At 33.6% G+C, this 72,089-nt stretch overlaps 4 protein-coding genes across 11 annotated transcripts in view; 3 read left to right on the forward strand and 1 right to left on the reverse strand.

Annotated features, from left to right (window-relative positions):
• Positions 1–2,337, forward strand: part of LOC7462583 (CSC1-like protein At4g35870) — a 2,780-nt gene extending 443 nt beyond the window's left edge. Inside the window, exon 1 of the mRNA XM_002310663.4 lies at positions 1–2,337. This exon is cut by the window's left edge and continues 443 nt beyond it. Coding sequence (XP_002310699.1) covers positions 1–2,083 — 2,083 coding nt within the window. The 3' untranslated portion in view covers positions 2,084–2,337.
• A 22,553-nt stretch (positions 2,338–24,890) lies between these two features.
• On the forward strand, positions 24,891–28,107 carry LOC7483083 (aspartyl protease family protein 1). 2 transcript variants are annotated; one of them, XM_024605160.2, is made up of 10 exons: positions 24,891–25,297; positions 25,496–25,631; positions 25,955–26,193; positions 26,307–26,531; positions 26,633–26,768; positions 26,860–26,933; positions 27,042–27,141; positions 27,231–27,288; positions 27,583–27,654; positions 27,742–28,107. In XM_024605160.2, the coding sequence occupies exons 1-10, from the start codon at positions 25,008–25,010 to the stop codon at positions 27,957–27,959; spliced, it is 1,548 nt and encodes a 515-aa protein (XP_024460928.1). In that variant the 5' UTR covers positions 24,891–25,007; the 3' UTR covers positions 27,960–28,107. The 2 variants fall into 2 exon arrangements, with proteins under 2 accessions (XP_024460928.1, XP_002310698.3); XM_002310662.4 differs by having other exon boundaries at positions 25,958–26,193.
• Positions 28,108–39,887: 11,780 nt separating this feature from the next.
• Positions 39,888–47,223, reverse strand: LOC7462582 (BRAP2 RING ZnF UBP domain-containing protein 2). Of its 6 annotated transcripts, none has more exons than XM_024605701.2 (13): positions 46,852–47,220; positions 45,943–46,152; positions 45,744–45,859; positions 45,552–45,660; positions 45,317–45,440; positions 44,083–44,180; positions 41,993–42,099; positions 41,647–41,893; positions 41,507–41,560; positions 41,184–41,327; positions 40,945–41,009; positions 40,480–40,534; positions 39,888–40,374 (listed from the first exon to the last, which is right to left on the reverse strand). In XM_024605701.2, exons 2-13 carry the CDS (start codon positions 46,144–46,146, stop codon positions 40,213–40,215), a joined length of 1,485 nt encoding a protein of 494 aa, XP_024461469.1. In that variant the 5' UTR covers positions 46,147–46,152; positions 46,852–47,220; the 3' UTR covers positions 39,888–40,212. The 6 variants fall into 6 exon arrangements, with proteins under 6 accessions (XP_024461469.1, XP_024461471.1, XP_002310111.2 ...); XM_024605703.2 differs by having other exon boundaries at positions 45,943–46,179; XM_002310075.4 differs by having other exon boundaries at positions 45,943–46,133; positions 46,852–47,219.
• Positions 47,224–57,008: 9,785 nt separating this feature from the next.
• On the forward strand, positions 57,009–61,773 carry LOC7483082 (isocitrate dehydrogenase [NAD] regulatory subunit 1, mitochondrial). Of its 2 annotated transcripts, none has more exons than XM_024605931.2 (4): positions 57,009–57,677; positions 59,150–59,377; positions 59,799–59,877; positions 61,215–61,773. In XM_024605931.2, exons 1-4 carry the CDS (start codon positions 57,171–57,173, stop codon positions 61,487–61,489), a joined length of 1,089 nt encoding a protein of 362 aa, XP_024461699.1. In that variant the 5' UTR covers positions 57,009–57,170; the 3' UTR covers positions 61,490–61,773. The 2 variants fall into 2 exon arrangements, with proteins under 2 accessions (XP_024461699.1, XP_002310697.1); XM_002310661.4 differs by having other exon boundaries at positions 57,020–57,677; positions 59,138–59,377.
• The last annotated feature ends 10,316 nt before the right edge of the window (positions 61,774–72,089 follow it).

Below are 72,089 nucleotides of genomic sequence, written 5' to 3' on the forward strand. Positions count from 1 at the left end.
TCCTTTAAATGTATATGGAGGGAGTCAAGTTATAAATGATGAGTTCTCTAAGACTACTATTAATCATATCGAGAAAGGTTCAAGCTTTCTGTGGATTCATTTTGTTTTTGTTGTTTTTGTTGTGCTTTTAGTTCATTTTGGTATGTCATTGATTGAAAAGAGGCTTAAAGTTACTAGATTTAGAGATGGGAACGGAAATTTAAGTGACCCAAATGCGAATTCTACTGCTGCTTTTACTATAATGGTTCAAGGATTGCCTAAAAGTATTGGAGATGATAGGAGGGTTTTACAAGAGTATTTTCAATATCGGTATCCCGGTAAGATTTATAAGGTTACTGTGCCTGTGGATTTGTGTGCATTTGATGATTTAGCGACGGAATTGATTAAAGTTAGGGATGAAATTACTTGGTTGGTTGTGAAAATTGATTCGAGGCTTTTGCCAGAAGAGAATGAGGGGCGTGGTGGTGGAGATGGGTTTTGGGAGAAGTTGCGACGTGTGGTGATTTGGCTGTGGAGAAATGTGAAAAGTCGGTGGGAAAAGATGATGGATAAGTTGGGGTATATGGATGAGGAGAAGTTGAGGATATTGCTGGAATTGAGGGTGGAGTTGGAGACGAAGTTGGCAGAATATAAAGAAGGTCGCGCACCAGGTGCTGGAGTTGCATTTGTGATATTTAAGGATGTTTACACGGCTAAACAAGCAGTTCAGGATTTTTGCAATGAGAAGAAGAGGCGATTTGGAAAATTCTTTTCTGTCATGGAGTTGAGGTTGCAGAGGAACCAATGGAAAGTTGAACGAGCTCCATTGGCGCCAGATATTTACTGGAACCATTTGGGGTCGTCAAAGTTGTCTATGAGGTTGAGGAGATTGTTTGTGAACACGTGCTTGCTGTTAATGCTTGTATTCTTCAGTTCTCCTCTTGCTGTGATAAGTGCTTTGAACAGCGCTGGTCGAATTATTGACGCAGAAGCAATGAATAATGCGCAATCATGGTTGGATTGGGTACAGAGTTCCAGCTGGTTAGCATCCCTAATCTTCCAGTTCCTGCCGAATGTTATTATATTTGTCAGCATGTATATAATAATTCCATCAGCTCTTTCTTATCTGTCCAAGTTTGAACGTCATCTAACAGTGTCCGAGGAACAAAGAGCTGCACTTCTGAAGATGGTTTGTTTTTTCCTTGTAAACCTTATTCTATTGAGAGGTCTTGTTGAGTCTTCTTTGGAAAGTGCAATCCTAAATATGGGTAGGTGTTATTTGGATGGAGAAGATTGCAAGAGGATTGAGCAATACATGAGTGCATCATTTCTGTCAAGATCTTGTTTCTCTTCACTTGCATTTCTAATCACAAGTACTTTCTTGGGGATATCTTATGATCTTTTGGCTCCCATCCCTTGGATAAAGAAGAAAATTCAGAAGTTTCAAAAGAATGACATGCTCCAGCTGGTGCCTGAGCAAAGTGAAGAGTACCCTTTGGAAGGTCAAGCCATAGATGCTCTTCAGAGACCACTGATCCCTGATAACGTGTTTGATTCTCCCAGGTCGAATCAAATTGATGAAGAGGGACAAGATCTCTCCACTTATCCAATCAGCGGAACCTCTCCCATCCCCAAGCAGACATTTGATTTTGCTCAATATTACGCATTTAATTTGACAATATTTGCGCTGACCTTGATATATTCATCATTTGCTCCACTTGTTGTCCCTGTCGGTGCAGTTTATTTTGGGTATAGGTATGTGGTTGACAAGTACAACTTTCTGTTTGTATATAGAGTCAGGGGGTTTCCTGCTGGAAATGATGGGAGATTGATGGATACTGTATTGTGTATCATGCGGTTCTGTGTTGATCTATTCCTCCTTTCAATGCTTCTGTTCTTCTCAGTTCAGGGTGATTCCATGAAGTTGCAAGCCATTTTCACACTTGGATTATTAGTATTGTATAAATTATTGCCTTCCGATAATGATAGTTTTCAACCAGCTCTTTTGGAACGTATACAAAACGTTGACAGCATTGTAGAGGGACCCATTGATTATGAGGTATTCTCACAACCCAGATTTGACTGGGATACATATCATTCATAGCTTGAAGCTTAACAATTGCATGCAGTTAATCAATCTGTGACTTTTGTGGTATTCGCTTCATTGCTCTTATGTACATCTTTCTAGTCTTCGAGTAGGTTGTATAGTTTTGTGTAAGGTTTTTGCTCTGTTTCAAGAACTCCCTTTGAACTCTTTCTAACGAGTTACAAGAATTTGCTGCTACATTGTATTTTGAATAGCGGGAAATGTTATAACTTCTCTTTACTTCCATCATTAAACTACACTAATTTCTTTTATATTTCCTCTGGCCGATTGTGCTTCATTCAATATCCTACTTGCTTCATGGAAGATATTTACATCCTGGCTAGGTTTATCTTAGATTATTACCAGGCATAGGTTTCTTAAAGACCTTATTAAGAAACTGGACTAGGTGGTGGTTTGTTGAAACTAGTAATGCTTAAACTTGAAATTGGTGCAAGGTTGTTCCGTGTTGAGTGCACAAGTATATGTATATTATTATCAGTTGCTAAAGACTATGATGGGTTGCTTTCTTTTATTCCATCACGTCAGAACTGAAATTTTAAGATTTGTTAACAGCACCCAGTTAGTTTCGGGTCCTGCATAAGAAATATGTGCGCACGCAACTGTTTGTTATAAACGGAGATTTATATTTGTATATACTATATACTGCTGTGAAGTTTGTATATGCATAGGTCGGTCTAGTATACTTTTTCTGCGTTGAATTCTTGACTCCTAGCTTATAAAATATGCATGGACACAAGATGCTCTGTGATATCATTATATTGAGCTCGTTGCAGTGTGAAGCCTGAGAACACGCATACAAAACGCCTAGCTGGTTGCTTGTCTTTGCTTTATTACTGATGCGCCATTGTTTAGTTGCAAGCCCTATGCATCAGTCTCTCCATCAATATAATGCTCTACATGCTCCTGAATCCTGATTTTTAGCTTAATATTGGGAGATAATCTGGACTTGAATTCATCACCATTTGTTCTGTCATGGATTGTGAAGGTAAAATACCCTTGCCTGTAAAGTTTGATCCCATGGTAGGAATTTATGCCCTGGTGAGAAATAGTCAGTAGGGGAAAAGTTAAACCATCTCCGGTGCCTTTATTATGGCTTGAAGGCCGTATCGACGTGATCTCCACAGTTCACGTTATTACTCGGCTACGTTTTTCGCTCACCCAGAATTGTCCACTGAACTTTATTGGAGCTAAGGAAACTATCAAAATAAGAGGGACCTCTATTGCTCTTTTGCTAACTGGATACACTGTACGAGAAGAACAAAAAGGGGCAACCTGTAGCTTGTTGAGAACTATTGCTTTTAATGGATTAGGCTTTGAGACCTGCATCAATGAATCAGCAATTTTGGACCTGGTCCACGTGAATATGAGTAGTGTAATAGTTTTCCAGTCCGTTTTTAAACATTCAGCAAAGTATGGTACTGTCTTTACTGAATCCAAAATTATTATCATCTATATCCAAACCGAAGCACAATGGTATGGATTTTAACATCCAAATCTGATTAGATATCCATAAACCAACTCTAATTCAACCCAAGCTTGATCTGGTTTTTATAATCCGATTTCAACCTGAAAGATGTTAAAAAAAAAAAAAAAAAACAAATTTGACATGCAAAGTTCACGACGCGGTCTTACCTTGATAGGATCAACAAGAATAGCATCACAAATTATTGGAAGTGTTCTTTCATTAAATGGATGAATCGCCGCGAATTTTCCATGCAGATGATTGTACCTTGGCTCATCAGGAAATATGGAAACAACAGTATCAACCAGCATGGTTTCCACTCGAGTTGTGGCAACCACTATTTCACCCAGATATCCGTCCAGAGGATAAGCAAATGAGGTCAAAACACCAAATTCCACCGGTTCCTTGTATCCATAACAGCTTGCGACTTCCTTTCTTTGATATCATAATCTACCTCCAACAGAAAAAGAAAATTCCAAGACAAGCAGAACATGATATAAAAGAATAACACCACACTTCAAGAAACAGAAATAGCTTACCTCGACATCAGATATAGCTGCCCGTAAGGTGCAATCCCAGTATACTAGCCGAAGATCCTTCAACTTTCTAGAAAGTGTTTTGCTGCTGTTGAAAGAGAAGAAACTGTAAACTTTTTATATATATATATAAATGCAATCCCACAGATCAGTAATTGATTACTCTCTCTCTCTCTCTCTCTCTCTCATAATTGTGTGGCTAGGCTCCTGAAACAAATGGATAAATTCCATTTGTCACCATGGATGAGTGCTAATTCATAAGAGTAGAAATATTACAAGTCACGAGAAGGTTGTTTGTGTTCTATTGATTGTGACTTTGTTTCGCTTATTTAAATCACAAGAAAAGATATGTATCATCTACCAGAAAAAAAAGTAGTCTAGTCGATTCGGGTTCAGACACAACTAGGAAATGTTCTGGAGGCAATAACCAGCCCTTTCACTACAACATTATCCAGTTTTACCGACGGATTAATTCCGTCGGTGAAAACAATACCGACGGACTCACCGACGGAACACGTCCGTCGGTAAAACAGTCGTCGGTAAATCCCATTTCCGTCGCTAAGTCTGTCGCAAATAAAAAAAACCACCCACCGACGAAAACACCGACGGTAATACAGACGGATACGCGCGCCAAAAAAAAATTCCCCGCGGGAACATTACCGACGGGCAATCCGTCGGTACTTTTAAGGGTAATTACCGACGACATCACCGACGGATTTTCCGTCGGTAATTATGGCATGGCTTGTAATTTTGTTGCAACTCTCTGTGTAATACCAACGGATAATATCCGTCGGTAATCCCATCGGAAGTTAATCACCGACGGATATTATCTGTCGGTGATGCCGTCGGTAACGATGGCATGGATGGTAATTGTTCGGCAACTCTCTGTTAAATACCGACGGATAATATCCGTCGGTATATCCGTCGGTATGTATTTGAAATATATAAAAAAAATAATTTATTAATTGTAAAAAACCTTAATAAACAAATAAAAATGCATTAAACATTAAAAATGTAAAAGTAATAATATTCATTACAAATTTAATGTGTTTAAAAAACAAAATTAAACTAGAATAGCGGCGGAGCTGGAGGAGGAGGCGGAGGAGGAGGAGGCTGGTTGTTCCCGGGACCAAACGGCCAAAAAGAAGCTGCACAAGTATCGTCACCCATCTTTGATCTCATCTCCATGACTATTTGACGGAGCTCATCATAATTCGTCGAGAGTTGTTGATATTGTTGTTTCAACGCAATGAACTCCTCAGACTGGGTGTTCGATACTGATGGAGAGCTTCCAACAGTTGAGACACTACGAGTCGAACGCAAGTTGTCAGCCGTAGTGTTGGAGAGCCCGTAGACCCTGTTTTTATCGGGTCCACCAAACGATCCCGCCTCCATCCACAAATCTGGATCGAAATCTGGATGGGTCGACGGATTGTCCCCATATCTCTCCCTCAACCGGCTATTATAAGTCTCCTGAAAATTCCATCGGTAAAAAAATCATCAAATGCAATTCAAGATGCAATTCAAGAAAATAATAACTTACAAAATAAAATGAATGAACGAACATACCACGAAGTGCTGAGCACGGTTGTCCACGAACTGCTGCACCCCTTTTTGGCGGTCTTGACTCCGCACATGCGTCTCTAGAAACAGCTCCATTGGACTCGGTTCACGTCCAAGAGACGCAGCCTGTCAGGAAAAAATAGGTTGAAAGTTAAATATATTATAAGGAACGACAAATTAATTAACGATATATTTCAATAAAATTAATCTTACCATCCGCTTTGCATGTGCGCTGAATGGGACGGATCCGCCAGTGTGCGTGGTCACCGAACCATAAATTTGCCGGTTCCGGTTGTCGGCGCCAGACTGTGAGCGCCGTGAGAACCGCTCTGAGGTCACGTGCTCAATATATGCCGTCCATATTTCCCCCGAGATGAATGGTGGTTTGAATTCCTGCCAAACCGCCACCTCATTCCATCCTTCAAGACCGTTATCCCTCGCATGTCTTTTTGATTTTTTTTGGGTGTCATACCAAAAATCACGCAACCTACTTCCATAGTAACAAATTAGAATTTAAAACATTAAATTATAAAACAAAAATAAATATTATTTTTGATGTTACCTAGTTGCCGCGTGATTCTCCCATACCCTCCTCACAACATTGTTGTCCGCCCTATCCCACTCAAATTTGTTCTGTGTATATAAATAATTCATATAAAATAAAAATAGTACAAGATATAAAATTATAAAAATCATTTATTAAAAATAAGCTGGAAATTAAAAATTAACACCGACCTGAAATCGCTTAAACCATTAGGTTTCCACTCAGGATGTTTGGAAACCTGGCTCCATTGAAACAATGGAATCTCCATCGACGATTTAAACGCCAATGTTATAGTCCTTGCAGCCTCAATGTTTGTAAACCTGAAATTAAATAAAAGTAGTAATTAATATTAATTAGTTGTTCATAAATTATGTTATAAGTATATAAAAAAAAATCTAAAACCTAAACAAACTTACATTGAGAGGTCATCCTTCCATTGTGCCTGGTACTTGCAGGTGAATTGACCCCGCTGTGAAGGCACACCGCTTCTGCGCTGTGAAACCGCGCTAGAAGAGGCAGCATCACAAGTTGACGTAGATTCCTCGCCGTGATCAGCACCTAAGGATACGTCCTCCTCGCTGCTAGAAGAACTAGCTGCAACCGTCTTCTGACGACGTGCTGTAGATTTCATTCTACGCATCTACACACATGTATACGAATAATTAACTTCGATTATTTTAAAAAAAAATTCGACAGAGTCTCCCCTGTACTGGGGGGTCCCAAGTTGTCGACAAAATCATATTACACTTCCAATTTTATTTCACATCCCGATCCAATCATCCTGGATCTCAACCCAACTCATCATCATCAACACAACATTTTATTCAATAACATCATATAGAATTACAACTATGAACATTCATTTAATTATTTTATCCTAAATTAAGATAAACTAATAATTAAATGCAATTCTATATATATAAATTAACATTTTTAAAATAAATCAACAATAACAATTATATTTATAAACTAACATTTTTAACATAAATTCAACAATAACAATTATAGCAATACAAACAATAATATCCTAAATTAAGATAAACTAATAATTAAATGCAATTCTATATATATAAATTAACATTTTTAAAATAAATCAACAATAACAATTATATTTATAAACTAACATTTTTAACATAAATTCAACAATAACAATTATAGCAATACAAACAATAATATCCTAAATTAAGATAAACTAATAATTAAATGCAATTATATATATATAAATTAACATTTTTAAAATAAATCAACAATAACAATTATATTTATAAATTAACATTTTTAACATAAATTCAACAATAACAATTATAGCAATACAAACAATAATATCAAAACTAAAAAACTAAAATTAATAAATAAAATTAAAAAACTAAAAAACACTACACAACACACAAAATTAAAAAACATTATATCAATTCAAAATAAATTTGGGAATAAAAAATGCTTACCTTAATAATGTGTTGAATTTAAGATTTTATCTACAAACAATATACAAAACAAAGAACACCAAAAAAAAATAATCATAATTAAAATTAAAAAAATACAAAGATAAAGAAAAAAAATACATACCTTTTAAAACTAAATGAGAGAAGAAGAGAAAGGGAGAAGAGGAGAAGAGAAGTGAAAGGGAGAAGAGGGGGAGAAGAGGAGAAGAGAAAGGGAGAAGAGGAAGGGAGAAGAGGGGGAGAAGAGGAGAAGAGGAGAAGAGGAGAAGAGGGAGGAGAAGAGGAGAGAAGAGGAGGGGAGAAGAGGGGGAGACGAGGGGGGGAGGGAGGAGACGGTGCGGGGGGGGTGGGCGCGGCGGTATATATAGGTAATTTCCGACGGAATTACCGACGACACTTAATTGCTGTCGGTGCAATTAATTTCCGTCGGTAATTCCGTCGGAAATTAATTGAAATGCGCACAAAAAAAGTTCGAAAATCCCGCCAAACTTTTCGATCCGTCGGAAATGCCGTCGGTGATGGTGCAGACGGACACGTGTCAGACATGCGCGGTCCCGTCGGTAATGCCGTCGGTATGGGATGTTGGTAATGCCGTCGGTGATGGTGCAGACGGACACGTGTCAGACATGCGTGCGGAAAACCCGTCGGTGATGCCGTCGGTATTAGCGTCGGAAAGACGTCGGTGAATGTGGCAAAATCCCGTAATTTTTTTGCAACTCTCTGTGAAATACCGACGGGTTATAGTCCGTCGGTATATCCGTCGGTGAAAAGGTAAATTTTTCTTATTTGTTATATGTAACCCTCTCAAAAAATCTTGAATTGCAAACTAAAAAACACACACAACACAATAACAACGGCTGACCCTTAAAGAAGAATAAATATTTCATGTTTCAAATTATTACATTATAAAAATAAGGCTTTATAACATGTTTAGTTAGTCGGAATTTTCATCTTCGTCCTCCATTGAATTGTTATCATCAGCTTCATCGCACTCTTCAATTTCGTTATCATCTTCTTCAACAACATTCTTTTTTCCACTAGTGGAGCTCAGAACAACATTCAACTCCTCTGCGTCACCATCAACAAGACTATCGTTGAAAACGCGAAAATTCGAATTTTCTTCTAAGTCAATCGACGGAGCAACTCGGTATGGTTCAACCAACTCACTAGCTTGAAAGACTTCATCTATCACACTTGTGTCTTCGTTCTCATCCTGAACAACCTCGACACGACCCTTGGGTTTTGTTTTTAAAACGGATAACCAATCAACTCTTGATCGGTCCTTTCTAAAGGAAGGGGTGTATGTGTAATAAACTTGTTGGCATTGCTTTGCGAAAACAAAGACGTCGTTTACGTTGCGGTGTCTAGCTTTTGAATTGATTTCAACGAGACCATAGTGAGGATCTACTCTGATTCCTCTGTCAGTTGTGTCATACCAATAACATTTGAAATAAAACACTCTATTTTGCTCGCTATGATATTGCAGTTCGATGACCTCTTCCAATCTACCGTAGTAGTCAACTTCAAACTTACTAGAAGTCGATCCCTTAATACAAACACCGCTGTTGTATGTCTTTCTTCCATGCCCGTATTCTTCAGTATGAAAGACATATCCATTGACAAAATATCCATTATAGCACTTGACTTTTCTTTCAGGGCCCAGACATAGTAAAGACAGTGAAATAGCAGCACTACCTCCCATTTGATAAACCTAGCTTGTAAATTAAATACAACAATAATCAATAAACGGATATTATGTAACATTGACTACAATTAATTACATTGCAAGAGATAATGAGTTTGTGCTAGGACTTACATGTGTTCTAAACCATGTGGCAAATTGTTCATCTTGTAATTGAAAGATCTGGGATTCGGTCAGCTGTGAGTTATTGGACAGTAAGTATCGTCGATGTTGCCTGCAAGGTTGTTCCAAAGTATATGAGTGTATGGCAGCATAGAAGTTCTCTTTCAGCCTGTTCCCTTCAGGTAAAATGCTTCTCGCCCATTCAATAATCTTGTCATAACCGGCCTCACTCAACCCGTGATTTGACTTGATGGTGAACACCTGTGCTACGGCTGATAATTTACTGTGGTTCGTGCAGCCATCCCATAATGGTTCGTCAGAATCTCTCAACAGATCAAAAAACCTTGCTGCATCTGCATTAGGTTCTTCTTCTACGATTGGACATCCCCTGACATTATCTTCACTCATTCTCATTGCATCCATAACCATATTCCAGTAAGGATTACTGTTCTCATTTCCAACTTCATGCATGTTACTAGCACTAGAAGTTGACCCAACCACCTGTTCTTCCATGCTCTCATCAGGAACAAATAGTTCTCCGTGAGCATACCAACACAGGTAATCTTCCATGAACTCTTTGGTTAGAAGATGCATCGTTACAACATCTTGATGCAAAAACTTTAAATTTTTACACTTCCTGCATGGACACCTAATACCGCCATCAGTAAAATTCCTCAGAATAGATGTTGTGAAATTAATAAAACCCTGGACACCGTTACAATAATCCATCCTCCGCAATCCTTGGGGTGAGTTCCGATACATCCATGAACGATCATCCATGACTTCTATTGAACCTCTATAAAACATAACAAAAATATTGGTTTTCCCCGACATTATCCAACAAACTAAAACAACACTTATGTTAAATATTCATTATCAATTATCAACTATCAACGTTCATACATACAAATTTATACATATATAAATTTACAGAATTAATCACAACTTCGAAATATAATTGATAACAATTAAACAAGACACTTAAATAAGCTATTAATTATTTATTTCATCACAACGACACATTTAATTCGGTACAATTCAAACAAAACTTCAACAATTTACAAACAAATATAATTTGACAAAATCTAAAACAACCTATAACAACTACAAAATTATACATTCATACTACAAGTTTCTTTGACAAATAACAATTAAACAAGTACAAACGTTAACAAAATACATATACTAAAACAATAAAATTCACAATTAAATATTAAAACTAAAAAGGATAGATTTACTTACAAAAAAATGATAAAATCTACAAGAAACGGATATAAGAAACTTGAGTGCTCGTGTTGAGAATAATGGAGAGTTTGGGATGAGTGTTTGGCTGCAGTTTGGGAGGAGTTTGGGAGGGGAGAGGTGGGATGGGAAAGAAGAAGAAGGAGAAACAGAGGATGAGAGTGTCGGCAGATGGGTGCATATAATGGTTTTTTCCGACGGAATCCCCGACGGATTACTTCCGTCGGTGATTCCGTCGGTGATGTCGTCGGTGACAGCGCCACGTCACTGTACGGCAATCTCAGTTTGAATCCCTCGGTACTTTCCGTCGGTAAAATCGCCTGACGTCACCATGTCGTTGCGTATTTCCAGACGAAATGTATATTCCGTCGGTGAAACCGACGGTATATACCGACGGAAATATTCCGTCGGTATATACCGACGGCATCACCGACGGAATGATTCCGTCGGTATATACCGACAGATTTTGAGACGGAATTATGTCCGTCGGTATAAATTACCGACGGAATATTTCCGTCGGTAATTCCGTTGCTTTTCTCCGGTTTTCTGGTAGTGTTTGCTGTACCTGAATGTCTCAATCCCCTCGTATGTAAACAAACATAGGTGGGAATTGATAGTGAATATGCCATCTAACTAATAAGTTAATAAATTAGTTATACGTTACACTAATTTTATTAATGTAAACTATATTTATTATTAATAAAAACTTTTTTTATTTTTAATATTCATTTATATTTAATTAATGAATCTAGAGTAAAGATAAAGTTTATAGAACAAAAATATTTTGCAAATGAAATTATAAAGTTGTTATAATTATGAGATTCTCATTGCATCAAAACATGTTCCTAAATGTTTTCGATCAATGTTCTATTAAGATTGGACATCAATTAGAGTTGTTGAGACCGATGCATATTATGTTTCTTTCCTTATAAAAAGAAGCAGTTGCTCTTATAAACTGAGGTTTATATGTGCTTCTCATAAGACATGTACACTAAACTAATTCGCATAAGAATTTCATATGAAGAGATCACTTATGTCTATGGAAAAGCTCTTGTGATAGTTGTGTAAGTGATCCTTAAACTTTAGATCACTGAGTTATTTTATATAGAGAGTGTTATGTTTGTATCTTAACCACACATTATCCTAATCAAGGGTAATAAATGGGTAGATATTGGGTATAACATAAACTATATGAAGATATTTGAGTAATCAAGAGAGAATTCATCACCCTAGATGAATTAGAAAAAATATTTCATTTGTTATCAGATAGTATTAATTGTAAAACCCTTGGCCAATGTGGAATGAGTTTTGAAAAGTATTTCAAAATCTTATTAAAAAAATCAATGACAATAATGTTTAAAACTACCATGATTTGACAAAACATATATACTCTATGATATAATATTTAAATTAGAACATTCTTAATCAAGGGATATTATTTACACTGAGAAATTAGTTACTAAAAGGTTAAGTCAAACCACTTATAACTTTCCTAATATTTAGAGGATTATGACAGGTTATTAGACATTGTACTTAATTTTCAAATATAAATCAATCAATTATTGAATTGATAATAAATTAAATTATTTAATTTATTTAATCTTATTTTATTTAGGATTATGATTTATATTTGGGTCAACTTATTAGAGAATCTAATGGGTCACACAGATAAGAACCTTTGGTTAAAAATTAAAAATGGAATGATTAATCAAGTGTGGCATGAATGTAAATAAATTTAAGAAATTGAGGGCTAGAATGTAATTAATATAAGAGATTACAATTTTAGATCTAGAAAAAATCAAGTAGGGACTTGATTGAATAAATTTTTAAAATTATCCTAAAAAATAATATATGTGATATTATTTAAGGGGAAAATTGATATTTTGCTATTTATAAGGTGTTTAGATTTTTCTATAAATAGAATGTTAGGCCTCTTATTTCCTAAGAGAATATGAGTAAAATACAGTACAGAAATACCTAAAATACAAAAGAAAAGAGTTAGCACTCTAAAGAATAGCAATCCCTCTCTTCTAAAAATGTTTTAGAGATTTCTCACTGGTGATTCATATGGATTACTGTTAGTGGCCGAATACTTGAACGACTTGTAATTTGTGACAACCCAACCTTAAAATAAATATTCAAAACTGAAAAGAACATCTGATATTCAGGAAATTTTTGCATAGGCTCTTAACAACTCTAGATCTGTCTAACAGAATCCTTGTGACTCCCGAAAAAATCTTAAATATTGTTTTTATTATGCGTATGTGTTTCGAGAAACCCAATGATAATGGATTACTCTCTCTCTCATAATTGTGTGGTTAGTCTCCTAAGATAAATGGATAAATTCCATTTTCCACCTTGGATGAGTTCTAATTCATGAGAGTAGAAATATTACAATTCATAAGAAGGTTGATTAAGTTCTTTTGATTCTAACTTTGTTTTGCTTATTTAGATCACAAGAAAAAATATGTATCATCTACCAGTAAAAAGTAGTCTAATTGATTCAGGTTCAGACACAACTAAGAAATGTTCTGGAGGCAATAACCAGCTCCTTTGTCCGAAACCTCGCTTGCTTGGACCGCTGTATCTGAATCTCTCAAGCCCCTCAAATGTAACAAGCATGGGTATGAACTTGTTCATGAATGTATAACTATTCTTCCTATCGTATCACTACTATAATCTTATTTGTTACTTTTCATCATCAACTAACCAATTACTGGTGAAAGAGGTGGGATTCAGAATCTTGTTGCTGATGCGGTTAGTACTTGGTACTAATCCCATTATAATTTCATGTCTGGTCATGTTGTTAGTGACTAATTATGATTTTAATGATATGGATGTGGATTTGTTATGAAATTGATGGTAGAGAAACTACATATGCAGGGTACCATGTTGTTACTCAGGATCTCCTGTAGTTCATTCATCAAATAAAACTTTTTTCACTATAATTCTATCTATCCTAGTCTTTCAGAGCCTGTTATTTGATCTATTCTTTAGGAGCATACTCTGTTAGTGGAGTAATGCAGAAGTTTTTTGTTGATTTATTTATTTATTTTTGTTGTTTAGTTAATTTACTTCTCTATTTAAACTATAATTATTAATAAATTTAGTGTCTTTCTTCTCCAACCACACCTCTCTATAATATATATTCTATCATATGATATCATAACTTGATTTTAAACAAAGAAGTAAAAGGTAATTGATCTATTCTTTGTTAATTCTGGAAAAAATAGCAATTCTCTGAATGACAATAGAGAACTTTGTGCAAACTGCTATACCTAAGTTTGATAACCACTACGATCATTGGAAATGCCATGGAAACTTTTTTGACACCCAAAGAGATTTGGAATCTCATTGAAGTTGGTATTTGACGCAGTCAAAAACATAAAACACAAGAAGATAGTAAACAAAACAACATAAAATTGATGTCAAAAAGGGTTATTACACAATAACCTTAATACGCACATTATTATTGGAGAATTGTCTCTGACATGATATGCCTATAAGGTCTTACAACTCCTTAAATATGCTATAAGATAAAAATATTAAAAAAAAACACAAAACACAATATGAAATTAAGCTAAAAATCCAAGAAAAAAATAGCTCAAACATCATCTTTCAAGCTTAATTTTAATGTTTTTAAGATCTTGATTGGTTATAGCTAACCGGTCCTCCGATAGATCTAGGTTCTAGAATTACCTGGCAAAATTTGAGTTCGATCTAACAGTCAGATCGAAAATTAATTTTCTTCACTTATTAACTATCTTCAAGACACGTTTTAGGCCATATCTTCTTTCTACTCCCCATGGCTTACAGTACCAATTTATACAACTCCCATAACATCAAGTTATCTTGATTTCCTTTGTTAGTAACTTTCCGCTACACCTAAATCACTCCTAATTTTCATACAAAATCTTAAAACTTCCACTCCCCCTCCAATTCCCATCTTAGCCGAATATAACCCAAAAGGAACTAAAGGCTCCTTTTTCTTCTTTGGTGATAATTTTCTTTTCTAATCATCATTTACATCACAGCATTAAGAACAATCTAACAAAGAAATCACAACTTCTACCCCTTTCATTCACCCTCCTAATGGCTGGCTACCTTGAACCCCTTTTCTCTTTTTTTGTTGTTGTCCTTACATAATATCATATCCAAGATAATTTTCAGCACTCTAATTTATCAAATTTTAGGTAATTCACATTTTCCCTAATTTATGTTCAAGAACCCTAATTTTCAATTCAATAAAATTGTGCAATTTCAACCAAATTGAAGTTAAATTCATAGAAATTAGGATTATAACTCCTTACTTGGAAGAAATCAAAGCTTTACTTCTCAATAATTTGGAAAATCTTGGCTCCCTTTTCCTTGCATGTAGCCAGCCACACACCCCTCCTTTCTTCATAATTTTCACACTTGTTTCTTGTAATTTCTCTTGTATAAATGATATTTTTCTCCTATAGATTTGTCTAGGACTTATAACTTGTTAAACCTTAGTGTTTTCTCTCCCAAATTTGATTGGAAAATCTTAAAATCTCCCCCCCCTTTTGATGTGTTTTCTACCGGCCTTGCGAGTGAGAAAAAATAGGGTATTTATAGTCTAATTTCTTCTTAATTACATTTTAACCCCATTTCTATTCTTTTTCACAATTTGGGCCTCCCCTAATAAGGCTTTCATACTTGTTATTTTTTTTTTTTGTATTTGTGTTATCTATATTTATTAGAATTTAAATTTTAATAAAACTTTCTTTGTATAAGTTTGTTCTCGGGGTTCTACACTAATGGATCTATATTGGGTTGCAAACCGTTGGCTTTTAGCTAACACAAGTTTAATGCCTAAAACAAACTTAAAACACTTAATTGAAGCCAAAACAAACTCAACTAAACTTAAAATACTAAACTGAAATATTATGGCTCAAATAATACTTAAAATAACATAAAAACTAAGTAAAATATTCAGAATAATATAAGAATACAATCAACCCCCAAAGCCATCCCTAGCTTGATTAATTTCCTTGTGTAGGGGTCTGACTTACGTAGGAATAATGTGTGCTTACCACCCATTTTAGACCATTTTCCATGCTTGGAACATGCTGCCTTCAATGCTTGATCTTTTTCCCTTGTTTGGTCGAATTAACGCTTTAAAAAATAGGGAAGAGAGTTGCTGAATTCTTCTTTTTTAAAAGGCTTCCAAAATCTCCCTTTAAAGAAAGGAAATCTTGCAAGAGAAAGGAAAGAAAACAACAAGGAAAGTCCTTCACATCTAGCTCCTATTCTCATTGAAAGGAAAAGAATCCTTACTTGTAGTGAACAAATAAATAGGGGAATTTACACCAACATGCAGCCGCCCCTTGGTTTCCACGTTAGATATGGAATCTTTGTCCAATATAGAGACACCATAATACCTCTCCAGTTCAGCCTTGTGACCGCCTATCATGAACCTAAACTTAGCTAGGATGTTTGGCAAATCCTTGTAAGAAAAGGACCCCAACACCCTAATTAATGCTAGCCACTTTAGGACCATATGCACATCCATAAGGCCCAAATCAGATTTAGTTGAAACCAACTTGTCCATAATTAGGACAAACCCATCAACACCAACAAACCCAATATGGCTGAATGCATCCCAAGGTGAAAACCTAATATGACTGAATGTAATACAAGCTAAAATGATGCAACCATATTATTTGATAGTTTTACCCATATTTACCTAGTATTTTGCCCATGTTTTATATATAAAATGCCTTGATTATCTTTGTTTTACGTTTTAAAGGCACTTTTGGATGTAAGATTTGAAAAGGAGTAAATTAAAGATAAAATTCAGACCATATTCCAACCTATGTCGAATATTGGTAGATTTGACATCTGATCGATGTTTTATGCAGAACTTAAGCTGTAGCAGTTGAAATGAAGTGATTCTAGTGGCATTAGAAAGCTAACATCCATACCTGTCTATACATATATGGTAAAGAAAAGAAAAAGAGCATGAAAATCACAGCCTTTAAAGACAAGTTTCGTATTCTACTAGTTTTGACTTCAGCCATTCTGACATGAATATCTCGAGTTAGAGAAGTTCATTTGATGCAAACTCAATATTTTTGGATTTCTGACTCAAAGACCTATCAAACTTTCAAATTGCAGCAGAAAAAGAGCTCATATGAGAGAGATATGATTTTTCTAAGATAACCACCCATAAATTCTACCAGCAGACAGGTTTTGTGCACAAGTCCAACTTACTTCCAAAGTATCCAAACCGACGTGGAAATTATTTCATTGTATGGAAAGATTTTATTTCTTCATATGGAAAAGGTCTTTATTTTTTCTTCTTTTAGGAAAATAGTTATTGTACTACTTAAATGTAAATTGTCTTTTGTGGAAAGGACTATTATTATTTTTGGAGGATACAAGTGAATTGGAGGGTGTGGGGATTAGGGTTTCTTATCAAATAAAAAGAAAGAAAGAAAGAGGATACAAACGACCAAAAAGAAGAAAAAAACTCTCACCATTTTCCCCTATACCCGAAATTATGTTTTCATCTTTTCTTTTCCTTAGTTTTTCGATTGACATGCAAGACTAAGTTATTTTTCTTGGTTGAAAGGATATTGAAACCTTAGGATTTCAGAAACTGTGAGATCTATTTTATCTTTTTTTTTCCAGTTTGTATGATGAGTATGAATGTTTTTCTATGCTTATTTTCTATGATTTTTTAGTTTGATTTTTAGAGCAGACTCTAAGTTATTATTCTAATCAATCTATTGCTAAGTTTGCTATCAAAACCAGAATTGTGATATTTAAACTTGTGAAACAACTAAGTTTAATAATTATGATAGATGTATGTTGTTAATTTTACGGAAAACATTCAATTAAATCTAACATAGACTGCATATAGTTATGTTGTCTAGATTTATCTACTTATATAGTTCTTAAGGCTGCCATTGAATTAAATTACTAGTGCGGACACTATGGTTGTTTAATAGTTAGGGTTAGTTACACTACGGATCAGTTAACTGACTAATGTTGATGCGATCCAAGCACTAAAGGATCCATAAAGGTTCTGGTTGGTCCAGTTACAAGGCATAGAGCTAAGAGGTTCAAAGAGGTTGTCAATGGACTTCTTCAAGATACATGGGCTAAGGTGGACTTCAAGAGGATATTAAATAATGAAGAGCAAACCGTGATTAATCTTATTCATTTTCAAGAGGGGCTTGTTGGTGGAACCAAGACCATTACACAAGGATTAGGAGAAAAAGACTAGATTCGGACAGTTTGACCTTTCACTACCTTTTTTTATATATAACTAAAGCTATAGGTCGAATTTGGAGGTGATTTTAGTTGGGCTGGAAACTAGACTTTCATACCTTTCCAACGGTATATAGTACACCTTCTAATTCTTTAAGACGAGAGATAACCATCCATTTAAAGTTGAGTTTTACTGCTGTCAGACAGAATGCGGAAATAATTGAACTTGTCTTATTAAATTAGTTGGGCTATTAAACTTTCTTTATTTTGTGAGGAAACACTTGTTTGGATTTTAGACTTGTTTATTTTATTTATTTTAATTAGTTTGGGCTAGTTTTAGCTTGGGTTGATTATTATTTAAATTGGGTTTATATGTGACTCATTAGGGAAACTAGGGTTTTAGCTTGGGGTATAAATACTCTTGAGAATAATTTTCAGCACATTTTTTTTTTGCTAATAATATTCTGATTTTTTCCGACCTTTGGTTGTCAATCTTGGTTCTTGATTGAACTTTCAACTCTTCAAAGAATTGACCAATCTTTGTTGTGAATTTATACTCTTTTTGCTCGTCTTCAAGTGGAGGTGTTGTGATTGAGTTGGTTTATAGTTTTGTTGCCTTAAAGCAGGTCTTCCATTGTGATAAGCTCATCCTATTTTCAGTAAACTTGGATTAGATAGATCTTGGGTTCGCAAATTTCATTAAATTCCGCTAGGGTTCGCATCAGTTGGTATCAGAGCAAATCTAATCACAGGTTATATCCTTCAATTTGTGTTTTTTGTTTCTTGATTCTTTTTTTTCTTAATTAGTTTCGACCATATATATTAAAAAAAAATAGGGTTCTTACATCCTCTTGAATTGTTGAACACAGAATCATAAGGTAGTGTTCTTATATATGTTTGTGTATGATGCGATTTAAAAAATATAGTTGGTCTTGAATGAGATGTGGTTTGGGATGGTTGGATAAGGAATAAGATGTGAGAGTTAATTGTGACTAGGAGTGTGAGTGTCAATAACTTGTTATGTCTAAAATGTAGGGGTAACTCTAGTGGATTTTTTGGTAAAAACTTATGGAATGTACTTATAAACTCACTAAAGTTGTGAAAAACAAATCTCATGGTTTATAAATGAATTGCAAATAAACGATTAAATCTATTTTTGAATTTGAGGATGTTACTGTTGGGTTCCCAAATATCAAATACGCAATGGAAATTATGAAACAAAATTATTCAGGAGTCCTTAGGATCCTGTTAGATAGATCTAGAGTTTTTTAGGGATTTATTACCTAAAGATTTGATCTTCTTTGGCTTTGAATAATTTCTTAAAGGTCGGGTTGTCGCAAACTATAAATCGTTTAATTGTCTGGCCTCTAACGGTAATCCACACGAACCACCCATGATAAATATCATAAATTCCTATTTAGGAGAGAAGGACTGCAATGCCTAGAGTGCTAACTCTAATATTGTGTTTATATAATTTTTCTGTCTAATAGACAACCACTCTAAATAAGAGGTGTCATAATCCATTTTTGGGTTATTCCCCAAAATTTACCATTTTTCCTTTTAAAATAAAAAATAAATAATAAATAATAATAGCAAGAAGACTGGCGATTTAGAAAAAATAAGTTCAGGAGGATTTCAAACATATAAAAAAATCAAGCTGGAGTTTTGGATGGAATTAAGAGCTTAATTGTACCCCATTGTACCCAAGACTGGAGAGACAATGTAGATTTAAGGTCAAATTAAATGATTATTGAATAAATCTGCATAAAAATTAAGCCCAGAGACATAATTAAATGTTTAATAGGCCAATCTTGCAATTTAGGCATGAAAATCAAGTAAAACACATAAATGATACAAGAGATATAGTTATGGGCAAAATGATCCAAACAAAAGGGGGGGAAATCCCGCCCTTATAAGGGTTGTTTCTAGGAGCACACCAAACGAAAGAGAAAGAAAAAAGAGGAATGAACTTTATTTTTCTTGAAATTAAAGGTTCTCTGAAGGGCTTTTAAGGATCAAATTAGAGGTTTTGAGCATAGGAAACAATTAAATAAGGCTCGGGAAGTGAAGGATTTTAAAGAGATTAAAGGGTGCAAAAAGAAAGTGAAGAGAACACGGTTCTCTCTTGAGTTTCCATCTTAATTTTCCATTTTTTGGAGTATGAAATCCTTCTAAAATGGTTGATTAGAGTGGTGTTGTGTTTATTATGCTAGGGTGAATATTAGTGTTATTTAATTTTGAGTTTTGATGAATTGTTGTTTAAGCTGATGTTATTGTGTTATAATTATGTTTATGGAGGTGTAAAATGGATGGGTGATGAGTTAGTTTCAAAGAATTGAAGAGAAAACATACCTCTTTATGATATGGAATATTCAATTAGGGATTAGAATGGGATTTTGAATTAAATTGATTTAATTTTTTATAGAATTTTTATAGAATTATCTTAGTTTGAGTATGTAATGATTGAGTAATGGATTAATTGCAAGAAATTAAAAAGAAATCCATGCCTCCTTTAGAGAGGAAGTTTCAACATTAGTATGTGTAAGAGTTTGGGTTTGTTTGATTTAATTGCCATGAAATTTGGGTAGAATTGTGTTTATTAACATGAAAAATGAATGGGCCAAGTGGTAATTGTGGAATATTTAAATAAAATTCTATGTTATCCTTATAGGTAATAATCGGCCATAATACGGAGGGAGAGATTGAATTTGTTAATTGAAATTGACATGAAATTTGTGCTAAATTATGGCATGTAATGGAATTAAAGAATGAATATTAATTTAAATTGTAAGAGAAAGAAAGAAAAGGCCATGATCCTTGAAAGGGAGGATTTCAGCCTAAACTATTAGTTTGCGGATGGGCTGTGTTGAAATAGTTGTTATGAAAAATGAATTATTTGTGTTATATAAAGTGTAATGTGGATGGTTAATTGTGTTACATGACCATATAAAAACTTAAGGGAAGAATTGAGAACTACTCGTGATTTTCATGGTATTTAAAATCTAATTTTGAATCATGGCATGGTATATAAATGGCTATGTGGTTAATTTGTTTATGAATGAAGGAAATTTGTACCCCGTAATGAAGGAAATTTGGTTGGACCAAGGAAATTAATTTAAATTTGGTTGGACCAAGTAAATTAATTTAAAAACTTTTGGTTGGAATTAATGATTAATTATGTGTGATGATAACACTAATGATTTTAAAAGAGAGCTAACTACATGAAAAATCAGAATGGAACCTAAACCTTATTAAACAAAAGGTTCCACCATCACATGAATTAAAGGAGAGGTTTGAATTGTTGATTTAGTTGACATGAAAATGGTGTTCAATTGTGTTAATTGAAATGTGAGATGAATGGATAAATGTTAAATTTCATGAATGACAATTGAAGAAAATCTATACTCTTATTTTTTAGGAGGTACAACAAGACTAAGAAGATATGTTTGGAATGGTTGGTTTAAATTTCCATGAAAGGCATGATTTGACTAGCTGCCCGAAGTGAAGCTAGTGGCGTCAGTTGCACTGATGATTGGATATATGATTTGACTAGCAATCTGGAGAGAAGCTAGTGATGTTAGTTGCATTGATAACTATGATATATGATTTGACTAGTTGCTCAAAGTGGTGTTAGTTGCACTGATGATCGGGATATGTGATTTGATTAATTGCCCTATACAAAGCTAATAATATATATATATATATTGGATTATTGTTGAAAATGTTTGGGCAAAATCAAATTGTTGATATGAAAATAAAAGATTTTTTAATTGAAATCATGGTAATGGTTGTTTGATTGATAAATTAAATTGATGAATGTTTAATCCTTATAAAGAATGGAGATGAAAATTGTATCACTTGAGAAGAATGCTTGGAAGGGTAGATGACCAAGTAAATCCAAATAGTGATAAGAAAGATGTTATCCATGATGATGAAGGTGATATTGTAACATAAAAGTCAGTTTAAAGGTAAAAAAGTATTTGAGATAACCAAAAGTAGTACAATGAAGGGATGTTTTGGGACAGTCCATTGTAATATAGTAAATGATTGTTATGGACAATCAATTGTAATATAAGAAAGGTCTTGATTGGAAATGGTCTTGTTTGATTTCTTATCGGGTTAAGCTGAGGAAGTATTGAAAGCCTGTTTAGACAACTAAATTATAGATGAATAGAAGCTGCTTAATAGTAGGTGTATTATGTATCTGAAGATTTTTAATAGTGTGTGTAAAATATGTATTGAATTACTTTGATAAAGCATACATGTAAAGTGGTATAATACATGTTCTAAATAACATGTATGTAATGTAATGATGTAATAAATAAGAGTAAGATTGTTAATGTGTTGTGTGATTTGTAGCTGCATTAACAGTGAAACAACATACTAATAATAATGATGGCAGCTATATGTTGGCACATGTCTGCCAATTGTTCAGTCCATCATTAGTGGACGAGGAAAATTGGTTATATTTATAAATGTATAATAAAAGGAAATGTAATATTACCTTAATTCCTTGTTATAATGGATTACAAATGCCAAATTTTATGTATACCTTATGTATGATATACCTAGTGGTATATAAATATATAAATGTCCAAGCACTTGTGTAAGTATAAAATAAGATTGAAATGAAATGGATTAATGCATTAGTGTAAGCTATCTTAAGATGAGTTGATCGTTATGCAATCAAGCTGTGGTGCTCGAGGTTTGAAGCATGGAGTTTTTATGTTAATCTATAATAAGGTACACAAAGTAGTTCTTATTCTTTTAAAAGAGTGAATCTTTGTGGTAGATTTTTATAGAATATATATGACCCAAAATGAGAGACTTAAAGGAAGAAATAAATGTATAAACTCGGATTAGAAAGTTGAGCTAGTTTGTCTATAAGTCATCTGAAATCATGCATGAGTTAAGGTTTTGATCATTAATTGATATTGCTTTTAAATGATGTAAATCAACTTCTTTTTAGGCTATGAGGTCAAAGTTAATATAATTATTGTGTATTCCAGGATGTTTAATTCATGTGACCAGCCAAGGAATGAAAAAGCCAAGTGTAAGGAAAACTCGTAAATAGAATCAAGTATTTGTAATGATCATATTAAGCAAATCAATTAGTAAATGTATTATGGTAAAAAGGAAAGTAATTGTTGCACTGGTAAATAATTGTAAATAATTGTATTGTCACTTAAAAAGATATAATGATCTCATAAGGGAATTCTATATGAAGAAATTATTGTAAATTCTATCGGGACGTTGAACATATTGAGACCATTATAAAAAAAAAATTAACATGAAAATCTTGAGTACAAGGCTAAAGTTAAAACAATTATGAGGCGTTACACTTTTAGAATTATGCATTTTTTTTTAAATCCTTTGATTTTTTTTTTTGTCATTGAACTCATGAAGTCAACTAGGTTATTTCGTGATAATTTTCACACTATTTAATTTAAAATTTGAGCTAATCAAATAGTCAAGTTGGCTAGTCTAGAGTTTTCAAATTTAACTTGTTAGATAAGGCTAAATGATAATGCTAAAACTTTTCTAGTTAATATTTTTGTTGTGTTGAAATTTTTTTAATCTAACATCAACCATATCGTTAAAGTAACTTAGTCTACTCTAAAAACAATTTGGTTTCCATACGCAAAAGCTAACTGAAAGCAAATGTCATACTATTACGTCCTGATGATGCACTGGACTTAATACTTATGGAGAAAGGTTAACTTTAAATGATGTCATGGTAGAAGATGAGGTCACTCAGGTGAGTGTAGGAGTTGCATCTAGTCATGTTATTAATGAGTCTGAATCATCTAGTAGACGATGTAGATGTAAATAAATAGATGGGTTATATTTATATATTTTGAGATTTCAATTACTTAATATTGTATTATTGAAGTATTTGATATTCATTTTGCATGCATATATGCTGTCTTTTTTCACTCTTGAGGCTATTTGTGATTATGAAATGTGAGAATTTATTGAGTTTAGTGAGAATTTGTTGAGTATTAATCTTGCAGATCAGTTTACACTTAACAGCAGAGATAAACTTCTATGTGAATAGTAGATTTCAGATATTTTAATTGTAATTGAATTTTTAGTCACAAGTTGGACAAAGATGTATGTCTTGACACATAAAATATATTTGAAAGAAAAATTTTATAAAATCCATAATTTTTTTGTGTAAACAGGTCTACTACTTTAAACAACTGGTTGAACCAGAGAATTGGTAATGAAACTTGTTAACTCTCTAAAATTATTAACTAAATTAAATGTCAGATTAATAAAGTAAATAATAAATCTCATAAAAAAACATATATATTTTTATCTAAATATTAGAGAAATTTGTTGTTGCTAGGGGCAGTATCCTCACTACCAATTTTCTAGCTCAACCAGTCGAATGGTTTATCCAGTTGTTTAAACTAGTAGACTTGTTTACACAAAAAAAAAAATTATGGATTTTATGAAAATTTTCTTTCAAATATATTTTATGTGTCAAAATATGCATCTTTGTCCAACTTGTAACTAAAAATTTGATTACAATTAAAATATCTGAAATTTACTATTCACATAGAAGTTTATCTCTACTTTTTAGTGTAAACTGATTTGTTAGTTTAAATGACTATTGTGAAACAATTAATCGATTTATCATAAAATTTGATTATATGTTATGGCTGTGAATCACAACATCAATTATAATTTTATTATGATTCACAATTATAATATTTAATTAAATATAATATTTCTAAACTACAATATTAATTAAATATTACTTTTCTGAATTATTAAATCCTTGAAACATACTGTTTTACCAAAATTTTTGCTCCTAGTTAATTTATTATGTATTTGCATTTTGTATGCTAGAGTCCAAATTTTTCCCTGAAAAATCTATGAATCCTTATTACTAAAAAAACAATAATGTGGACCCCATATCTCACTCACACGCAGGAAAAAACCTTAACTACTAACAACTTTCTATACTACAACTACTCAGGTCACTTTCACTGATAATACACATAAAACATCCCCTCTTTCTCTAGAATCAAGATCTTGCCTTTCTTAAGCAATGCAATTATCATTTCATTTCATTTCAAAATGAGATCTTCATCGAAACTAACCTTCTTCTTTTTGTTGATAACAATCTGGGTTTTCTCTAAAACCTGTAAAGGCCGCGTCTTTACTTTCAAGATGCACCACAGATTCTCTGATTCATTCAAGAATTGGTCAGGTTTGACCAGAAACTGGCCCGAGAAAGGAAGCTTTGAGTACTATGCAGCATTGGCTCATCGTGATCAGATGTTAAGGGGGCGTAGACTCTCTGATGCTGATGCATCTTTAGCTTTTTCTGATGGGAATTCAACCTTTAGAATCAGCTCCTTGGGATTGTATGTTCTTTCAACTTTTTGCGTTTTATTGTCAGTTACTGTCAATTTATTTTTGTTTGTTTTTGTGATTCTTCAATTGGGTTTTAAGAAATGGGTTCTTGTTTCAGTGATTCTTTATGTGGGTTTTAAAAAATTTATTGTTTTAGTGATTCTTGAATTGGGTTTAATTTTCCAATCCTTTTGTGAGTGAATGTGTAGCTTGCATTACACAACAGTGGAATTGGGGACACCAGGAGTGAAGTTTATGGTGGCACTTGACACAGGAAGTGATTTGTTCTGGGTGCCTTGTGATTGCAGCAGATGTGCACCTACTCATGGAGCTAGTTATGCCTCTGTATGTATCTCTTCTCAGTTCTTACTTTTATTTGGTAAATAGGATTTTTTATGGAATGTGGCTTTGTTGATTCATCTTGTTTGGCTTTATCTTGTCCCTCGTTGTAGAGTTTTGTAAGTCTTTGTTATCTCTTATTAATTGGATACTAAAGTGGAGACTAGAGGTTATTTGCATTTAATCTGTTTGACAATGCTTAGGTTATTAGACAGCTAAAGGAGCACTTGGTGGTATGATGAATCGAGATGAATGCATTTTTACCGCTTCTATATCAAATGCTATTAGATGCTCATGGTTGATTTTCTAGCATGTGTGACTTATTCTAGCAGGATTTTGAGCTTAGTATATACAACCCAAGAGAGTCATCGACAAGCAAAAAGGTCACCTGCAACAATGATATGTGTGCACAGCGTAATCGCTGCCTTGGAACATTCAGCAGCTGCCCTTACATAGTCTCTTATGTCTCTGCTCAAACGTCTACTTCTGGGATTTTGGTAAAGGATGTTCTGCACTTGACAACAGAAGATGGTGGACGAGAATTTGTTGAAGCGTATGTCACATTTGGGTGAGTTAGTTTGTCTTCTAATAACAATTTTAACACCTTGCCTCTGGATAGCAATGTTCTCTCATCATGCTTTGGGTATAGGTTGAGATGAATATGCAATATGAAATTTGCAGTTGTGGCCAGGTTCAAAGTGGTTCATTTCTAGACATTGCTGCTCCCAATGGTTTATTTGGGCTGGGGATGGAGAAGATTTCTGTTCCTAGTGTCTTATCTAGGGAGGGATTAATAGCAGATTCTTTCTCCATGTGCTTTGGACATGATGGAATTGGAAGAATCAGTTTCGGGGACAAGGGTAGTCCTGACCAGGAAGAGACCCCATTTAATGTTAACCCAGCACAGTAAGTGGTAATTTGTCCTTTACTTGATGCTGATAGTCTTATATAATTGTCTTGATGGAAGGATAGTTTTTCCCTGACCTGTGTCTGGAACTGTTATGCAGCCCAACCTATAATGTTACTGTGACTCAAGCTCGAGTAGGAACCATGTTAATCGATGTAGAGTTCACAGCTCTTTTTGATTCTGGGACTTCTTTTACATACATGGTCGACCCAGCCTATTCAAGGGTCTCGGAGAAAGTAAGTGCTTCAGAGGATGAAGATTGATTTTGCTAGTCTATCTGAATTACCAAATCCAGTACTGAAATTTTGTTCTTATGCTCCTTTACAGTTTCATTCACTGGCACGAGATAAGAGGCGTCCACCTGATCCCAGGATTCCTTTTGAATATTGTTATGATATGAGGTTAGGCATTATAATATAGTGAAATAAAGTAGACATGAAGCCTTATCCATCATCACCTGCCTAGTCTCTATCCTCCGTAACTGTATCCTTTTTCTTGATGATGGGCAGTCCTGATGCAAATGCAAGTTTGGTACCCAGTATGAGTTTAACAATGAAAGGAGGAAGGCATTTTACTGTCTATGATCCAATAATTGTGATCTCCACTCAGGTAATGTTTTACTCTATATCCTTTTACCATGATTTGTGTTGTTTACTGTGATACTAATAGCAAATAATTTTCCTTTCAAATAATTGCAGAACGAAATTGTATATTGCTTGGCCGTTGTCAAGAGCACAGAACTCAATATAATCGGGCGTAAGCATTGCATTTTTATGTGTTTATAAATAAGAAAATGAACGTGTGTTTCAGTATTAAATCAAATGAATGCTACACATGGAATCTAACTGATTTATAACAGGCACAAGTTTGAATTCTTTGTGTAGCAGTCCATGGTTAAGGAAAATTATGATTTTCAATCAAGGATAAATTCTAATTTGTTTCATTTCTCCTTTTCCTAATCAATACACTAGGAAATTCAACTTCTGTTTTTGAAAATAAAAGAATGATATGCTCTTAAATGAATTATATGAATTCTTGATCCTTGTGCAGAAAACTTCATGACTGGTTACCGTGTTGTATTTGATAGAGAAAAACTTGTCTTGGGATGGAAGAAGTTTGATTGTAAGTGTTACTTTCATATATGTTCTGACTGTTAATACATATATAAAATGGCATCACTGAATGGGGAAACTTCTTGCTCTAATGCAGGCTATGATGTGGAGGATTATAACAATTTCCCACTGCAACCACATGCTTCCATGGTGCCTCCTGCAGTTGCTGCTGGACTAGGCAGCAACTCTAGCACAGGCTCAGAAAAAGAGGCCAGTAATAAATCTCCAAGTTCAATTGCATCTACATATTGCTATAGCCATACTTCTGTTTTCACTAGCTTGATATCAGTCTTCCTTATATGTCTCTTATTATAATCACTGCTTTGTTCATTTATCAGGCCAGTTGTATGATCATTCTTTAGGGTAGCTCTAGATCCTTTAGGTTACAACACCTCTGTATCATATTGATAGAATATCACCACCCCTTTTTGATAATGAGATTATGTAATACTGCTTTATGTAACTTCCTATTGCCCATTTATTCTCTTATTCTAATCACCTTTTATTGACCAAGAATATATGGTCCTACTTTAGAATTTCTTATTGAAAGGAACAGCTTCCTCTTGTATTGTGTCGAGTTGCTGTACAGAAAACGTGTGCATAGGATGCCTTTCCCCGGTTACCTGCCTGGAGAAATAAAAAAGGACTATATTGGCTTACAAAAGTCTTCAAAATGAAGCAAAGCTTTTGGACTTTTTGATTAAGACATCAGCTTATACAAAGCTCAATTTTAAAATCAGCAGCCTTAAGTCTTGCCGCTGTTTTAGGGTTTAATGACTAGGAATCCTGTTACCAGAAGCCATTTCGATGACCATAAGATATATATATATATATATATATATATATATATATATATATATAGAGAGAGAGAGAGAGAGAGAGAGAGAGAGTGTGGGGGGAATCACTGTTCACCCACATCCATTGCAATAATAATCCAGTTTTTTTTTTTTATTGAATTTTGGTTATGTTGTTTTTGTTAATTTTATTTTTTTAATATTGAGGTGATTGAGAATTTAACTTTATAATTTATTTACTTTTATATTTTCTTTTTATAGAGTTAGTTTGGTTTACGGATTTGTCAGAGTAATCTAAGTGACCTTGATTTATGGGTTTGGTGGGATTTCTTTTTTTTAATTGAACTTGATTTTTTTTATCATCTATTTTTTTCTCGTATAGTTAAAAAAATTAGTCTATGAAAAGAGTCATGTTATTAAATTTTATAAAATATATGGACTTGTTTACAAGTTTGATTGGTTGACTTGGTTTGCGGGTCTTTCGAGTTTAACTTCTTTTTTTTTTTTCGATTTCATCATTGGATATTGAGTTAATTGGAAATGACAACTTTTTAAAAAAAATATTGAGATCACGACAAATTGGATCAATCTCGGCCCTCTCATAACTCGAGTCATGAACTTTATTGGATTTAATAACTTTTTTTATATAAATTATCTTTATTTAATTATATGATAAAAATAGATGCTCGTAAAATTGAGCATCAACCCTAAAATAAACATTTATTTCAAACATTGATAACCTTAAAGAAAACAAACAAAAAGAAAACATGAAGTCTATTTTCCAACCAATCAAATATTGAAGGAAGAAATAGAAAAAAAATCAATAAAAAAATTTATAGGACAAAAAAAAAAAGCATATTTAGCTTGTGGGTAACTCATCAAACCTGTGAATTAGGTAACGCAGGCTAGCACGTTAAACCTGTGAACCAAGTTATAGATTCTACTCAGATTATAATTCTTTGAAACTATTTTTTATTTAACTATATTTTTGCAATCATTTAATGAAAGCATTACTACGCAAGTACCATGTGACTCATCGCACTTCCACAAAAGTATCATTCTCAAATGAATGGCCAAGCTGAAATTTTCAATTAAGAAATCAAGTTTATTTTGTAGAAGACAGTGCAACCTAACTGGCAAGATTAAAGTCTGCGAATGGGTGATGCACTTTGGGCTATCAAACTGCTTATAAATCACCTATAGTAATGTCATTTTATAGAATGATTTACGGGAAAACATGTCATCCCGCGAGGCTAGATCCATTAGGGTTTTTATTTTCAATAGTATAAATACTCTTTGTAAGGATAAAATATTCATACTTGATAATATTAGTGCTGCCAAATTTATTCTGCTTGTATGAGAGATATTCTCGCATTTTTTGTTTCTCTAATGAACTAAATTGACTTATCAAAAATCAACTAGTTTCATGACGTCTTTCTTATACTTCTTGTTCGTGAACTAATATTCGTAGGGTGGGGTTTTATTTCAATAGTGTTGGTGTTTTGGGACATATTTTCATTGTATCATATTCTTATCAGACCTGTTTTGACTTTTTAGGATTCATTGTCAATTATGTTATAGGTTGTGTGCTACATGATCACGAAGTTCACATCACTTTGATTCTTGATTCAATAAAAAAAGGGATTAATCCTCTCACTCGTGTCCCATCAAAGATGATGTGAAAGAAGAGGGAATGATTATAAGCCCAACACCAACTAAGCCCGAAAAAAAGTGCCCAACAATCCCAATTGAGAGGACAAAATCAGGCATAAAATGACACATGAAAACATGGAAAAAGAATAGGCAACATGGAACCAAAAGAAACACTTGTCTAGTTCAATGATAACAAGACTTGAACAAGAGCAAGAAAGAGACAAACTAGGAAGAGATGCAAACAATTCCAAACCAACAAACTATCAAATGTAAACCCACCATCGCAGCTCTCCCAATACATAACTAATGACAGAGAAGCTCAAAAGTGGGAGGGTGTATTTAATGTACATTGATGGCTAATTTGCATGAGTTGTAATCCTACCCAAACCATAGCAAAGACAAAGAGCAAAGTTATGGAGCACACCTACCAAACTAAACCCATCAGTAGCCAACTTTCCCAAGCACGAAGCTACATCCTAAAAACTCACCTCAAATAGAAGACAACTAGATTGATGGCTCGCGCGTGATGGAGCAATTATATAATATATTTGATTAATCAATAATTCATTTAAAATCACTAAATTTGACATTATGGTAGCTCTTAAAGTTATAGTTTTTTAAGAAATACTTTAAGTTGATGGTAGTTGGATTAAAATATATATATATGGTTAAAATTATTATTGAAATTGTTGTTGAATAAAAAACAATTCAATAGTGTTTGATTAAAATTATTCTTGAAAATAAAATGATTAAAAAGAACATGCAATAATTTCACAACTTATATAAAAAGTATGTGATTATTAATACATAAGAAATCTAGCAAAAAAATATAAAGGTCCTAGTTTAACAAAAAAAAAATACAAGTAATAAATATACTAATTACAAAGTTGATCCAAGTAAAAAGGTAAGCATTATTATTATTTATACATGTGTCAAAATATAAACTAATTTTATTATCCTATTAAACTAGCTATAATTCTATCATGTACATCATCAATTTGATATGATGACTTTGTGAACAAGACAAAAGAACAAAATTTAAATTGCGATGAATATGGTTTGTCTCAAGTATTCTATCATATTCAGGGTGGCTTTACAGCATGCATGATACTGCTTAACATGGGTCTGGCAAACATGCCAGACCCAAAGAACTAAATTAACCAGCCAACGTTGATATAAAGGTGATGAGTTAAATTTTTGGTCTAGATTTTTATTTATAAAAAATATTCTCAAATAAAATAGGTCTGACAAACATGTTAGACATGAAAAACTTGGACTTGGTATCCATGCCCAATATAACATGGGTCTGGCAAACATGTCAGACCCAAAGAACTTAGACTTGACAGTCAGCCAAATTTAAAATAATATGGATCTAACAAACATGTCAGACCTAAAGATTGTTTGCCAGACCCAAAGAACTTGGACTTAGGGGTCAGCCAAGCTCAAGGTAACGTGGGTCTAACAAACATGTCAGACCTAAAGAACTTGAACTTGGAACTTAGTCAAGCCTAAGGTAACGTAGGTCTAACAAACATATCAGACCCAAAAAACTTGGACATTACCAAGTACTAAGGCTATATACTTGATCCTAGACAATCCTCTACAATATAAGTATAAAAGACGTGATAAACTACCATGCATCTTCATCTAGAATAATCGTTTATATTAAGGTGATAATTTCTCTATACTTATAGGTTTATACAAGGTATCTTAAGGTACTTACCATACTTACTCTTTCATTAATGATATTTAAGAGATATTTGCCTCTCATTAATGTCGTCGAAAGCAGAGGACTTTTCAGTCTTTTCTTTCTTTGAAAACAACAACGTTCAAGGCATAGTTTTGAAACTCGACCCGGTCATCGACCTGGTCCAGTGATCGGGTCACGGGTCAGATGGGTTGACCCGGATCAACAAAAAAAAATACTTATATAAAACACCTAACTAGTTACAATGCAACACTTACAAAACGATGAAATAAATACACGAAAATCTGTATTATAAGCATCTCAACACATGAAATAGGAATATTATGAGCATCTCAACACACGAAAATTTGTATAAGAATTAAAAAATTGCTAAGCTTTCTTAATTTGAAACATTAGTATTTTGTATTCCTTCCTTTACCTTGCGTAAACATTATTGTTTTTACATTAACATTGAGATTCCTCTAATTTTGCAAAATAAATGAATAGTTTCTGTAATTTTAAAAACTAATGAATTAGTTTATTGACTTGTGCCTCAATTTAATATTATTTTTTTTAATTTACTTTTGGTCAATCTTTCTATATTATTTACCATTTAAAAAATAAATAAATTAAAAACCAACATAAAATGGATTTTAGGAGTAATTAACTAGTTTTAAAAATAAGAAGAAACTATTCTTTTTATTTTGCAAATTAAAAGAACTAATTTATAATATAAATGTCATGCCCTTTTCACTTTTTGGACCAAAGCGTAACATTACATTACCACTTTAATAATAATAATATTAGTAATTAATTCATTAAAAACCAGACACAAACATCTCTAGTAATATTAGTCTTAAAGATGATGAAATTTGTTCCATCAACCACTACGCAGAATCATGAATAACATTGTAATGGGTAATCAAAGATAGTCATTCATAAGTGATTCTTCCCTCGTGCTCGACAACAACCCCAATTGGAAGAACAAAATAGCCATGTACAGACACAATGAACGAGCTGTACAGCAGAATATTGTCAGTCGCAGATCAAAGGATCACCACCGCTCTGTTTCTCAATCAATGGGTCCGGAAGGACAACCCATCAGCAAAATTCAGTTCTGTGAACTCATCACGGGGCTCCGGTCTCACAAACGATATGCTATTGCTCTTAAGTTGTATGTGTATATTTGTGTGTGTACTGAAACGGGTTTTTGAGAAACAACAATGATCAAGACGTCTTCTGCTCCTCTGCTCCTCAGTGATTGAAATTGGTCTTTCTTTAATTAGGTTTTGCTCTGTGAGTCTGTGTCCCCAATTCTACATCGTTGTTCTTCATCATTTTGGCCTTTTAAAAGGCCAAAACGATGTTGTTTAACATCTATATATATATATAGTCGAGTCTCAGCCGGGTTTGACCAGGTGGCCCGAGTCCCGGCGGGTCAACCGGGTTTCACTGGGCCATCTCCCAAGCCCAGGTCGGCTGGGTCCCGAGTCGACCTGCCAAGCCGATCCGGGTTTTAAACTGTGGTTCAAGGTGTATAAATACCCCGTGAACCATCCAGCTAAAAGGTTCATAACTTTTCATCTCTTAAGATAAAAAGTATATATATTTCAAAGCATTAACCAACTTAAAAACTCAAGAACAAAGATTTTTGTTCCTTGAATTTAAGGCTCTTTTAAATTATTTATTGTCTTAAGTCATTTTATACATTTTTCATAAATACACTGATTTTATCATCGGATGGTCTTTAAATCCCCCGATTGGGACCTTTTTTGCAGGTATTCAAGCTTCTATTATTGGCCTGGAGTTCCTTAGATTAAAATGAAAAAAATCTAAGCAATTGAATATATTGATTAATCATTATCCCAAACACTGAATAATCTTTTAGTTACATATCTTGAATTTGGAGACATCATCAATGGCATCGACTGTGGAAAAACTTACTAAAAGTCATATATAACTTTATTGTTTAACTGTTTTTCCCTCATTATAATTATCAATAGTAGATAATCAAGAAACTTTAAGGATAGGATGAGTTATTGATCTCCTTAACACATAGATAATCCAACCCCTGCACAGCCAATCCTTTAATAACTTGTGGAACAAATATAGCTCCTCACCCAGGCAGTGCTAGGAAATCAACAAGAGAGAGAAAAAATCCACATCAACGAGTTTCAGCTCCTCCTTAGCAAATTGCTACATCTCTCCACTCGACTCTACAACAACTCCATCGAGTGTCAATAGACGATTACATTATCCAAAAGAGTGTATACAAAATGATCTAGTAGAGGGTCTTCAATCTCAGGGGTCATCAATCCATTCCAAAGTGTATACACACCCTCGTGATGCTCAAGCGCAAAGTGGTTTTTCTAGGCATCCATTTAGGCAGCGTAAGAACTAGGTTGTCTATCTATCATGTCATCCTACACTAGAGACATCAAGTTCATCTAAGCCCAATAGGCTTAAGAATGGTAAACAACTAGAAGAAGAATTCATTCATAAGGATGTTTAACACTCCTCATCATATTGGAGATTCTCTTTTATTCAGACATGTGGTATACACAGAACGCTACCAAAGATCGCTAGCAAAGATTACATCGCTGCCAAAATGTACCTGGATAATTATAATGGGCTTACAGATCCTGGGAAACATGTACAAAATATATGCAGCAATCTGGAGCTAGTTATTCAAGATAGCCATGTCATATGCAAGATTATCCCTACAACCTTTAGAGGTTCAGTAAGAACATGGTACAACAACCTTGAACCAAGTTCAGTCGCCAGCTTCAGTGACCTCTGTGCCAAACTGGTGGCACATTTCAATATAAGTATTCCAACTAGAAAGAGTTCCACCGAACTCTTTGGAATCACCCAAGCGAAGGACAAGTTTACAAGGACATACCTCAAACGATTCAACAGGGAGGGAAAAAACCTTATGGAGGGAGTTATATGTTCTACCAGATAGAAGATTACTAAAGGTGAAACAAACCATGAAAAGCCACATTCGAGTAAAGGAGGCAAATACACTAAATCATGGCTCCCCTCGTTTTACCAAGGACAAACAGCCAAAAAGGTCCTCCAAACAAGGTATGTAAACACCTAACAAAAAAAAGCCAAAAATAACACCACCGTCGCTGTCGATTATTGAATCGGCAATGACGTAATTTTTCGCTCCCGATTGCTAGGTCGGCAGCGATATAGTTTTTCGCTGCCAATCGCAAGGTTGACAGAGATATAGTTTTCGCTGTCGATTGCTGGATCGACAACGATATAATTTTTGCTGCCGATTGCTGAATCAGAAGCGACGCAGTTTTCAGGAGTTAAGAGGGGGAAAACCGGCCTTGGACTAACCAAAGGGAGGACAATAACAAACTTAAACCAGCACCCAAACACCCCATCTCTTTAAAAGGGGGTATAAATATAAAAAGGAGAGAGAAGGTGACCTTTCCTCTTTCCAAAATCTGTCTCCAGCAGCTGCATGCTCCTTTTTCCCCTTCCTCTTTCCCAATAAAAATTTAAACTCAGCCAGCTATAGATGCCTCTATGAGAGTGAGAGAGAGAGTTGAGAGCTTGAGAGAAGGCTGAATAACTACTTAGAGGGAAGAGGGAAAGAGGCTGGAACTACTAGGAAGAAACTAACAAAAAAAAAGAACCGATAGAGAAAGAAGAAGGGGGAGAACCAGGAGAAGGAGAGAAGGAATACTATCAAACTATCCCAAATCCATTTAGATTCGGAAGGTATGGGCTATGTAGTCTCTTTCCTCTTGTTTTTGAGACCCCAGAATAAAAAATGATGAAGAAAACCCTAAGAAAAATTAACCTAGGACCTCTAGTCTAATTGTGAAGGAAAAATTGAAATCAACTAAGAGGACAAGGAAACATAAATGAAATGAGGCCAATTTACAGAACATTTAACAAAGAAAAACGAATAAATTGAAGGAATAAAACATGGTAAAGGGTCGATCATAGCTGAAGAGTTGGCTAGAATGCATTGTGTAATAATCTGCACGTGGGTGTTCATGCTAAAATCATATGACTCTGCTGGAATTTAATGACAAATTATGTGCTAGAATTCAATTCGCATGTGTGTGTTCATGCCAAAATCATGTGACTCTACTGGAATTTAATGACAGATTATGTGTTAGAATTGAATTCACATGTGTGTTCATGTTAAAAGCATGTGATTCTGCTTGAATCTAATGACAGATTATGTGCTGGAATTGAATTTGCATGTGTGTGTTCATGCTAAAATCATGTGACTCTGCTGGAAACTAATGATAAATTGTGTTGTCTGCAGCGAATTAGCGTTCGCTGCCGAAAATTGAGTTGTTTGCATCGACTTAGCATTCGCTGTCGAAAGTTATGTTGTCTGCAGCGAGTCAGGGTTCACTGCCTAAACTGTGTTGTGTGCAACGAATCAGTACTCACTACTGAAAATTTATGTTGTCTGCAGCAAATCAGCATTCGCTGCCGAAATTGTGTTGTCTGCAGCTGCCAAAATTGTGTTATATACAGAGAATCAGTGTTCGCTGCTGAAATTATGTTGTCTGTAGCGAATTAGCGTTCACTGCTGAAATTGTGTTGTCTGTAGAAAATTAGCGTTCACTACTGAAATTGTGTTGTGTGCAGGGAATCATCATTCGCTGTCGAAAATTGAGTGTCTGCAGCAAATCAGCGTTCTCTACTGAAAATTATGTTGTGTGCAGCGAATCAGCGTTCGCTGCTGAAATTGTGTTATGTGCAGTGAATCATCGTGCACTACTGAAAATTGTGTTGTCTGCAGTGAATTAGCGTTCGCTGCCGAAATTGTGTTGTGTGCAGCAAATCAGTGTTTGTTGCTGAAATTTATGTTGTCTGCAGCGAATCAGAGTTCGTTGTTAAAAATTGTGTTGTGTCCAGCGAATCAGCGTTCGATATCAAAAATTGAGTTGTTTGCAGCGAATTAGCATTCTGCAGATAACTCAATTTTCGGCAGCGAACGGTGATTCGCTACACACAACACAACTTTCGGCAGAGAATGCTAATTCGCTACAGATAACATAATTTTCAGCAGTAAACGCTAATTCACTGCAGATAACACAATTTTCAACAGCAAATGATGATTCACTGCACACAACACAATTTCAGTAGCAAACGTTTATTCACTGCAACCAACACCATTTTGGCAGTGAACGTTGATTCACTGCAAATAACACAATTTCAGCAATGAATGCTAATTCACTGAAGACAACACATTTTTCAACAACGAACGCTGATTTGCTGCACACAACACAATTTTGGCAGCGAACGCTAACTCGGTGCAGACAACACAATTTGTCATTAGTTTCCAGCATAGTCACATGATTTTAGCATGAACGTGCACATGCAAATTCAATTCCAGCACATAATCTATCATTAGATTCCAGCAGAGTCACATGATTTTAGCATGAACACACACAAGCAAATTCAATTCCAGCACATAATCTGTCATTAAATTCTAGCAGTCACATGATTTTAACATGAACACCCACATGCATATTATTACACAATGTATTCTAGCCAACTCTTCAGCTATGGCCGACCCTCTACCATGTTTTATTCATTCAATTTCTTCGTTTTTCTTTGTTAAATGTTCTGTAAATTGGCCTCATTTCGTTTATGTCTCCATGTCCTCTTAGTTGATTTCAATTTCCTTAACAACTAGCCTAGAGGTCCTTGGTCAATTTTCTTAGGGTCTTCTTCGTCATTTTGGTTCTGGGGTCTCAAGAACAAGAGGAAGGAGACGACATGGCCCATACCTTTTGAATCTAAGTGGATCTGGGACAATTTAATAGTATTCCTTCTCTGCTTCTCTCGGTTCTCCCTCTTCTTCTTCCTCTATCGGTTCTTTTTTTTATATCAGTTTCTTCCCACCGGTTCCAGCCTTTTCCCTCTTCCCTCTAAGCAATTGTTCAACGTTCTCTCAAGCTCTCAACTCTCTCTCACTCACTCACTCTCACAGAGGCATCTGCAGCTGGCTGAGTTTAAATTTTTGTTGGGAAAGAGGAAGAGGAAAAAGGAGCATGCAGTTGCTGGAGACAGACTTTGGGAAGAGGAAAGGTCACCTTCTCTCTCCTCATTGTATTTATACCCCCTCTTAAAGAGCTGGGGTGTTTGGGTGCTAGTTTAAGTTTGTTCTTGTCCTCCCTTTGGTTACTCCAATGCTGGGTTTTTCCCCCCTCTTAAACTCCTGATAACTGCGTTGCTGCTAACTCAACAATCAGCAGCGAAATCTATGTTGATGTCGATTCAACAATCAGCAGCGATGGTGGGATCATTTTTGCCTTTCATTTTTGTTAGGTGTTTACATTCTCTCATCAAACGGAACTTGTTAACACAAAGATCAATCATTTTGGTAACTGAAACCGGTGTCAACTAGCAATTTTCTCTCCTTACCGCTAAAATCCGATGACTTTCTCCTTCTCTCTCAAACCAAGAACTGAAAAATTTGGAAAATCAAGTTTTGAACCAAAATTGATTTTTCTTGGAATTTTGAAATTGGAGGTATCTAAAATTTATAATTCAGAAAGTATGAGGACTACAATGAATGTTTCACAACAAGTTTGAAAATATCACTCATTGCCTCTGCTTTTTTCACTTTGATCCTCTATCTTTTAATCTCATCATTTTGTAGCAAATTAACTTAAATTGACCTTCAATTGGATCCTATAAGGGCTAAAATAAAGTTTACAGACAAAAAATTGCATTGTGGCAATCCACAATGCAATGAGTTTGTGTCTACAGTGGTATAGGCTACAATGTTTTGCCCACGCTTTTTAGATTATAGTTAACCAAATCATTGGTCTGCATTACACTGCAAATTAGATCAATTTTTTTAACGTTGAAAAAAATTTAGGCATTATTAATGTTTTTTCCGGTAGAAAAAAAAATCATATGAATTGACTCAATGTGACCTGATCAACTTGATGGATACAAAGAGAATTCAGATGACTAGCAAAAATATAGTTTGACTAAAAAAATCAAGATATATAATTTTAAAAAAATATTGAGATAACATCATATTGGATCAACTCATGTCAACCCGGGTTACATGTCAACCCGGGTTACATGTTAAATTTGTAACCGGTTGACATGTTAAATTTGTAACCATGATTGTGAGACCATGATAGCTCCACAAAAATAAATCAAAACTAATTATGAAGTCTAGTTTTTAATTAACTCAATGTTAAAAGATGAAATTGAAAAAAAAATCAATTAAAAAAACAAAAAACAACATGAGTCAACCCGAGAATAACATGTCGAACTAGCAACTCAAGTCATGAAATTGGGATGACTGCATAGAAATAAAATCAAAATAAATCATGAAATTCAATTATTAAATCAACCTATCGTTGAAGGATGAATTTCAAGAAAAAAACTCAATTAAAATAAAGGACATAAAAGATGACCAAAGTCAATTCAGGTTAACACACCAAACCTGTGATCAGAGTCATGAGATTAGGATAACCTCAAAAAACCATATCAAAACAAATAATGAAGTCTCATTCTCAATTAATAAAATACTGATGAATGAAAATGAAAAACACATCAATAAAAAACAAAAATAAAAATAATCGAGTCAACTGGGTTAATATACTAAACTTGCAACCTAGTTCATAAGGTTAAAATGACTTGATAGAAAACAAATCAAAATAAATTATGAAATCCAATTACAACAAACCAAAAGTTGAAAGATGAAATTAAAATTTTAAAAAAATATATAGGATAAAAAACCGAAAACAAAGCAATATTAAAATGAATAATACTTTGTAAAGTGGTGAAAGCAACAAATCTTTTAGTGTTAGTGTTAATAATCCAAATGCTTGTAGTTATGTGACTAGTTGTATGATGTGACAATTTAAAAGTATGTTTGTGATTGTAGTGTTGTGTGGTATGTTTGAAATAGGTTCAACTTTTTTATGGAAGTGTAATGTTAAATATTAAGCTTACCATAATTCTGAAAGAAGAATTTCCTTATTTTTCAAAGTTGCCAATTGTGAAATGGTTTTATTTGACTAAAATTTGAGAATACGAAGTAGTAACAATGATAATTTCAATGATTTAAAAAAAAAAACTAATATAGAAATTAAGTTTAATTAATTAATGTGACAGGATTTATTACTTATTTTTTTAAAAATCTGTAGGATCATACAAAACATTTTCTTTTCGGAACAAAGAGACTAATAACTCTATTCACATCACATTTTGACCTCCAAATACAAATCTACACAAACTCATTGATTGTAATTCCGCCACAAGTAATTACGCTGCGAGTCACAAATTAGGACACCAGGACTGCACATGAAGGTTTGCACCACGAAGGCCTGATCCTCCGTGGAACCCCTCAACTAGCAAAATTTGAGGTGGAATGCCATGAAATATAAAAGACAGGTTGATACAGCAAATTCTGCCACCCTCAGCTTTTTCTCTGGTTATTAGCCTTTTTGCCCCCCTTGGGACTCTTCCCTGAAGACGATTCCACTAATATTGGCAAGAAAGCTTCATCCTTGAGTTCATTCGATATACATAGCTGCTCCACCGTGTTTCCCGCTTCCAGGGACACCATCAAATCCCTAAGCTGCATGTCAATGGTAATATATCAATTTTAATCTAAATTGCAGATCTATCTTTCCTTGTCTATAATAAGAATAGGATACAAGAGATGTCCAAAAAAATTAATCACCTGTTCTTCCAGGTCCTGAATTTTGTCGTCCTTTATTTTCAAAGCCATTTTCTCCCTGAAAAAAAGGTGATCCCACCAAAGTAGAGTTTGATTGGAATATAGGAATTCGAGATGTTTTCAATATGCATTTTTGGCGGCAAAAAAACACAGGAAATGGAGCAAGTATTGACTGAGGTGGGACTGTTGATGGTTTTCAACTTTCCTAACCAATCCACATAGCATTTCATGTAAAACTAACACAGCCATCATTTCAAACATGGCCAACATAGAAAATGCAAAACTGAACTAATGTATAGAGAAAATTTAAAACATGGAAAACATCTAACTATTAATTCAATAGCAAGACTATAAAAACTAATTTTAACTTCCACATCACACATTTTGTAATAGAAACTTGGGTTAATACCATGCAATAATGCAAAGTCCAAACACAGGATGAAGGCTTTTGTTATAAACGAAACATACCTCTCTTCAATTTCCGATATCTTTGCCTTCCATATCTCCTGATTTTTCACTAAATTCTCATTGAGCTACAAGAAGAGAAAAGAAACGTGATAATTTGTAAACTTAGCATTAATACTTGGAATTGGAAATATATCACAAACAATGATACAGAGACATAACTACACCTCCTATCATCCTAACTAAACACGATCCGAAAAATTCTAAATAAGCCCAATTTCACAACAGAAACTGGGACTTACATCATCAAGGAATTTCTTCTCTTTTATACATCTATCCAGCTTGGCCTGAAACTTTTGTAGTTTTTGAGCAATAGCCTTCTTAACAGCTTTAGAAATTTCCCTTTCAGTTTCTTCTTCAACTTCTTCCAGCAAGGTCCCAAAAAACTATCAAAAGAAGATATATTACTTCAGAGTACCGAAAAAAGTGAAGCATAATGTATAACAGACTAAAAAGCACAAGCCAAGGCAGACATGGCCACATCATAATGAAAATTATGTTGAATCTCCCACATAGGCTCAAAAGGTAACTCATTCAATCATGGAAAGTTGAAGAATGCACTTACAAGATTTTGGTTCTCAAGTTGGGTTGCAAGGAGTTCATTGTACTCGTTGACAATCTGTAATAAATTTAAATAAGATTATTTATTAAAAAAAAATAGAAAAAACAATTACAACCTTTTCTAAGTAACACAGTAAACATTACTGCTTCAACTTTGCTGTTCAAAAGAGCCTCACTAACTCCAGAGTCTGCACAGTCACAACCTCCACAACAATCATAAGCATGCACATTGGGGGAATTCAACTCAACTAACTTCCCGTCAGTTTTTGATTGAATCAGTCGGTGAACATAATTGTCACCAACATAATCCCACACACGTTGTGTGTCCAATTCAAGAGAATAGCAGTGTTGTGTTTCTTTCCAATGTTGTATGGCATGTCCTCCTTTATACCTGCACCAATATTTTTTGTTGAAAGAATGAGACTGAAGGATGTGCTTAAAAGAAGAAAAGAAAAAATCAATCCAGACAAGAGGAAATTGAAACTATTACCTGCCACAGCCGACAAAACCACATAAAACACAAATCCATAGATTCTCAGAAGTTTGACATACAATACAAATTGATTTTTCAGGTTGTTGCTGGCAATATCGGCAAACCTGAAAGTGACGTATAATAAATAACTTGTTAGCTAACTTTATAATAATCACAGAAGCAAATACAATAAACAACTGTAGCTACATAAGTCTATTGGCTAAACAAGTTAAAAATCCTAATCTAAAATTAGCATAAGCAAATGGATGTAGCAAAGCCAAAAGGGATTGAGACGGAAATTCTGCTTAAGCATTTCCTATAGAATCCATTTCATTCGAAAGCAAACATTTATTATATCAATTTATTTTATGCAAATTGGCATATCGTATAATTAATGAAAATTACCAAACTTTTTAGAAATAAAAACTTTTAGAACTAAGAGGATAATGAAGATTATAAGAGAATCAAATCAACAAGGGATTTTGAAACTAAAAGATGTGGATTAGAACTTTTTAGGAACCAAGATGGCTTGTTGAAAATTGTACAAACCAAGCAGATAGCCAGTGTAATTAGGATTTTAAGCTTCTAGAATCCAAAGTTTGCTGAAGTCTCAGCAAGAAATTTGAGAAACCAATGGCCAAAACTACCACTTCAACTATAGTATTGCCTAAGCACAACAACAAATACACCAGGCCCCTTAGTATCAGTTGAACTTCTTGATTGAGTAGGTGGTAAGTAACCAAATGAAGTTTCATTTAAGTTTTGATGAGCTCAGAAATATCACATCGTTATTTTCATAACTATTAAGTTTTCCCTAACCATTTACAACCCTTTATTTCTCATATTTTTCCAATTTCATTAATTTGCGCATCACAAAGAATGACTAGTAACCTCTGCAATTGCCTCCAAATACAGTGCGCTTAAGGAATTGATTTTTATTTTTTTTAATTTTCAGATCAAACATGGCATAATATTTTAAGATTTTGAAAAGTAACAGCTGGATTCTTCAGTGAAAAAAAAAAAATTGGAGATGAAAATTTCAGGGCACTTGAATCATACGAACTATGTGGAAGGTTTGTGAATTCTTCTCTATTAAACTCGATAAGTGTAACAGGCAACAACTCGTACAAACAACAAATGCCAGGAAAACAACATCTACTCTAAAGATTACAATTTACAATATATGAGCAATATATGAAAGGAGAGCATGAAATTGAAACCTATCTTACTAATTAAACCATTAAACAATGCTATATGGCTCATCTGTAATTGATCTCTAAGAAATTTGATGATATGACATGCTACAATCCATAAAAACAGAAAATATCAGGAAACCAGCTTTTACTCTGACAAATTACATTTGCATAAACAGTATAGAAAATGGGTAAGGATTTAGAACAACTTCTAGCCAAGGCATCAAAATATTTAGTGCATGCATGGATAGAGGAGCAGCAAAAGACCTTATATAATTTATTACAAGTCTAACTTAAATTCAACACATGAGATATCTCAACACACTGTATCCCAAGTACTTTTGAGGTACACTTAAAAAGCCCCAGAATACACACCAAATAGGAACAAGTTAGTTGCATCTCAAGTGACAAAACTGAAAGGATTTAAACCTACCACAGGTTAAATTATTTTCTCATCATTCTACTTTCAAACTGGGTCCCAGACATTGCACATGCACAAGCAGCACATAAATAAAGTACAAGAAAAATCAGGATATAGAAGAACTTCTAGCTTAGGCATCACTATAATTAGTGCAAACACGGACAGAGAAGCAGAAAACGACCTTACATAAGTTACATGTCAAATAAATCTGCATTTGGGCATTAATCGATCAAAGTCAATCCATGGGATACTTGACAAACTGTATACAACACAAAGTGGTTGATTTTCAAGTCTGTTTGAGGCTGACTAAAAAACCCAGAATACTTCAACAAAGAGGAACAATTTAGTTGCATCTCAAGTCACAGGACTGAAAGGATTTGAATCTACCAAAGGTTAAAATATTTTCTTATCACTCTACTTTCAAAGTGAGCCCATAACTTGCACATGCACAAGCAACACATAAACAAAGCACAAGAAAAATCAGAACCACTCACCGGACAAGAAGAGTCTGTCCATTTTGAAATGCAAGAGCAGTGAAAAGAATGATTACAGATAGTTGTAAGAATTCCACCCATGTCTTGGTCTAGTCTCTCTGCAACATGAAGAATTAGGACCATCTCCCACAGCATATGTTAGTGATGCATGTTACAATATCATGTGTGTTAATTTCCTGTTGAATAATAAATCCAAAATAACAAATAAGCTACACAAATACAAAAACATTCTCCATTGGCTCATTGAAATTATATCAAGTTTAGACTCACAATTTCCTTAAGACCCAAAGCTAGGCCAAAAAAACATAATGGTTAGATACACAAGGTATAACTGAGATATTGCTTATATTACAGTAGTCTCCATGTCTTAGCAACTTCTAGGTGGGAGCAAGGAGGATGAAAAGAAGAAAAGATATGAAAATGAGCAAGCAAGCCACTTCAGCTACTGAATCTTAAATTTTACCAGTACAACTCAGAACAATATAGTAGATAACAGTTCGGGTTTCCAGCTAACTTATGAAATAAAATTGAGAAGCAGACAAAGAGTATATTCTAAAGCAAAGAACCCATGAGAAGATCTCTCTGACTTATCCACTTGCTTTCTCAGCATGTACCTTACCTGCTTAATTGCATCAAGTTTTGATCTAGTAATTATTCTTTTTACAACCACCACTAGGAGCCGTGTTTACAGAAACTGGAATCAAAATAGAACAATTGTGGAAAAAAAAAATACATTAGAAATATTTGGACCTTGCCAAATAGATAGAATTTTCCATGACCTCTCAACCTAATTAATGTCACCATCACAACTTAACACCAACCCCCTCCCATTCTCTCCTGGTAAACAACAGGATTAACTTAAAGAGAACAATGAGTGCATCAGTAACCCCTTTAGTTAATGAACTCTGTAAGAAACTAACTGAACCAAAGAAACAGCGCACTGGAGATCATGGGGGAAATTGTAAAATGCATTCATACTTAAACAAAGACCATGCAGCACTCAATAGATGTATAGTCCACTAAGCAAAGAGATTACTGCTTCCAAGTAAACAGACAAGCAAAAAGGGGTTATTCTCTTAATAAAGCTTATCGGCTTTTCTAGCAATCTTGTCTCTTACTGAGCATACTGTTATCATTTCTTATACTGTCCATCTTTTCCTATAATAATTTCAAATTCCATTCTAAGATACGAAGCATTATCAAAAGGCAGATTTGCAATGATAACAAAACATACCAAGACAAACTGGACATGAAGGCTGTTCAGCTGTGCTTGTTGTAGATGGCTGAGAGTGTTCGAGTGAACCACTGTAACCAGTGAACTGGACATCAACTGTGAAAAGCACCTGGCACACTTCTTCCTGTATGAATACTAAAATGAATAGGTACCAATACAACAAGACAATTAATTTTAAGAAATAAGTACAAAATGAGAGCAACAGGATAGAAATTGTTAAAGAAAAAATGCCTACCTCCAAAGAATTATATTGTCTACCATTGAAATGAAGGTAGAATTTATCAGTAGAGTCTTGAGTGTCAAATCTTATAAGTATACTATATTGATCCTCCATTCCGTCTAACCTAACATTCATTGCAACAAATCAATACTTTGACACAAAAGAAGAATTTTTTAAAAAAGTAATTATTGAAATCATTAATATTACCTAACAATTCGCATCTCCAAAATGTGGTCAATAAAAGAAGCACAAAACTGGCAGAAATCAGCATAAGTCATGTGGTTTGGCACTCCAATCACAGCCACAAGAGGTTTCCTTCTGACCTATGCCATTACCAACAAAATTAACAATCATTAATCTCATCATCAAAACCAAACACACAAACATAAACTGATAACATGCATACAGGGAGATCTGAAACGGCATCGTTGGAGAAAAGGTGCATGACGCCTCGTGTCTCTTCAATCCTAGGGTTTCCAGAGGAGAAAGGCAACGTCTTACTCAATGACGACGATGATTCCTCAGCTGTAAGTTGCCAGAAGTGGTCCTCTGGCGAGGCCCTGCTGACTGCAGCAGTGCTTGAGCTGGATGACATGGCTGTTGAAAACATTAACAACTGTAGTAGTCATCATCAACTTAAAGCCTAAAACAATAACATTAAAACATTACCCAAGAAAGAACATAAACATCAACGAATGGCCTGAAATCCATTCAAACCTCAACTTTTCCATCTCAACCCAAATACCAGGCCCCTGAGGCTCAAATCAACATTGTCTCAACATCCATCACATGAACCCGTTTATTTAAGCAAAGATTATGATATTATGAACAAAACAAGAACCTACAGTCCCTCCATTTTAATAAAACACCAAGAGGAGCAGATTTATTCGAAACAATATAAAACTACCTCCAGATTTAAGCATAGTAAAGAGACTTCAAGAACCCAAATCCTGGATATCATAGTTTTCATATTATGCAACCTGGGGCCAAAGGAAGCCTAAAACAGACCCAGCTGAAGCTGAAACCTTTTGACACCCAGAATTGCACAAATAATACTACCTTTCTATTCAAACCCCCACAACCAAAAGGACCATTTCCATGTATTCAATAGAAAAATCACACCAAGAGCCTCTCTTCATGTATCGGAAACACTAAAATACTTCTGCAAACATTTCGAACGCTCAAAAGTCCTATAGGAGTTCCCATTACATCTCAAAAACAGAAAGCAAACATGCGTTTAAAGATATCAAAATCATTCAAAACAGAGACATGTAAATATGCGTTTGAGGAAGCAATTAGGCAAAGGGGATCATACCTGCAGTGAATGACTCTGATGGCCTTCACCAACTCTGAACCAACAGCCTTAGTGAAACCTGGTTGATTCGACCCAAAGCAAAGAGCGGTTTTGAGATGCTACCAGTAATGGATCGTGGCTGTGGGAAGAGTTGATATGGTAGCTGGCGGTGGTTGTTGCTGGGGGCTGCTTGAGGTGCGTGGTGGTGTGATCGTGTGCTGCCTTTGTTGAGGCAGGAGATGACGACGGTGGAGAGAGGAGAAGGGTGGTACTGTGGTGGTGGAAGTTATCTGTTGATTGGGTCAGTGGTGGTGGTTTTTTTATATTCGCTCCGGTTTCCCACTTAACGCATTTTTTAAGGACCGGTTACCTACACGCATCATCCCTGTATTTTTTTTATTTTTTTTTTTAATTTTAGTTGACTTGATCAATGCATCGCCTTACCCAGATATTATTTGATAGCACCTCCCTCTGTCACTTAAAAGTATTTATGTGCACATAGGTCTAATGATAAAATATAAAAGCGAAAGGGTCTAGCTCAGTGGTCAACAGGTGAGGCTTGTCTTGTTCCCTGTCCCGAGTTCGACTCTTTATGTGCACGTTTGTCACCCCCGCGGTGTCTTACCTGTCTACTTGGCTTGCAGGATGTTCAGTAGACCAGGAAAATAGTCGTGGTGCGCGCAAGCTGGCCCGGACACTCCGGGTTATCAAAAATATATATATATATATATAAAAACGAAAACCCCAATATAGTCATACTCTTAAATATATAGCATTGAAATCTTTTTAATTAAATTCAATTTAATAATTGTAATAAAGTTTCATATTTGAAACTCTTTAAAAATAATATAAAAATAAATTAGATATCAACTCATTCTCTTTAATTTGCTTTATCCTTAATTTTATGGTTTATATAGTATCTAGAATATATAAATGATGAGCATTTGAATTTGATTTTGTGTGTTATCTATAGTGATTGTACTGAAGGGGAATTAGAGGTAGAAAGCGAAGAAGGCATGGTGGTTGAAGGAGACGAGTTCTTCATTGTTTAAAAATATATTGAGAGATATTTAAAAAAAAAATAAGATAAAAGAGTCTAGAGTACTATATAAAACAAAATTAATCGAATTCTATTATAGAATATATATTATAAATATGTAAAAATTAATTTATCTATTAATTGAATTCAATTTAAACACTATAATTAAATTCATTTTTTTATTTTTTTTATAGTAAATTGGTTTCAAACATGCAATTAAATTTTATATTCATTTCAATTACTCTAATAATTTTAAATTTTATCAAGGTAAAATTACTCTGAAGTTCCTATGGTTTAGTTATTTTTCACTTTATCTCTATTCTTTCAAAAATTATTGTTTACATCTTGGGTTAATTTAATTTTTAATTTTGTATGAAAAGATTAAACTACCCTTATATATAATATCACCATCCAAATACATATTAATTCATTATTTTGCATTTGATTTTATTTTCTCCCTCTCCATGACTCTTTCTCCACTAACATATAATCAATATAAATCAAAACAAAATCTTCTTTTTTTATCGATTTGTTTTCTCTTCTCTTCGTAATCCACAACACCTTTTATGAGTTATAAATAAATTATTATTTTTTCAAAACTCTAAAAGAAAACTTAAATTGATTGTAAATAAAATCTTCTCTTTAAATTTGGGTCTCAGTTATAAGAAACTTTAAGAATAGATGTAAGACAGAAAGGTATCATGAAGCATACCAATTCAATGATGGAGAAATAGGGACAACGAGAGGATGATTAAAGAATACGGAGGTAGCAGGTACCATGTAATGAAATAAAATATGAAGGGAATTTTTTGCATAAACCAATTATGGTCAGCAACTCTATTTATATAAGATTTGTATAGATATACAAGGAAGTAAATAATTACAATGAATTACAAGAATGATCATTAGATAAAATTCAACAGTTCTAGTCAAGGAATCATTTTTCAATTGTCATATAATTATTTTTTTGTTGTTATGGGATCATGAAATTATCCTTTCCTTGCTTGATTATTTCCATTATTAGCACAATTTTCTTGATTTGATATGTGAAATTGTTAATTACTCACATTTTCTCAAACACAATAGGTAGGAAGACATGTGTTTGTTTCAAAACCATAAAAACTAAGATGAGGACAAGCCTTTAATGAATCCATCTATAATCTAATTATTAATCCATTGAATTGAACATGAAGAGCTTTTCATGTTGCATGTTCTAGCATAAAATGATAATCAACTTCTATATGTTTTTTGCTTGCATGCAATATTAGGTTAGACACAAGATGATAATCATAAAATAGGATAGGAGGATTAGCCAAGAACATACCTAGATCACAAAGTATGATGAGAATCATTAAACAACACCACAAGATCCATTATATGTGTTAATTGGGTCTATTACAAAGTCAATAACTAAGAAGATTAAATAGACATTCAATGGGATAACTCAATATATTTAGGCCTAATTTCATCCAATAACTATGGTTCTTTTATTCAGGTAATTATTAGGTCAGGTTCTTTTCTAACTTAATTTTAGCTTTCTTAGGTTGTATTTAATCTTGATTGTAGGTTTTAGGTTGCTTACCTTTTCGATTTGCATCAATTAGTATTAGAGATTGCCTCTAAAATCAGGTTTCATCTATCTATCTTTAAATTAAGTTTTTTGTTCATGTTTTGATTCTGTTTTGCATTGTTAGGTTCAGTCTTTCTCTTAAAATTATCGAACCCTAGTTTCTTGTGTCTTGAGTTTTGGTTTTTTCTCTAGTTTAGATTAGCGTTATGTTTTCTTTTAATTATATATGAAAAAGAAATGTTATCTTTCAATTTAGTATTTTATATATATAATCAAATCACAAAATCAGGTTGATTAAAATTGGTCTTGTTGAAATTAGTAGCCTTTGAAAAATTCCAATAGAAATCAGTTTTATTGAGTTATGTTATGTTGAATTTGAGTTTATTTCAGCATTGATTTTGGGTGTTGATGAGTTATTCTTGAATTTATTTTTAAAAAATTTATTGTCTTATCTTTTTGCATACATTGGATGAACTTTATAAGTTTAAAGTTTTAGATATATTTTTGTTTAGTTCAATAAAGAACTGAAAATGAAAATTAAGAGTGGTAAGAAGCAAAAAAGTGTCGTGATGTGCACGGTATCGAATGACGGACCTACCTCCTACAATTGAAAGGGTTTTGAGTTTAATCATAAAGTTATGATTATAAGGTTCAGGAGTCGTTACCTAGTATCATGGTCATTAGAAAACCTAATGGTCTACGAGAGTTTGAGTAAGGGGACTGATTGTGCAAGGAAAAGACGCATCACCCTTAATACACCCTACCTAAGGTAAGTTGCATTGATGATTGATTGTTTTTATAGATCATGTTTCTATCTGTTGGTCTCATCTACGCCCGACTCGGTTACGTCGGGTACATTTTCCCTAAATTTTAACCAAGAAACCTAATTTCAATTTTGAGAATTTTGATCAAGATTCATCTAAACCTTAATTGAAGTTGGATAAATGGATCTAGAACACTTTACTAGTTGATCTTGTATGTTTTGAATGTCTTCCTAGTGAATTTATACCATCCTTCTTTTTCTTCCTTCAACTTCCTTAGTTTCTCTCTCTAAACCCCACTTTTCTCACTTTTTCTCTCAAAACCTCTCATCCCAAGTAGATTTGGTGTGGCTTTTCCTAGTAAAAGTGTCTCTAAACACTTTCTAATCCCTAAATCTGAAAGAAAACATCAAGTTTTGCAAGAGAAAATGAAGAATCTATGCCCCTTTTTCTCTTTTAATGGTTGTTGTCATGAACAATGTCAAGGAGGAAAATTTTTTGTTAAAATTAGGACAATGTCATTAATGAGTCCATGTGTTATTTCCTATTTTTTTCGACTAACAACACTCTCTCAAGACCTTACCAAACTTTGATTGCCCTGAAATTTTAACCCCTAATGTAACAATATGTCAAGAGAATCCTTGTAAAATTTCAGCCAATAATGAGATTGAGAGTTAAGTCAAACCTAGATTGATATCATAAAACTATACAATATGTATTTTTTATGCTAAAATCTGAATTTTCTTATAAAGTTTTACATTAATTTATTTGGAATTTTCTTATGTTTTTTTTTTAAATGTTCTCACTTAAAATTTATAAAAATTATTCCTTTAAACTAATTATTTTACTCGATCTAGAAATTTATGCAATTTATCACTAGTGAACATTTAGCCTACCAATTTTAGTATTTTATCTTATCTGAAATTTAAATTAGTTTACTAGGGATGTTCAACCCAAATCATAATAATTTTTCTTCTAATTTATCATATTTTTTTTTCAGGGGCTTACAACTACAAATGGGTGTACGAAATTAAATGAAAGTTGATGGGTCTATTAAATGCTATAAAGCCTAGCTAGTAGCCTAGAGGTATTATCAACTTGTGGGTATAAGACCTCTAGTGTAATTGTTAAGCCAGCTACAATTCTGATAGTTTTGGTTATTGTTGTTTTTAAGGGTTGGTCTAGTCATTAATTAGATGTTCATAATGGTTTTCATAATATTAATGTTAAATACATCATCCTCTAAAAATTATTAATCTTTATCTTCTTTCTCATATATACAAACTTGAAAGGTCTTTATATAGAATTAAATAGGCATCAATTGCCTGGTTCAAGTAACTCCACTAATTATTGTTAGGTCTCGGCCTCTTGTGGGTATCAAATTGATAGTTCTCTTTTTATATACAGATCATTAACTATCTACATTTATATTATGATTTATGTTAATGATATTTTTATGACATCTAAAGAACTTTCTTCTGTGACTAAATTGATTGCTTGTCTTGGCACATGATTATTTATTCAAAACTTGGGTTATCTGAATTCCTTTTTTGGTATTGAGGTACAATATACTTCTCATGAGATATTTTTCTCCCAATCTCATTGTGTCTCTAATATTATGCATAAGGCTATCATATCTTAATATCGACCACTTTCAACATTGATAGTAATTGGTTCTCATCTTTTTATCACCTTTAATGATGGCTCAACATATACTAACCCTACTTTATATTGTAAGGTGATTAGAGCTCTTTAATATCTTACTTTTGCATGGCTAGATATTTTTTTTCTATTAATAAGGTATGTTAGTTCATCCATGCTCTTTCTAAAGACAATTGGCTTACGATTAAACATGTATTATGTTATGTTCATGATATATCTCACTTTGGCTTATCTCTTATTGCCTCTTATGATCTTCTATTATATGGTTTTAGTGATTCTAATTAGACTAGTAATGTCAATTATTGTAAGTCTAAAAGTGTCTATGCTATTTATCTTGGTCATAATCTTATCTCTTAGAAGCCTAGTAAGAAAAAAACAATTGTTAATCTTTTATAGAAACTGAATATAAGGTTATTGCTAATACTAATGTTGAGTTATAATGGCTCTCCTTTTTTTTTTTTATCTAAAATTAGTTATCCATCCTCTTATTTTCTCATCTTATGGTGTAATAATCTTAGAGTAACTTATCTCACGATTAATCTGGCTTTTCATGCATACATGAAACATGTTGAAATTGATTTTCATGTTGTTTATGATATGGTTGCGTAAAAAGAATTACAGGTTTAGTTTGTTGCCACTGATGATCAAATAGTGAACCATTGAGCTCTGCCTTTTTTTTTCCGATTCAAATTGGTTGTTATTGCTCACTTAACACACAAAGTTGTATTAGATCACAATGATGATAAGGAAACTCTAGAGATTTTCTAACAATAAAAGAAGATATATTTTTCTTGTTCTAAATTTGTCATGTTCTAGATGGAAACACCATTTTCATGTACTGTATTTTTTTTATTTGTAATAGGGTTAACAAATATGTTTGTGTGTGTGTGTGTGTGTGTGTGTTTTGCTTCAGCTTTAAAAGAATTTGTTGTCAAGGATCTTATTAACATGCTTTAATTCAACTAACTGTTTAGTTGGCTTATTTCATCGTGCTTCACACTGACAACCCTGGATACAAACTACGGTTGCTTGGTCAAAGAACTCATGACTCAAAGCAGTATAATGATCCATTATTGGATGATACTGGTGGCTTGATTGTTGGAGATATTGGTGATTATCGTTTAGAATGAGATATCATTATTGAAAGTTGGTCAGGGACTTTATAGAGAATCTCTAAATTGCATCCAAAATTTATGGCCTTGCAATATCCTTTTTTTTTTTTTTTCATTTGGTGAATATAGTTATTGGACTAACATCAATTTTGCCAACGATGATGATCAAATTTCTAGAAGGCATCAAAATGTGCCAATGAGAGTATTTTATGCTTATCTTATTTATGAAAGGGAATATGGTGAATACGCTATTACAAAAGATGATTGTCTTTACCAATAGTTTTTAGTTGACACATTTTCCAATGTTGAGAAAAACAGGCTTGATTACATTAGAATGAACCAAAATGATCTTCGAACTGAGCTGTATCAAGGCATTAATGAAATTGTTCTTAGAGGGGATGCTCAAGGGTCAATAACCAGAAAAATTATTCTCCATTTCTTCTTTAAATGGTAGCTCACGATACATGATAAGCAATTACTAAGATGAAATGGCCATTTGCAGGGCATAAGAAAATCTGGATCTTTTCATCACATTCACATGCAATACAAACTGGCCTAAAATCCAAAGAGAGTTTAAGAAAGGCAGAGTTTATAAACATGAAGACAAGCCTGATATAATTACATGAGTTTTTAGAGCAAAGGTTCTAGATATGTTGAAATTCATCAAATCTAATGTCCTTTTTGGGAAGACAATTGTTGTTAATAGGATCTTAACCATTTCTTTTTCTTTCTCATCATGCATTTTTTTATTCATTTTTATTTGGTTGTATTTTTCACCTCGATAGATGTATGCACAATTGAGTTTTTTTTAAAAAAAGATCTTCCACATACACATATTTTGGTTTGGCTTGTTTCTAAATTCAAATGTCGAATTGCCGATGATGTTGACTCGATTGTTTTAATTGAAATACCAGATATGAATATTGATCCTTTATGTCATGAAATTATCTCTAAGTTCATGATACAAGTTCCATGCGACGTTGTGAAGTCGAATGCACAATGCATGTTGGAGGGTAGATGTGCAAAGTCATTTCTAAAAAAATTCAAAGATTCAATTGTTTTTTGTAAGAATAGGTTTGTTTATTGCAAGCGACGTGAATGTCATGATAATTTTGTTCTCAATGATGGAATTATGTTTTGCAATGACTATATTGTTCTGTATAATAAAGAGCTTTTGATGCGGTACAATGCACATACATATATTGAGATATGCTGCCAATCAATTCTTATTAAATATTTGTTTAAATATGTCAACAAAAGACCTGATAGATGTTGTATGGTGCTCCAAAATGAATCGAATGGTGAAATACAAGCGTATCTTAATTGTTGTTTTATCTTCCTCTATGAAGCTTTTTGACGTCTTTTCAAATTTCTTATCCATTCAATAAACCCTCTAGTTGAAAGACTTCATGTTAATTTGCCTTTTCAACAAAATATTGTGTTCTCAAGTAGCGAGTCCCTTCATTATGTTTTTAGAAGGCCAAGTATTAACATAACAATGCTTACTGAATGGTTCGAGTGAAACAAAAAACATTTGATGCATAAGAACTTGGCTATTCAAAATTTCCAAGTAAGTATGTATGGGATGCAAGCCAAAAAGAATGGGTTATGAGATCAAGGGGGTTTAACCTTGGATGTATAACATATTTGCATCTTGCAGCTAGGGATCTTTATTTTTTAAGATTGCTTTTAAACCATATTAAAGGGTTAACATGGTTTGTTGATTTAAGAAAAGTTGACGAGATTGTTTATCCAACATTTCAGCTTGCTTGCAAAGCATATGGGCTTTTAGGCAACGATAAAGAATGGTCTAAGGCTTTTTGTGAAGTCATTGCAACAACGACATCTCCACAACTTAGACGACTTTTTGTTAGTGTTATTTTATTTTGTGAGGTTGTTGATCCTGTGGTTTTATTCAATTAGTTTTGGCATTCAATGCACGATGACATCCTTTATAGGTTGAGGACATCTTTTAAAATGCCAAATCTAATTTTATTTTATTATCAACTTAGAAAACTATGTGTTATATGAGCTTGAATAGATTTTCAACGCTGCTGCAATTATACTTTAAGATCATATATTGCCAATACCTATGACCAATTCTTAATTGAGATTAGGAACAAGCTTATAAAAGAAGAACTTAATTATGATCTATTTAACCTTAAGAGTCAACATTCATTGAATTTTCCCTTTCTCAATGATGGACAAAAAATAATATATGATTCAGTTGTTGCAGTCATCCTTCAAAAGAAACAGACTTTAATCTTTGACCATGGCATGAAGGAACCGGTAAAACTTTTCTATGGCATACACACATCATCAATTGCATCAGATTCGAGGGGTTAGTTGTCCTTGTTATGGCCTCATCTGGTATTACGTCTTCTTTTACTACAAGGTGGTCATACAATCCATTTAAGATTCAAAATCCCACTTACTATTGATGAATCATCAACATGTCTTATCAAGAAAAACACACATCTCTCTAGCCTCCTTCAAATAAATTATCTTATTGTCTAGGATGAAGCATTAATAAATAACAAATGTTGTTTTGAAGCTATTGACCATTCAATATGTGATGTTCTCTTAGGGTGTGACAATTGTTATGGAGGTCTTCCATTTGGTGGGAAAACAATTTTGTTTGGAGGTGATTTTCAAAAAAAATAAAATAATGGCTACGAGAAACCATTTTGTCATGCTTATGAGTTTCATGGATAGTTCATTCTATTCATGCCAATTAAATTATAAAAAATAACACAACTATTTAACATCTCTTCACAATGGATACTACACATAAGTTTAGTTATGAAAACCATATACCCTCAGTTTCTAGCTTTTTTTCACAGTCGTTTTTTATCAGTTTAAAATCACTTAGATGTACTTTTAAACTTTCTTTTTTGTTTTTCAACTTAGCAGCACATTATCTCCACCTTCCCTTCCTCTTTGCAACCTTTTTTCTTCTTTTTAATTTGACAACTAATACTGCTGGTTGCTTTTTCATTCGTAGAAGATCTCCATTAGTAGGATCACACAATCATTTTGTTTATGCAACGATTCCAAAGGTTGTTTTCCTATCAGTTTTGCATACCCCTATAGACTACTCCAATAACATTTAACTCTTTTACAGAACAATGTTACTCTCTAACATTACTGTGGCATTGTTTTGTTGATAATTAGTGAATTCATGGTCTTTTTAATGTTTTTTTGTTTTTGGATAGATATAACATATCATGTGTTTTTTAACTTTTAAAATATGATTGATGAAATCAATATCCTCCAATCATATAAGTTCTTACTTTTATAGTGTCTTTGCAATATCATTATTTTCACACAATTGATTTTGTTCGGTCTCTAATTTTTTATTCACTAGCAAAACTTTTTTTATCCTCATGCAATATTAACTTCATCACAAGTTTATATTACTTAATTAACGCTAATTTATAATTATAACATTATCAAACATATTTACTTCACAAGCTCGCGACAACGCATGAGCAAGACATATAATGTGTGTATATACATACATACATATAAAGATAACATAGTCATGGTTCAACAACAAATCTACTTTTCTCTCTTTTTTTTTTTAAAAAAAATCAAACATTTTTTTTATCAACCAAAATAGAATTTTCTCAATTCTATATATTAAACTTTTTAATTTTTTAAATGAAATAATATACTTACAAAGACTTTTTTTTTCTTGACTAAGAAAAATCAAAGAAAAATGAAATATTTATGAATTTTTTTATTTTAAATTAATATATGAAAAATAAAAAAACAACTTAAGGTTTTCTTAACTACGAAAAAAAAATATCTTTGATCATATTATTATTATTATTATTATTATTATAGGAGTTTAAAAATACTAGTAAGCTTGAACAATTTCCTACTCTTCGCATATTCTTTAGATCAAATTGAGTTTAAATTGATTATTTCATGCACGAGTTTGATTTAGGATCCTTTCAACCAATTACTTTAGTACTCCTAGAAGAAAAAAATAAATAAAAAATCCCAGTCAACCTTTAATTTAATTTACACCCATAATTAAAAACAAAATTCCAATTAGGAAGTCACTCACAGCTCCGTCTTCCTCCTTCCTCTTTAATTCGATTCCCTCAATCATGCCATCTCACACCTCATAAATCAATCAAAACCAAAAACCTCTCCTCTCCTCTCCCGACCCGACCCGACCCGACCCGATGGCTAGGCGCTCCATACCCGTCCTAAAACACCTGCTAACCTCCTCCTCCACCCCCACCCTCCGCCGATCCGTAACCTACATGCCACGCCCCGGCGACGGCGCACCGCGACCCGTAACCTTGATCCCCGGCGACGGAATCGGCCCTCTAGTGACCAACGCCGTCGAACAGGTCATGGAAGCAATGCACGCACCAGTGTATTTCGAGAAATACGACATCCATGGGGACATGATGAGAGTACCGTCAGAAGTGATAGAATCGATAAAGAAAAACAAAGTATGCTTGAAAGGAGGGTTGGCGACGCCTATGGGAGGAGGAGTTAGTTCATTGAATGTGCAATTGAGGAAGGAGTTGGATTTGTATGCGTCGCTTGTGAATTGTTTTAATCTGCAAGGATTGCCTACGCGACATGAGAATGTTGATATTGTTGTTATTAGGGAGAATACGGAGGGAGAGTATGCGGGTTTGGAGCATGAAGTGGTTCCTGGTGTTGTTGAGAGTCTTAAGGTATTTGTGATTATGGTTAAAACTTTAGAATTTTAGAGAGCTATTATGATTATTATTATTATTATTGATGTTGTTGTTTGATGTGAATTTGCTTGCACTTTAGTGTGTTTGCGGGGTCTCGCATAGAGTGTGAAATGACGGGGAAAATTTGGATGATTTTGTGTTGGTTATGATTAAGGTAATGATTGGGATTTTTTTTTTCTTGAAAATATTTTAAAATAATATATTTTTTTAATATTTTAAAATTTATTTTTGAGATTAATATATTAAAATGATTTAAAAATATAAAAAAAATTAATTAAAAAAAATTAAAAATTTTTAAAAGCACTTGAACTACGAAAATAAACACACTTTAAATATGTTGATGTTGTTCTTAATGTAACTGTGGTTAAACCTTAGTTCAGAAATATGGAATTATTATTGCTGTTTGGTATTGTTTTGATTGATTTTAGTATGTTTGTGGGTTCCACATAGCTTGTGATATGATGTGATTGTTGAAAATTGAAATCCTGATGAAACAGGTGTTAATTGTTATTGAATAAGTTGTTTGTTAACGAGATTATGGTTAAGTTTTGAGAATATGGAATTTGGGTGTGAGTTTTGAAAGATGAATAAATTGGATTAATTAATTATGATTGAATATGCGTTACTGTTAATGTGATTATTGATTATTATGATTGAAGCATGGAGAGTTTTTGGCTTAGATTTCAGCGTTTATGGGTTCCACAACTTGCAAATTGAAAATACGAGTGAAATTGGTGTTAATTAGGATTGGAATGTGATTGTTTAGGCGATTATCTTTAAAAACCTTGGAAGTCTCTGTTAGTTTTTTTTGCTCAGATTTCAGTCCTGAATTATTTTGTTTTGGAAATGAAATCGGTGATATTTTGTTTTAGTTTATCATAGTTAAGTGACCATGGTTAAATTCAGAAATATCTTTTGTATTAATGTTGAAATATGAATCCTAGATGCACAGTAAAGTGGGTGTAACGAAGAATTAGCTTTTAAGTCTTCATTAGTGAATATTCTAATTTTAATGTTGACTGAGTATAGGTAGAGGCTCTTTTGGTTTGTGTTTTTGAATTGGGAATTTGCTTTTGTAATATTTAAGACTTTCAAACTTGAAAATCGTATTTCTCTGCACTATGATTCACTGTGGAACTATTGATGCAGCTTGTGTAACGTTCTTTTTTCCACATTCATGAATGTGAAGGGAAGAACTATAAACAATCCCTCCTAATTATCATTGGATAAATTCATATATCTGTATGTTTTCTAGCGTTGTGATTGAAATAAATGAATGAAAAAGTATACTTTGTTATCCAATAATTTTCATCTTTGCTATGCTTTTTTTTTTAAAATGGACTGTGTGAGTACTGACGAACTAGTTTTTCCTTTACCTTGTCTGATTTTCTATTTTTGGGAATTATTTTTGTATCTCATACTTACTAATTTGATAGGTGATAACAAAGTTCTGTTCAGAACGCATTGCAAAATATGCTTTTGAGTATGCTTACCTGAATAACCGGAAGAAAGTGACTGCTGTGCACAAAGCAAACATTATGAAGCTTGCAGATGGTTTGTTCCTGGAATCTTGTAGGGAGGTTGCTACAAAATATCCTGGGATCAAATACAATGAAATTATTGTGGACAATTGCTGCATGCAACTTGTCTCAAAGCCTGAGCAATTTGATGTCATGGTACGGAATAAGCACCCAGAAAATTCTATAGTTTATACGCGACTTGTGTAGCTATTTCTGCAAAATTTAAGCAATTGCTGTTGATACTATTGCATTGACTGCATGGCCTCTGTTGACTTGTTATCTTAGATTTGGTTGACTCTGTTCTAATCTATCTTCATTTTCTTTTATTAAATCTTATAGTTAATAGTAAGCTGTTTTGTTTTGTTTTGAATTAATAATTTTCTCTTAGAAACTGTTCTTTGTTGACATAAGATTTTAAATTTAGACTATAATCAATAGTGGTTTGTGAAGCTCTGCTGGCTCTTCTTTCAAATCTCAATATTTTTCAGTTTTCCCTTTGCATTTCTTAATTAGTAATATGGAGATAGATAACGAAGTTACCTTTGTTGGCTGATATCACTGGTTTTATAATTTGCAGGTGACACCTAATCTTTATGGCAATCTCGTTGCAAATACCGCTGCAGGTATTGCTGGTGGCACTGGAGTCATGCCAGGAGGTAATCTATGGATATAGTTTGCTTCACAACTTCTTGGTTTATTGTATTCTTCTGTGCTGTTGGAATCCTAATGATAGAAAAAACACAAGAAGTAGGTAATCATGAAACAGTGGTTATCATAGTTTTTTCCTGGTCTAATGTCTACTTTATGGTAATGAGCTCATTCATATTGAATACGTTAAGCTACCTTAACATTGCATGCTTTGCAAAATTTGTTGATAGAGGAACTTAACTAGGACAACATATATGACAATCATGATTTTAGGTGCCCTTTGTTTTGTTAAGAGTTTCTTGTTGAAGTTTTAGTTGGTTTCTATATTTTTAAATCACTTAGGTGCTGTTTGAAGAATGGAATAAAGCGAATGGAAATGAAAGTTTTATTCCTACTTTGTAGGTGTTTGGTTGAAAGGAATGAGAATGAAGAGTGAGAGTGAAAATTAAACATAGTTGTAGTTTCATGGGGAAGTGGGAATAAAAACAAGGAATAAGAATGGGATTTTTTTATTTAAAAAATAATATATTATTTCAATTAATTCCACCACCACCACCACCACCACCACCACCACCACCACCATTGGTTTTGATGCTTAATTGTTTTTCAAATTATTATTATTATTCCACTTCTATTTAACAACTACCACCACCACTATTCTTTCAAACCGTCACCTCTTATTGTGGTGGTATTAATTTTTTCAAAATATGTTACTGTTATTACTATACCACCACCATCACAACCATCACCGACCACCCATTCATTGTCCTCTTCCTCCTTCTCCACCACCACTATCACTTGTATCATTTTTACTACCATTACCTTTGATGAAATTATTTATTTAACAATTATTCTCTTTCACTTAAAAACTAGACATTAAAAAATTTAAATTCCATTTTGATTCCTTATTAATATTCTAAACACAATATAGAAATTAAAATGCCATTCTGATTCCCTAATTTTCGTTCTGATTCCTACATTCCCATTGATTAAGTCTACATAATACTTCTATTCTTCTGAATATAAAATGAATGATTCATCTGGTGGCGCTGGCTCCTTTGAGAGCTCTATAGTGCTGGAGCATTTCACCAAGACATTTGAGGTCATGAATTGAGCTGTCAGTCTATTGGGAATTCAGGACTGCAATTAGTGGCCCATCTTGGAGATGGTTAATGCCAGAGAATGTTGAGCTCAAAATGAAATGTGTCTGATAATTGATGTTTCCAATGCTAAGATAATTAATTCCCTACCTGGTCTGTTAGAAAGATTTTGTTCCACTTGCCCAAAGTTGTTTTTTTTCCTTCAGAATCACGAAGAATGCTAACAAAGCAAATGTTTATTACAGGCAACGTCGGGGCTGATCATGCTATTTTTGAGCAAGGTGCTTCAGCAGGAAATGTAGGTAATGATAAACTATTGGAACAGAAGACAGCAAACCCAGTGGCACTGCTTCTCTCTTCTGCCATGATGCTAAGACATCTCCAGTTCCCTTCTTTCGCTGATCGATTAGAAACTGCAGTCAAACGGGTAATTTCAGAGAGTCATTACCGGACAAAAGATCTAGGCGGAACCAGCACTACTCAAGAGGTTGTTGATGCAGTCATAGGTGCTTTAGACTGACTGGTTAAATACTCATTTAGCTGCTGGTGTTAGTAAAACATTTTACGGTGATGCTTGGAAGTTTCACCTTGAAATATTGTTTGTCTCACACTTGTTCACAACTTTGTTCGATTTTCTGCCCACCACACTCTAGATTTTATCGTCATTTTTTTGCTGGTTGGGTTTAAATAATCTCAATCCCATATGATAAATGATGTTTCAATTTGAGTTACATACCTGTAAAAATGGTCAGATTCCCTGTTTGCTTCGACATGAAGCCTAATTTGTATTTGAATTTGGTGGAAGTTGTTGTTATTTATTTTTTACCCCACAAAAAAAAAAATTCCAAAAAATACAATAGAATGTTTTAAGTTGGTGGTGAAGGATCAAATCCACAAGTAAAAAATTAGAAGATCAAAATGTACAAGATTAGTAAAATTAACAACTTAATTTGATTGATAAAAGGCTTTATTAGTGAAAATATTTTTATTTAGGTGTTTAAGGACTCAATTGGAATTTGAAAAGGCTTAATTAATTTTATTTAGGACTTAATTGCAAGGAAAATTAGTTTTTGAAGTCAATTTGGATATTAATTGTAACAAATTGAAGTTTGGGGATTAAAATTGAATTTTGAAAAGTTTAATTGGTTAAATTAGAGGTTTAATTGGAAACTGAAATCGGTGAAATTAAAGGTCAAATCAAAGAAAATTAAAAGTTTGTCGATCAATTGAGGGTCCAATTAAACAAATAAAAAATCAAGAATCAAACTATAAAAGGCGCTCAAATCTGGGGCTGACAATTGAATTTGACAAGAGTGAAATTGCATGAAATTAAGAGCTCAAGAGGAAATTATGGGTAAAATTAAAAAAAACGGGAAGAGTAGGGATTCAATTGAAGTTTGTCAGAACCAAAATTAAAACCCTAATTTGTAGGGTTTAGCCAAAATGATGTCGTTCAGCTGTTGTGCACATTCTTCTTTGAAAGTTTTGGCTGATCAAGTAGGCACTTTCAGGTGAGTGAATGTGACATTTCTGATCATTTCTGAAGCTGCAACCACCACCATTCAACTGAGAAACACCCTTTCTACAACCCATTTGCCATGAAATCAAACGTTTACATTCCATTTTCTCCAATGATCTTAACAACATCTTGTCCCCGATTAGCTATCACTGCACTTTCAAATTCCATGCTGATTGAGTTGACACTTTCAAACGAATGAATGTGGAGTTACAGACCTTCAAATTAAACAAGAATGGATCCAATTGAAAGGTATGCACCCTTTCTACCATGATCAGGTGATCTCAGGCGATGTTAACATCAATGTTGCTTTTACAAAGTTACGAAAGTGGTCAACCCAGTCACTCTTAACTGAGACAATCATCTACATAAAACCATATAACTCTTTTGTGTGTTCACACTTAAAATCTCCAAGAAGGTTTTTATCAAGGGTTTAAAACCATTTTTTCAAGATTAAAAGATCAGAAACACTTCACCTTGATCTCCAAGTTTGTTACAAAACCACCCAAAGCTAAAACCATTGATCCAAGGGTGAAACCAATCTAATTTTGGTTTGTTATAACCTTAACAAACTTATCTAAAACCTCTGAATCCGCTTATAATAGGAGAGGTAATTAGGGAAGAAAAGAGGAAAAAAGGAGAGGAGGAGAAACTTTGATTAAGGTTTGAGAAATCCAATCCAGTTCAGGATTCTAGGGGTTCAGTTTGTTTTTGTTGGGTTTGAAGATAATAAGAAAAGGAAGGCAACATTAGAAATCCACTTTAATTTGAAGATTTCAAGGTTGGAAGGTATATACCTACAAACCTTGAAAGTGGAGTCAATTAGACTAGCTAGATTGATTTCTATTTTTAAATACAATGTTTTGAATGTGTTGATGTGTTAATGATTGCCTTAGTATGTTATGTTTACATGTTTGTTTGATTTGGAATATGCCAAATAAGGTAGTAAAGAGTTCATGTTTTCTGTTTAGTTAATGCATTCGTTTTTGGTTTTTGAGTTATGGTTTAATCTTTTGGAATGTTAAAATGTCAATTTTGAAGCTCACAGATTGGTTAAACGTGCCTTTTGTTATGAGTTGACAATTTTAGAAATGAAAATTAATGCATGTTTTTCTCGTTATTGTTAGTTTCTTTTCTTTTACTTATGTTTGTCATTGATAATGTGGTTTGTTAGAATACAGATAATATGTTTTGGAGGCCTAAAATGATCATTCTGGGGTTGAATAGTTGGCTAGGTTTTCCTGGGTTCATTTTCTAGGTTTTAAGCAGTGTTTTTCGTGTTCTTGAGAAGAACATTGTCTTAGTTCTATGATTCGAACCAGTTTTGGTCTAATTTTTTGCACGAAACCCTTCAAACAACTTGATTAAAAAAATAATCAAGATTAAAATGCATCAATAACATAAATTAATACAATTAGATTCTAGGTTTTTTTTACTACTTGAAATACATTATGATTAAACCATGACATTTGAGTGATAATGAATGGTTTTTTATGCTAGATTCTTGATCCATGCATGCTTGTGAATAAAACCATGCCCTTGCTTTTTTGAAATCTAGTTTATTTTAGGTTGCATGTTGTTGGGTTTACATTTGAATGTTCTTGGTGTTCTTCTTTCTTTCTATGTTTGATTTGTTTTTCTTGAGATTTTTTTTGAGTTTTTATGTTTTTCTTATGTTGGATCTGTTTTAGTCTTAGGTTTTTGTTTTGGTTTGTTTTCGAGTCAACCGAGTTGGTCAACCTAATCGGATCAAAACTGGGTCAGTCTTCAGGCCTTGTTTGGTTTGCTGTTATTTTTTTGATAAGGTTTGTTTGGTTTAAGGTTGTGTTTGTCAAATACCCTTTTGGCTTGTTTTGGGTAGTTTTCATTTGAAGAAAAAATGTTGTTTTGCCCAAATGTGATCTTATAAAAATACAAAAAAAATATATAATAAATAATAAAAAATATATATTTTTGCGTGTTACGTATGATCAAATTTCTCAAAAATACAAAAAAATCATTTTTTTAAAATATAGATATATATAAAAAAATACATGTGTTTTAGCTTTTTTACAAAATATATATTAACATGCATTTTAAATTTAATAACCATTGTATTGGATCCATAAGAACTTGATTAATATTTCAATAATCACTAAAATTTTAATTCATAAAAATTAATAATCAATATTATGGTATACATGTTGAACCTACAAGCAAGACTGATATTTAAATATCAGGAGTTAATTTATTATAGGCTTGTGTGTTCAAATAAATTATTATAAAAATAGTTTTGCATAATTTGTGTAACATCAAATTTATTAACACCAATAAATCTTCATCTTAAGCAATAAACAAACCATTGTTCGTATACCATTAAAATATTTAAATCATAATACAATCTACCTCACCTGTGTACTAAAAATGCAAATACTTTTTCCTAGCTACAATCATATAAAGTCAATTTATAGTCATTATTATTATTATTATTTAACTAAATTATGATAAAATAAATTATTATTTTGGTTCAAAGAAATACAATTTTTTTTTGACATAACTGAAAAAAAAAATCTCTCTTACACAGACTACTCATCTTCATTTTATATCTCCTAAACCGCCACTCCCGTAGAAAGAGAATACAATACTGAACACTCATCTTCCTCTCCCCAACACTCAACACTCAGCACACAAAAAGGGTCAGAATCCATCTCTCAATTTTGCCCGACAATCCATCTTCTTCAAGCCAACCCGCAACCAGCCAAATCCCCGACCGCCTCCAATAAAAGCCTTCACCATCCCTCATCACTGTGCACAGCCTCCCACGGCAACCACCTCTCTCTCGCAATGCCGACAGCAGCAATAGTAACAACGTCGTTCATTCTATTTCCTCCAGTCGACCAACAACTCTTCCTACTCCATCCCCAACGTCGGCAACATCTCCACCAGCCGAATAGATCAACCATGGAAACCTAATCCACGAACCACCAGTAGCTGCGGCTATCTCCTCTGAGCTGACCGACGGCCAAACGCGCCTTCTTCCTCCCACTTCAGCTCACGACCAACACCAGTCTCCACTAGCCACCAGTGATCGGGAGAGTTTATATTTTAAATAATGATAGGGAGAGTTTTTATTTTTTTATTGATTTATTACTATCTTTTTGCAGTACTGTGTTTGATAGTAAATTTATAGTGTCTTCGTTTAAGAGGCGCCTCATGAAAAGTATAAAATACATGCTTTGCGTGAGGTACACAGCAAACACATTTTTAGTACTTTTGCTCATGCGCAGGCGAATCTCATCTTTTGGCGCGCAACAAACACTCTTAAAACACAAGATTATGTGCCAAAAAGATTACTTTACCTTCCGAGTCGGCGAATCTCCTTCGCATATCAAGGATTAATATGGGCGTGGCCACCTCTTGCTGGGTCGTTTCTGGTTCATTTCAAAATTATTTCTATCTCATTGTGAGTTTATGTCTAAAATCATTCCATATACCTGATGTAGATCAATTTAAAAATCAGTTTGCTTACGAGTTTGGTTTAAAAACAATTTCTAGTTTGTTGCAATATCATTTCTATTCGATGTAGATCCATTTTCAAAATGCATTCATATTTGTTATGGATTAGTTTTCTCTCGTTGCGAGATTGTTTATTTATTATCAGATGTAGATTTGTTTTCAAAACCATTTTGGAATCAATCTTAACTCATTGCAAGTTTGGTTCTAAAATCATTTCTAACTCGTTACGAGTTCGTCTCGCATCCGTTCTGGGTTTGTTTTCAGAGCCAATTCTCATCATCTGCAAGTGTGCTTTTTCATCCTTCTCGCTGCGAGTTTCTTTTTTTTTGGATTTGTTGGTGAAACCAAATTTGTAAGATCTCTGTTTTTAAAATACTTTGGGTGGTATGCCTGATCATTCTTTTTCTACATAAGCTTCATTTTACATGTATTATCACATATTTTGTTTCAAGTATCTAAAGCAAATCTCAAAGTTTGCCGCCCCTTGAGTTTTATCTTTGTTTTAAATGCTGGGTGATCAGGCCTCCTTATTTCGTCAAGCACCATATGTTCTTCACATGATTCTTTTTTTTTTGTTTCGATTCTTTACCTCTATACATACAAGCCTTAATTTGTCCTTTTCATCTTTTCTTTACAAGTTCACTTTTTAGAGTGCAAAGAAAAGCATTTTTCAATGACTTTTCTTCGTAGTAATATTGTGAAGATGAGGCCATTATCGTAACTCCTCTAATTTTATAATTTTACCAAAAATAATAATTTATATACGATTTTTCTCATTTTTTCAGATTTTAACCATTTTTATGTGTTTTCATGAATTTCTTTTATGAGCCGAGTATATAAAAAATAAAGAGAAAATAAAAGTTATGTGAGTAGAGTGAAAAACCAAAGGAAAATGAGAGCAAAAAAAAAATCAAAGGAATTAAAAAGATTATGAATATATATATGTGAGTTGGATATCTTATTCCTATTACATATTTCCCTCTCCAATCTTTCTGAGAATAGCCTTATCCTTATCCTTACTCGAGAAAGAATCCAACCATTTAGCCAAACATTCTACGTGGAGAATAAACATGAACCTAGAAAAAACATTATACATTATATAAAAAAATTAAAACAGTTCAATGTTTATTGTTTAAGATTTTGTTCATCAATTAAGAGTATTCGCGTTGCTATTCACATAATTTTTTATAGACTTTTTAGACCTTTTGAAGTCTCTTAATTGTTTCGTCCACTACGCTTTGGTCTGTTTGCCTTGGTTTTTTTTTCCCTTAACAGTTATATTTTCAGTTTTATGTATCTGGGATGTGTTTCGCTCTCTGCAAGTTCTCTTATATATGCGTGGTGGCAGTGATTATTCTTACATTATGTTGAAGAAAAATTAAAAAAAACAAGGACCAACACTAATAATAATAATAATAAACAAAACCGATGTTTTTCATTTTCACTGTTGTTTCAGGCGTTCTGCTCGTTGGTGAAAAATACAAAGATTTTTTAGAAGAGATCTAATTGTTCCACGTGACCTACTCGTTGGTGAAAAATATGAAGATTTTTTAGAAGTGGTCTAATTATTCCAGACGACCTGCCCGTTAGTGAAAAATATCCAAAAAGTTTTTCAAAAGTGGTCTAATTGTTCCAAGCGATTTGTTTGTTGGTGAAAAATACGAAGATTTCTTGGAAGTGGTCTAATTCTCATGGGCGGCCTGCCCGTTGGTGAAAAATAAGAAGATTTTTCAGAAGTGGTCTAATTGTCTTAAGTGACCTGCCCATTGGTGAAAAATTCGATGATTTTTTGAAAGTGATGTAATTGTCTCAGGTGACCTGCCCGTTGGTGAAAAATACAAATTTTTTTCATTAGTGGTCTAATTATTCCAAGCGACCTGCCCGTTGGTGAAAAATTTGAAGATTTTTCGGAAATGATCTAATTGTTCCAGACGACCTGCCTGTTGTTGAAAAATACAAAGATTTTTCGGAAGTGATCTAATTCTCATAGATGGCCTGCCCGTTGGTGAAAAATACAAAGATTTGTTGGAAGTGGTCTAATTGTTCAAGGCAACCTGCCCGTTGGTGAAAAATATGAAGATTTTTCGGAAGTGGTCTAATTGTCCCAAGTGACCTGACCATTGGTGAAACATTCGAAGATTTTTCATAAGTGGTCTAATTGTTTCAGGCAATCTGCCAGTTGATAAAAAATACAAAGATTTTTTGAAAGTGGTCTAATTGTTCCGGGCGACCTACCCGTTGGTGAAAAATATGAAGATTTTTGAAAAGTGGTCTAATTGTTCCAAATGACCTGCTCGTTGGTGAAAAATACGTGATTTTTTACAGGTGGTCTAATTGTTTTTGGGTGACCTACCTGTTGGTGAAAATTATAAAGATTTTTTTGAAAGTGGTCTAATTATTCCAAGCGACCTACTCGTTGGTGAAAAATATGAGATTTTCTGAAAGTAGTCTAATTGTTCCAGTGACCTGCCTGTTGGTGAAAAATACAAAAAAATTTCGAAAGTGATCTAAAATTTCTCAAAAGTAAAAAATTTTCAAAAGCGTTTTCAATTCTTGGCCATTTCAAGGTGGCCTTCCTTTTAAGAATCTCATCAGAGATTTCTCTTGTGAAGATTTTCAAATCACATTGTTCAATATTTCAGAGTTAGATGATATGCATGCACATTTACCTGATTTGAAATATAGGCCCCAATTTCTTCTCAATCTTCTTTATTGCTTGATTGGTGAGGTCTTGCTATTTCTGATTTAAGCCCTCATGGTCGTTTGGTTTCTAGCCCACTCGAGATGGCCTATATAGGTCTTTTTTCAGAATCTTTGCAATTTTACCTAGCTTAGCCTTTATTGTGCCCATCGTGACCCATTTACTCGCTGAAAATTCTCTATTTTATTGATCAATTTGAGAAGATCATTCATTAATTCATTTTCTCACTACCAACAACATTCGGTGTCACTTGTTGAAAATACCAAGTTGCCTTTTGTAATCAAGAATGCCCTCTTATCTCGTTGTAGGAAATGTTTCTTTTCTCTTTTTTCATTACCTGAAAGATTAAATCCCCTTCTAAACATAATATTGCCCTTTTGTATGGGTCATTGCCCCTAGTTGTGCTCTGTCAGTGACTCAAAGAAAAAAATGGTTTTGAGTAAACCTTCTCTCCTTTCTCCTTTTTGGTCTTAATGAATGAATCTTTATCTAGAATGAATCGTAAAATCTTAATCTTGCATTTTAAAAACAATTATTGTTTCAATGTGAGCTTAAAACAATTTGCTTTTCAAATCTTGTAACTCCCTAATTATTATTTTTTTTTCTTGGAAAGGAGATGATTTGTTCTTGTGTCAGCGATATTGTCATTGGTGAAGGTACATCATGAGGTGACTTTCTGCTCTTATGGGTTCCAAAGTGAAGGGCTCAAGAAAAAGCTCGAGGTTTTGTTTGAGAAAAATTTGTCTATTTTTGAACACTTATTTTATAAACGTGAATAATAATGAGTAGCTTGTTCTCAATGTCATGACTCTTATGAAAAAGTACCTTTTGTATTTTGAGAGCACCATTTATTATTCCAAGTTGCTTGCTTGATTAGAAAGGACTTCTACAGGCACGTAATGTAGGCTGTGGTTTTTGGCTATGAAAGAAAATGATTCATAAGGCTCAAAGAGTGTTTCAAGGTTTCAAAGACCAAGGATCACTATCAACAGTTCGACTATTTGTGTCTTTCATCTTTTCTTTTGTCACTCTTCTTTGATTTGCCCCTTTTCATTGTGTTGGCCAGGGCATATTCACTTTGTTTTGGCTATCATTGTTTCTTGTGATTTGGGTATGCCTCCTAGCGTTTGAGTTTTTTGGGCTCTTTTGCCTTTTTGGCTTTCTCACAGTTTTTTCATCATTTTTTTTTAATTGAAATTTTCACTTACCCCTAGTGTGGGATGTGATCATAGTCAGGATTTTTCATGAAAGAAAATTTATTCAGGCTAAAAAAGAGACCACAAGGGATATATTCCTTTTAGAATGTGAAAGGGATAACAAAAATAGCCTTTCCTTATTTCACACGCAAACAGTTAAAATTAATAAACTTTGATCTCGTCCAGTGTGATGGTTTAGACTTTGCGAAGAGATGCATTTCATGAGTCTATGAATAACGAATCCACTACATACTATTATGTATACATTTAAAACACCAGACTCAAGAGTCATGGTGTGAGGATGACTATTCATTTTTCTATTCATATACTTTGGTTTAGAATTTAGTCACCTCAATGAAGGAGTTGTTTGATTCATTTGTCAAAATGTTGTTTTAAATATACATCAAATCATCTTTGAAATCAAAAGCAAGTTCATTTTTTCAAAATTCCACTAGGGAAAAAGATTTTGGTAAAAGAAATGAATTGAGTCTATGAGATCAGGCAAAGCTACATAGGTAATACATAAAAAGGCTAAACACTTGGAATTTTTAAATAATAATAATAAAAAAAGATTTAATTGAAGGACAAATTCATTATTTCATTGAAATTTTTAGAAAAGAGGCTTAACAACAAAAACCTTATGCTAACATCTTGAGCTATAATGTCTAGCAAGGTAATACATAAAAAGGCTAAACACTTGGAATTTTTTAGAATCTCTCAATCGTTCCTCTCCTATGAACTCATTAACTTGGGCCTCTTTCCAAATCAGTCGGGGTCATATATAGATCATTCTTGGCCTAATGACACCATAGCTTCATCTTCAGGATGATTGGTTTCTAGGGACTGATGTAGAGAAGTTAGCTACATGAGGGGTAGGTGTCTTTATTTTGGTAGTTCTTTCTTTGTCTTTGTAACCACCTTCGATATATTGAACCTCAGTTTCTTTCTTTTTTCTAATGAAATCTTTCTCCTCAGTCGAGTCAGCAATCTTACCCAACCAGATGGCTTGTTCAATACTCTCAGCTATGAAAACCAAGTCAGTGAAATGTTGTGCAGAGCTTCTAACCAAATATTCAAAGTACGAAGCCTTAAAAATGTTGGAAAATAAACTGATCATCTCTTTTTCCAACAAAGAAGGATTTACCTATCCTTGCCTCATGCCACCTTTGGGCGTATTATCTTATGGACTCCTTGTTGTCTTTCTTCATAGCTTGCAAGCTTGACCTATTAGGGCCCACATCTATATTAAACTTATATTGTCTAATAAAGGCATCAACCAAATCCTTCCACTTTTTCACCTTGGTATTGTCCAACCACATATACCAAGTGAGGGCAGCGTCACTCAAGCTATCTTGAAAGAAGAGAATCAACAGTTTCTTATCATTAACCACCTCAATCATTTTGTTACAGTATGCTTTGAAAAGAGTTACAAGGCATTGAGTTCCAGTATATTTAACAAATTCTAGCACTCTAAACTTTTTGGGAATGACCATATTAGGCACCGAACACATCTTAGTAGCCTTTATGAGATCATATAGGCTACTTCTCTCAATTGCCCCCATCCTTTGCTCTAGGGCAACCAATTTTTTCAGGTCATCTTCTTTTATCATTTTGTCCTTCCAAGATTCCTTCATTGTAAAGTCAATGGTAGACGACATTTTTATAGGATATGTTGGTTCAACAAATTGGAAATATGTAGCCTGTTGAAATTCAGATGGCACCTCATTTACTTCTAAATTTTGTGGATTAAAGGGAGTTGTAGGCATATGTGGAGGCTGAGCTGTAAATGTTGCTTCTTCAGATTTAGATCCTAAGTCTTGTTCAAATATACTAGTAGCCTTGCGACTTCTTCTTTAAGACTTTCAACTCTCTTTGGTGTTGGGCTTCTAACTAGGCTTCATTTGTCTTTTTCACAATTGAATGTTATAGGTGTGTTTCAATGGGGAATCTATATTTCAACCTGCTTAATGAAAATCATGAAATTATGTAGAAATGTTGATGTTATCAATAAGAAAAATGCTTGTTCAATGTGGACTCACCATTCATGGGGTGACAATAGTTGTTTATACATTGATTTTGGGAACCTGATGTCATCATCATGCCAATGAAAGGATCCTTGTCCAGTCTTGCCTAAGCTTGAGCTTTTGATAAGCCTTTCGGCTTTCATTTCAAATCAGTTCCCTTTTGTCAACCGTAACAACTCAAATTCTTG

This window comes from Populus trichocarpa, chromosome 7 (assembly GCF_000002775.5).
Source record: "Populus trichocarpa isolate Nisqually-1 chromosome 7, P.trichocarpa_v4.1, whole genome shotgun sequence".
Lineage (NCBI taxonomy): Eukaryota > Viridiplantae > Streptophyta > Magnoliopsida > Malpighiales > Salicaceae > Populus > Populus trichocarpa.

Coding starts and splice junctions, on each gene's coding strand:
- LOC7483083 (XM_024605160.2), top strand. CDS start 25,008: ATGAGATCTTCATCGAAACTAACCTTCTTCTTTTTGTTGATAACAATC. Junction 26,934..27,041: donor GAATATTGTTATGATATGAG/GTTAGGCATTAT, acceptor GATGATGGGCAG/TCCTGATGCAAATGCAAGTT. Junction 27,142..27,230: donor TAATTGTGATCTCCACTCAG/GTAATGTTTTAC, acceptor AAATAATTGCAG/AACGAAATTGTATATTGCTT.
- LOC7462582 (XM_024605701.2), bottom strand. CDS start 46,146: ATGTTTTCAACAGCCATGTCATCCAGCTCAAGCACTGCTGCAGTCAGC. Junction 42,100..44,082: donor GGACAGACTCTTCTTGTCCG/GTGAGTGGTTCT, acceptor CGTCACTTTCAG/GTTTGCCGATATTGCCAGCA. Junction 41,010..41,183: donor AGAAGAAATTCCTTGATGAT/GTAAGTCCCAGT, acceptor CTCTTCTTGTAG/CTCAATGAGAATTTAGTGAA.
- LOC7483082 (XM_002310661.4), top strand. CDS start 57,171: ATGGCTAGGCGCTCCATACCCGTCCTAAAACACCTGCTAACCTCCTCC. Junction 57,678..59,137: donor GTGTTGTTGAGAGTCTTAAG/GTATTTGTGATT, acceptor CTAATTTGATAG/GTGATAACAAAGTTCTGTTC. Junction 59,878..61,214: donor CACTGGAGTCATGCCAGGAG/GTAATCTATGGA, acceptor TGTTTATTACAG/GCAACGTCGGGGCTGATCAT.